Source organism: Suricata suricatta, chromosome X, assembly GCF_006229205.1.
Source record: "Suricata suricatta isolate VVHF042 chromosome X, meerkat_22Aug2017_6uvM2_HiC, whole genome shotgun sequence".
NCBI classification, from domain to species: Eukaryota; Metazoa; Chordata; class Mammalia; order Carnivora; family Herpestidae; genus Suricata; species Suricata suricatta.
The window spans coordinates 79,396,466-79,468,554 of NC_043717.1; the positions used below are offsets into that span (position 1 = coordinate 79,396,466).

The 72,089-nt window shown below is 41.6% G+C and overlaps 1 protein-coding gene and 1 pseudogene across 1 annotated transcript; both read left to right on the top strand.

Moving 5' to 3' along the window:
• The first annotated feature begins 9,713 nt into the window (after positions 1-9,713).
• LUZP4 (leucine zipper protein 4) lies at positions 9,714-28,737 on the top strand. Its single transcript, XM_029929688.1, has 5 exons — positions 9,714-10,777; positions 15,755-15,833; positions 22,856-22,908; positions 26,771-26,891; positions 28,058-28,737. The coding sequence occupies exons 1-5, from the start codon at positions 9,714-9,716 to the stop codon at positions 28,148-28,150; spliced, it is 1,410 nt and encodes a 469-aa protein (XP_029785548.1). The 3' UTR covers positions 28,151-28,737.
• Positions 28,738-47,461: 18,724 nt separating this feature from the next.
• Positions 47,462-48,606, top strand: LOC115283468 (annotated as a pseudogene).
• Positions 48,607-72,089: the final 23,483 nt, after the last annotated feature.

Consider the following 72,089-nt stretch of genomic DNA (forward strand, 5'->3'; position numbering starts at 1 on the left):
ATTTCCAGTCAGTTTCTTGGAAATTTTCCTGGTTTGTAATTGCAGACAGGCTCTACCTTCCAATAAGATCCTAATGCTGAGCAATCCCTATCAAAATAACACCAGCATTCTTCACAGAGCTACAATAAACAATCCTAACATTTGTATGGAACCAGAAAAGACCCCGAATAGCCAAAGCAATCCTGAAAAAGAAAGCCAAAGCTGGAGGCATCACAATTCCGGACTTCAAGATGTATTACAAAGCTGGAATCATCAAGACAGCATGGTACTGGCACAAGAACAAATACTCAGATTGATGTAACAGAACAGAGAACCCAGAAATGCACCCACAAACACATGGCCAACTAATCATTGACAAAGCAGGAAAGAACATCCAGTGGGAAAAAACTAGTCTCTTCAGCAAGTGGGTGCTGGGAAAACTGGACAGCAACATGCAGAAGAATGAACCTGGACCATTTTCTTACACTGTACACAAAAAGGAACTCAAAATGGATGAAAGACCTAATGTAAGACAGGAAGCCATCAAAATCTTAGAGAGGAAAGCAGGCAAAAACCTCTTTGACCTTGGCCACAGCAACTTCTTTCTCAACACGTCTCTGGAGGCAAAGGAAACAAAAGCAAAAATGAACTATTGGGACCACATCAAGATAAAAAGTTTCTGCACAGTGAAGGAAACCATCAGCAAAACTAAAAGACAACCGATGGAATAGGAGAAGATATTTACAAATTACATATCAGATAAAGGGTTAGTATCCAAAATCTATACAGCACTTATCAAACTCAACACCCCAAAACCAAATAATTCAGTGAAGAAATGGGCAAAAGACATGAATAGACACTTCTCCAAAGAAGACATCCATGTGGTCGGCTGACACATGAAAAAATGCTCAACAGTACTCATCATCAGGGAAATACAAATCAAAACCACAATGAGATACCACCTCACACCTGGCAGAATGGCTAAAATTAACGACTCAGGCAACAGCAGATGTTGGTGAGGATGTAGTGAAAGAGGAACCCTCTTGCACTGCTGGTGGGAATGCGAACTGGTGCAGCCTCTCTGGAAAATAGTATGGAGCCTCCTCAAGAAATTAAAAATAGAACTTCCCTATGACCCAACAATTGCACTACAAGGTATTTATCCAAGGGGTACAGGTGTGCTGATTCGAAGGGGCACATGCACCCCAATATTTATAGCAGTGCTATCGACAATAGTCAAAGTATGGAAAGAGCCCAAATGTCCATGATCCACAGAGGGATGAATGGATAAAGAAGACGTGTGTATATATATATATATATATATATATATATATATATACACACACACACACATATATATATACATACACACAATGGAGTATTATTTGGCAATGAAAAAGAATGAAATCTTGCCATTTGCAGCTATGTGGATGGAACTAGAGAGTATTATGCTAAGGAAAATTAGTCAGAGAAAGACAAATATCATATGACTTCACTCAGATGAGGAATTTAAGATACAAAACAGATGAACATAAGGGAAGGAAAGCAAAAATAATATAAAAACAGGGAGGGAAACAAAACATAAGAGACTCTTAAATAGAGAACAGACAGAGGGTTTTGGGAGGGGGTTGGGCTTAAATGGGTAAGGGGCATTAAGGAATCTACTCCTGAAATCATCGTTGCACTATGAAGGGACTTCATTTGCTGAGCAGTTGACTAAGGTTTTAAAAGTGTTCTTTTAACCTCTGTGTGGAGAATAAACATAAAAGCCATGGCACACGTACGAAAATTAGGTAGGAAGCCTTTTCAGTAATGGAGGCAAAAAATGATGATGGGTTGAATCAAGATGGTAATGGTCAATGTGGTGAGAGATGGTGAGCTTCTGGATATATTTTGAAGGTAGAGCTCACAGCATTTGCAGATGGATTGGATATAGGGTGCGATTGAAGAAAAAAAAAACCAAATGGTTTGTCCTGAGCAATAGAAGAATGGAAACAGACTCTTACCTATAGACAACAAACTGCTGGTTGTTGGAGGGAAGGTGGGCGAGGGGATGGGTTAAGTGGCTGATGGGATTAAGGAGGGCACTTATTGTGATGAGCACTCGGTGTTGTATGTAAGTAATGAATGACTAAACTCTGCACCTCAAGCTAATATTATACTGTACATCAGCTAATGAGAAAAAAAAATCCAACTTCGGCTCGAACTCACGTTGTTGTGAAACATACCTGTGACTCAGGAAGAAGTTTGCTCTTCCCTTTCTCCACTCTGAAGTTTTGCTCTCCTGTTCAGGGATTCACCCAGCTCACTGGGTCCCTGCCATTTCAGGGCTGATGAAGGTGAGTGGTTGGAGATGAAAAACCTCTAAGATGTTCTGATTCGTGTACTCACTTACTCCATAATGAAAAAAGAAAACTCTGCACAGAGATTTGTACCGACTTCAAATGTAGAATACAGGGGAAAGAACAGAGGGTGAAACAATGAGAAGGTAAGAGAAGGAATACAACTCAACTCGATTGTTGAGCTTTCTCCTGGCTTTTACCTTTGAGGATGTCGGCCATTTCAAAAAAAATCTGAATCAGATTTGTGCAGACCTGAGGCAGGACTAGTACTAAGCAAAATAAAAGTACTTATTTAAGGATTGGCTAATCTTTGGTATTGAACTGCCTCCTTTTTTGCACCCTTCCCAGCTTCCCCTCTTTCTTTTAGTATCTCTACTTTCCAAATGCCTAGCTTGTGCTCATTTTTTAAACATTTTTAAAGTTTATTTTTATTTATTTTTGAGAGAGAGAGATACAGAGCAAGCAGGGTAGGGGCAGAGGGAAAGGGAGATTGAATCCCAAGCAGGCTCCACCCACTGCCAGCGCAGAGCCTGATGTGGGGCTCGAACTCACAAACTGTGAGATCATGGCCTTAGCCCAAATCAAGAGCCAACCAACTGAGCCTCCCAGGTGCTCCAGACTGTGCTCATTTTAAAGGTACCTTGACCTAAGTAAGCTTTCATCCATTGAAAGAACATCCAACTTTTAAATCTTCCCATCCCAGATAATAGGAGAGATATTTGGGGGCGCCTGGGTGGCTCAGTCGGTTAAGCATCCGGCTCCGCCTCAGGTCATGATCTCGCAGTTCGTGGGTTCAAGCCCTGCGTCGGGCTCTGTGCTGACAGCTAGCTCAGAGCCAAGAGCCTGCTTCGGAGTCTGTATCTCTCTCTCTCTCTGACCCTCCCCTGCTCATACTGTCTCTCTCTGTCTCTCAAAAATAAATAAAAACATTAAAAAATTTTTTTAAATAGGAGAGATATTTTAAAGCAGATTGTATGCATCTCTCATCCTTCAAATTGTGCCTTGAAAGTGCTGACTGTATGAGAGCATTAAGAACGTGCCCAGCTACAAGGCAAAGTCTGATTGCTCCCTGCTATTTACACGAATCTGGGTTTCTTGCTTCTTCGCTATCTCCTGTGAACATCCATCACTATCGTTTCCTTTCTTACAACTCACAAAAACCAATGTAACTCATTGTCTAGTGCTGGCATTTAATCAGGAATGACACTATTGCTCTACATTTCTCTGAAACTAAAACAACACTTTGTAAAATCTTTCGTTTAAATGCTTTCCCCTTGAGGCTACATTACTCTGAAAGTATTTTAGTTCTGCATAAGTGAAGTTACTATAAATCTGTTTAACAAGAATCTTTCTCTTGGTTGTTCCAGGAAACTGACCCTAAAATGTCTGCATTGTTTGGTCTTTTTTCTGGGTCTTCAAGTTCATTATTGTTATACAGGTATCATGTTTCAGGACTACCAGTTTTTACAATGTTCTAACAGATGATGAGGTAGACTATAGATTATTCACTTGAGACACGTTGTAATTCATTTTTTTCTATTGTCTTCATTTTTTTACGTGTTTTCTAATATAGATGACGTTATATTACTTAGCAAGATAGGTAATGTAAACACTGAATCAAGCAATAAAACGGAGCCGAACCATACGGAAAGGAGCGAAGCTTCAAGACAGCAATCAAATATTAGTATATGTGACCAGCATAAAGGTAAACGTTTACTAAACATCAAACATTCCAAAGGGTCTGAAATATTTGTGAGTAACTAGGTAGGCAAATTCACAAACTTAGAGTGTATTCTAAAATTGCATTACATTGCTTGTTTAATATTTCTTGAAAACGTATGTGTATCCATTGGTAAGAATTTATGCCATGACAAATGAAAATGAATTTTGAAGGTTTACGTGATGCTTCCTTAAGGGAGGGGAGGATGAGAATGAGAAATGTTTTGCACCAGTTTACAAGCCGGCCTTGATGGTCCCATTCCACCTTTGGGAGGTAACACAGGAGGCTTAAAAGCCTAGTTAGTCACCTGAGCATGATGGCATCCATAATTTGGGAAAAAAAATGAATGCTTGTACAGCAGAGCATGAAGAAAGTCTTGTTTTTGGATTTCCAATCCCATGGGTCAGTGCAGTGTGCATAGTTTAAGAAGCGCGCGCTGCAGATGCCATTGTAGAGAAGTCTGGTCAGCGGTTAAGGATCTCGATGGTTCAGTTGGCAGCCTGGAGCCATCTTGAATGTCTAAGCCCCCACCAGTTCCGACCCAGCTTCTTTATAGTCCTTGTTTGAACCTTTCAGTGGCTTAGCAAGTTCTGAGAAAAGGAGGGATGGCGGTTATTATAGGAACACATCTGCTAAGAATGGGGAGGTGGCCCATTCTGTTTCCAACTCAATGTAAAATTGATCTTTGTGAGCCTTTTGGAGATCCATATTCTCTATTTCTTAAACTATCTTTACACCCAAAGCACAGCAGACGACTGAGGGAAATATTCACATGATTAATACAAAGCAGACATGTTTTCTCCATCTCTCCTGTTTCCGATAGGGTATTCTTCCAGTTAATTTCAGATATCGTGCCCCAACTTTGTTGTCATACGAAAACAACGTTGAGGTGTCATATAGAAAGAAGACTACTATATTAAGATATTCAAATAGAAACAGGAGGGCAAAGGCTGTTGTAGAATTCAGTGAGACTCTCAGAGGATATCAAACCAATGAAATGTCAAGTTTTGCAAAACCCAAGGCATAGCCTTAAACCAGTGAGGTCACAGATAATTCTTCTGAATGATATGTTGAGTTTCCTGACTGAAAATACAGAAAATAATCATTTTTCAAGGATTCTTACAACTCAGAAACAACGATGAAGAAGGAAATCAAGATAAAACACCATCCCAAGAACCTTCTGAATTCATATTTGAACAAAGCTCTTCAGACGAGCAGACAATGGATAATCTGGTAAATATAAACACTGAGAGTTAACCAATATAAAAGGTCCTAAATTTAACATAATTCTTAATATTAAAGATTATTTTCAATTCCACTGAGAGCAGAGATTGCTTCTTAGTACTCCCTCATGGCGCCTTGAACATAATTTACACCCAGTATTTGTTCATTGATTTTTTCCCCTCTGTAACTATTTTAATAAACATTTAATTGTTGCTATTTTTAATCATTGCTAGAAATTTTGAACTTATAAAATGCCAAAATAGATGATTGGTTGTGTGATTTGTCTTGCATAATCATTCTCATTTTTGCCCTCATATAGAGTCTTTGATCTTAAGGTATAGTATAAAACAGTTTTAATGTTTTGGGGGTTTTTTTGATACAGAGAGAGACAGAGCATGAGAGGGGGAGGGGCAGAGAGAGAAGGAGACACAGAACCGGAAGCAGGCTCCAGGCCCTGAGCTAGCTGTCAGCACAGAGCCTGACTCGGGGCTCGAACCCACAAGCATGAGATCTGACCTGAGCCGAACTCAGAGGCTTAACCAACTGAGCCACCCAGGCGCCCCAGTATAAAATAGCTTTAGTAGACTTGTGAATGAATTGTATAAACCAGAAGTCAGGGGCGCCTGGGTGGTTCAGTAGGTTAAACATCGGACTTCGGCTCAGTTTGTGAGTTTGAACCCCACATTGAACTCTCTCCTGTCAGTGCAGAGCCCGATTCGGATCCTGTCTCCCTCTCTGTCTTCCCCTCCCCAGCTCATGCATGCTCTCTCTGTCTCTGTCTCGGCCAAAAATAAATAAAAACATTTTTAAAAAGAAAAGAAAAAACTCTACTTTAAAAAAAAACTAGAAGTCAGATGATATAGGATATGAAATACACTTTGGGTCCAACTGGTGGGACATACTATAGTTGTACAAATACATCCCCTCTGAATTTGTGTAAGTGAGCCAGTCACTGGACAAGAATTGGAGACGTCCTCATATCCAGATCCGTAAGCTAACGTTGATGCTTCTCTTTCAGCTGGGCCCATCATCTGATTCTTCATAAGGCATTATGTGGTCATTTAGTAAAAAGCATGGCGGTTCTGGGAAATTAAACCATTTTTGTCAAATTATATAAACACCAATCTTTTTCTTTTTTGGAGGGTAACATGTTGATTTTCAAATAGAGGATTAATTTAAGTTGACTTAGCAAATAGTGATTAAATTCTACCGAGTGCAAGTACTATGCAAGATACCAGAGCTGTCCTGCTTCACATATCATATGTGTGGATAGGAGATAAAGATAAGAAAAAAATGTAATGCCAGGCAAGTTGCAGTATATGTTCTAATGTATACATTATATATGGTGAGGCGGCAGGACTTGAGAAAGTTTCGTTTAACAAGTGACCTATAATCTGTAAGATCAGGACGTTTTTTGTAATGTCTGGAAAGGATATGCGTTTATATCTGCTATAGTCTGAGATACATAAATGAACTGAGAATTATTGTAAAGCAGTATTTACTTCTTTTTTAATGTTTATTTATTTTTGAGAGAGAAAGAGACAGAACGTGAGCAGGGGCAGAGGAGAGGCAGAGAGAGATAGGGAGACCGACCTTGAAGCAGGGTCCAGGCTCTGAGCTGTCAGCACAGAGCCTGACTCCGGGCTCGAATTCATGAACCATGAGATCATGACCTGAGCCCAAGTCGAATGCTTAACTGACTGAGCCATAAAGATGCCCTCCCCCCTTTTTAAAAAAAATTGATACCAATATAGTTAACACACAGTGTTATATTAATTTCAGGTGCACAATATAGTGATTCAAAAATTCTCAGTATTTTCAAATTTAAAGCATGTTTTTTTAATGCTTATTTATTTACTTTTGAAAGACAAAGAAAGAGAGAGACAGAGAGAGAGAGGGAGACAGAGAATCCCAAGCAGGCTCTGCACTGTCAAGTGTAAAGCCCCTCAAGTGTAAAGCCAGATGTGGGGCTTGGACTCACAAACCGTGAGATCATGAGCTGAGCCAAAATCAAGAGTCTGATGCCCAACCAACTGATTTCCCCAAGTGCCCCTAAAGCACCTTTCTCTCTCTCTCATACTTATTTTTTTTATTTTTTTTTTACATTTATTTATTTTTGAGAGACAGGGAGAGACAGAGCACGAGTTGGGGAGGGGCAGAGAGATCAGGAGACACAGAATCTGAAGCAGGCTCCAGGCTCTGAGCTGTCAGCACACAGCCCAATGCAGGGCTCAAACCCATGAACCATGAGATCATGACCTGAGACAAAGTCGGACCCTTAACTGACTGAGCCCCTCTCTCATACCTTTGAGACTTTTGAGGCTGTCATTATAGCAGAACTCACCAGAAAAATGAAGTGCTCTGAGATCAAGAAATATATTAAAATTTAAGCACAATTATTTCACTGATACAATGAATAACACTTAAAGTTTTCAATCATGTTTTGGAATTCTAATAACCTGGTTTGATATTGTACAAGATTTAGTCTCAATATCATAGAATACAACTGTATTTATTCAACACAGTTCTTTTTGATCATATCTGTTGTTTTTCAGAAAACTAACGTGCATTTCATTTTTGAAAGGGAGAAATTTGTCATATCCAAGTGGATGAAAATATTTCTTATATAAACATTTGTAAAAATAGTGCAAGCTCCTTTGGAAGGGTACTTGGCTGCATCTGGGCCTTTAAGAGATGGGTCTCAGTCCTCCTGCTGCCTCTTTATGCTGCCAACACTAATCACTTAGATAAGGGAAGAGGGACCGTGCATTCCACCCAGTCTCCTGATGTTTTATGCTAGAAAGGCTGGAGAGTAACTATGGCCTTGTGCTTTAGCAAAATCACAACTTTGTCATAGTTTTTTTTTCTTTTTTAAATGAGAGTGAAGAGATTTTTTTAATGTTTATTTTTGAGAGAGAGAGAGAGAGAGAGAGAGAGAGAGAGAGTGAGCAGGGGAGGGGCAGAGAGAGAGGGAGACACAGAATCCAAAGACAGACCCCAGGTTCTGAGCTGTCAGAGCAGAACCCAACGTGGGGCTTGAACTCACAGAGTGCGAGATCATGTCCCGAGCCTAAGTCGGACACTCAACTGACTGAGCCACCTAGACGCCCCTTGAAGAGATATTTTTTAAAAGATTTATGTTTATTTTTTTTAAGAGAGGGAGAGAGAGCATGCCAGGGAGAGGCAGAGAGAGAGAAAGAGAAATTCCAAAGTTTTATGTGAATAATATTCTTTATACCAGTACTTCCCTGTCTTTTAACATTTGCTTTCCGCTTCTGCTAGTGTTCTATTAGGAAGTTGCAATGGCACATCTAGAGCATGTTTTGTTTGCCAGCCAATATTTACTAGTGGAAAGCTTGATTTCTGAGCACCGTCCATATGGTTTCGTCCTCTTGCATTTATGTAACATCATACAGATTTGTCAAAGTTTTCACCATTTCCATTTGGCTGGTTCATTCTCCTGCCATTTTGTTTTAAAACTTGAAAAAGCCGAAAGGCTGCGTTGTTGCCAGGTCAATTTATTGAACGGGATGAAATCAACCTTCTACTCTCTTTATTGCTACCTTTCCCCTCACGTATTTGTCTTTCTTTCTACAATTAAATATTAATTTAGGTTGAAGAGATAGTCTCTTTTTAATGATCCCAAGCAGGTGACGAATAAATAGTATGATTTTGAATCCATTCCTTTAGTTCTAGGGATTTGTACTACAAAGTATTAAATATTCTCTCCTCAGCTATAAAGTCACAGAATCTGTTGTTTCTTTACTTAAAGCACCTTGGGGTATATTCAAATTTGCAAAGCAGCACATTTTCTATATTTAAAACTTTTTTTTTTTTGAGAAAGAGAGAGAGTACAGGAGAGGGGCAGAGGGAGAGGCAGACAGAGAATCCCAAGGAGGTTCCATGTACAGCGCAGAGCCTAATGCAGGGCTCGATCTCACGATAGTAAGAGCATGACCTGAGCTGAAATCAAGAGTTGGACACTTGCCTAACTGTGCCACCCAGGCCTCCTACATTTAAAACATTTTATTAAACTTTTATTTTTTATTTTTATTTTTAAAAAATTTAAATGTTCATTTTTGAGAAACAGTGAGAGAGAGCAAGTGTGAGTGGGGGAGGGGCAGAGAGAGAAGGAGACACAGCATCCGAAGCAGGCTCCAGACTCTGAGCTGTCAGCACAGAGCCTCACATGGTGCTCAAACTCACAAACCATGACATTGTGATTCTGAGCTGAAGTTAGACGCTTCACTGACTGAGCCATCCAGGTGCCCCTAATTATATTAAACTCTTAAATGCATGATATTCTTTGTGCCAGTGACATGGGATCTGAGTTTTCTCTGCAAATTAGTTTTGAAAATTGTTTATAAAAGTAGAGGCAATGAAATTCTTTAAAAAAATTGTCAGTAGAACTGGCTTTGACAAAATAGCATTATATTTGTTTCGCAAAAATGTGTGTTTCTTCGCAGAAGTGCAACGACAGTTCCAACTCTCAATCAGAGAAGAGTGGAAGCCCATCAGAGGGGAACCAGCAAAAGTTGGAAGGATCTCAAGGCCAATCATCAGAAAACCAACACCATTCAGAGACATCTCCAGGCCAGTTGCAGAGTTCTCCTGATCAATCAGAGAATTCTCTTGACCAATCTGAGGCATCTCGTGACCAGTCAGAGAGATCTTGGGCCCAAACAGAAAGATCTCGTGGCCAATTAAAGAGAGATCATGACCAGCCTGAGAGATCTCATAACAAGATAAGAAGATCTCATGGCTACCCACGAAGATCTCATAGCCAATTAGAGAGATCTCGTGGCCCCACTGAGAGATTTCATGGTCACTCAGAGAGATCTCGTGATCATTCAAAGAGATCTCATGTCCCATCATGGAGATCTCCAGTTCCATCAGGGAGATATCATTTCCGATCAGGGAGATCTCCTTTCCTGTCAAGGAGATCTCATTTCTCATCAGAGAGATCTCCCATCCCATCAGGGAGATATCATTTCCCATCAGGGAGATCTCCTATCCTGTCAAGGAGATCTCATTTCTCATCTGAGAGATCTCCTGTCCCATCAGGGAGATATCATTACTCGTCAAGGAGATCTCCTGTCCCATCAGGGAGATCTCACTACTCATCAGGAAGATCTCCTGTCCCATCAGGGAGATCTCACTACTCATCAGGAAGATCTGCTGTCCCATCAGAGAGATCTCATCTCCCATCAGGGAGTTATTATAGCCAATCAGAGAGTTATTATGGCCAATCAGAGAGATCTCATCTCCCATCAGGGAGTTATTATAGCCAATCAGAGAGTTATTATGGCCAATCAGAGAGATCTTATCTCCCATCAGGGAGTTATTATGGCCCATCAGAGAGACCTTATCTCCCATCAGGGAGTTATTATGGCCAATCAGAGAGATATCATCTCCCATCAGGGAGTTACTATGGCCAATCAGGAAGATATCGAAGATGCTCACCTGTAGAAAGATTCAAAACATCACCCAAATTTGAGTCTGAATTTGACAGGTAAAAACATAAATACTTAATCATTAGTACGATGTGTTGAATACTATGGAAATGTAAGGGCATGCTTACTTTACATGTCTATATTTTAATGGGTAAATACGTGTTTGTAACAGACTATTGGGACTAAGATGTTACTAGAATGGCGGTAATATATACATGGCATCAATATCCTTTCAACTTGCTGACCATTTTAGCATCATCCAGATTCCCAATGTGCCCTCATTAACTTCTTTCCTCTAGGTTGACTTTCCCTGGAAGAACCCCACGTACTCAGCCTTTCCTGCTGAGCCTTCCCCACAATAATAATGTCTGGACTTGGTTTCCCATTCCCTTGACTTGGTTTCCCTTTGAAACCGCCAGCTTTCTAGCTAGCTAATCCAACAACAAACTCTGCTAGGATGATAATATATAATCTCCGATAATGAATTTCTATGTTTCCTTCCTCTGTCTCCTTCCCAAAGACTCTTCAGAGAGTCCTCTGCACACAAATGACAGGTGTGTCTTTGGGGAGCTGAACTTTTTTGCTCTCCTTGAATCAGACCGCAGGAGAGGATGCTATTCTTTGTGTAGATGCAACACTAACCTTCTGAATACATTTAGACTACATTGTGTATGTTTACTTGCCTCATACAACAGTTAGGTTAGGGCTGTCTGCCCGAGCAAAAATAAGAGAGAGAGAGATTGATTTAATAGTCTTGCAAATTGTTTGAGTTTTAAAGCCACAAGACACTTATATTGTGGTTAGGTAGTTGAGTAAAAGTTTATTTTCAGATCAAACTTCTCAGTGATTCCATTCAGTTGGCATTGCCTATAAATGTCTAGTCAGATATTTTAGCACATATTAGCAACTGCACAAAATTGCTAATTTCAGCTGCATTTCCCCCCAAAATGTAGGTGTAGGTTATTGTGTATACAATGTTTGATGTAGGCGCTATTTTAACGTGAAAGGCCTCATCCCTCTTATATTAACAGTACACAAATAATTTGCTATCAAAATTAAAATATGCTTAATACTGATGACAGGTAATTAATATTTCTGCATTTCTCCAAGATTTTTATGTTTTACTTTATTTTATATGGTAATTTTTGTCGGTCACGTGGCATAATACTTCCACTGAGATGCTACCATTCCATTTGCAATGTTCTATTTCTCTCATTTTCCATCTTAAAATATAATGAACAATTCTGTTCCGTTGTTTCTCCTTTATCTTCTATTATTATAATTTTTTGGTATTCTCAGTACAAATAAGTAATATTTGCTTGGTTAACATTAAAGTTACCAAATGCAGAACTATTACAAAAGAACATATAAAGTATAGGAAATTAATATACTCTTATAATTGATCCCTTCGAGATTAATTCTTCTACTCCATCATTTTCCATTCTAATACTATACATAATTTGACCGGCTAGGTGTAATAATACTCTTCAGACCTGGAATTGCGTTCTGTACCAAGTATAAAATGAAGACTTTAGTGATTTCATGCCCTCATGCGAAATTTTCTCCTCAGGCCAACTTCATGAGAAGATAAAGAGAAACCAGAAGTGTTAAGTACATTTCTTCCTTAAATACGTCACCAATGTACAAGCTCAGTGTGGTCTGGATAAAACGTAGCCTCTTACATGATCAAGAATGAAAAATGATAAAGAATGATAGCCTATTCAGAACATTATTTATTTATGGAGATTCGCAATAACGTTTTTCAACTCTGAAAAACTGATATGATTCTCAAAAAAATCTAAACAGAATGTATTGTAAGCAAGGTGTGGATTTGGATTTTTAAGACTCCAGAAATACCAGATCCTTTTCTGATATGGTAATTATATCCATAGACAGATGCCTTTCTTGGCTAAAGGGATAGGTAAATGGAGAAGCATGCAGAACAAAAACTGTCTTTTGTCCCCTTCACTCAGTAATTTACATGAAATGAATGGCAAAGTGCACCTATCTTTATGTTAGCTGGGCTGCCCACCTGATGAAAGCTTTTCTAAACACAGATAACAGCTTCAGAGTATTTGAGTCTCTTAGTTTCAGAGTCCTTGTTATTTAAACTCCAATTATAGACTGACAACTGACATCTTATTACCACTCCACCATTCCCAGTCATTCTTGGAACAGATTCAAACCTGATGATAATGGACAAATCAAAACCTTGGGGCTGAAATCCCTAATTTGCTGTGTATCACTTGGAAAAACAGAAGTCTTTTCAGACTGATTACTCGATTTCCTGATTTTCATTACCAGATTCCTCACTATTCCCTAGCCTCATTTGTTACTCAACTGTTAGTATTTTTCTTATTTTTTGGAAGATGATGCCAGTGAGAATCTGGTCCGTGATTTCTAAGGAAATGGCCCCTCATGGAGTATAAGTAGCATCAGTGACTGGAAACAACATAAAAGTATGAAAACATGGCTTTATGTCCCAATTCTGTCACTAAATGTATTGGGCAAATTACTTAATATTTCTGGATCTCAATTTCCTAATAAGTGCAAGGTGAGATTTGGATTATGTGACTAAAGCTCTAGACCAACTGGAAACATCTTAAGAGTTCATGAATTTGGGGGTTTTTTTAACTTAAAAATTGTAAAAAGCAACATAAAATGACCCTCTTAATCATTTTCAAGTGTACACTTCAGTGATGTTAAGTATCTTCACAATGCTGTGAAACACATCTATAGAACTTCTTCATCTCACAAAAGTGAAACTCTATACCCGCTAAATAACTTCCCATTTTCCCTTTGCCCCAACACCTCATAACTACCATTTTCCTTTCTGTTTCTGTGAATTTGACTACTTTAGATACCTCCTGTAGGTGGAATCATGTACTATTCATTTGGTTTTTTTGTGTGTGTGAGTGGCTTATTTCACTTAGCATAATAGTCCCAAGGTTCATCTATGTTGAAGCCTGCAACAGGATTTCCTTCCTTTGAAAGGCTGAATGATATTCCATTGTGTGTATATACCACACTTTATTTATCTACTGATGGACATTTGGGTTGCTTGTACCTCTTCAAATACCCTCTCTGTTCCTCCATCCCCTTCTGGGGTCCTCATAATGAATATATGGGCCTGCTTGATAATATACCATAAATCCCTTAGGCTCTCTTCATTTTTCTTTGTTTATTTTTATTTTTGCTTCTCCAACTCAATGATTTCAAATGACCTTTTCAAGTTTGCTGATTCTTTTTTCTGCCTAATCCAATCTTCTATTGAACCCCTCTAATGAATTTTTCATTTCAGTTCTTGTATTTTTCAGCTCCAGAATTTGTTTCATTCTTTTTTATACTGTTTCCTTGCTGCTAGTCCTATTTGGCTTGTGCATCATTTTCCTGATTTCCTTTAGTCATGCATCCGTGTTCTCTTGTAGCTCTTTGAGCATCTTTATGACCATTATTTTAAATTCTTTGTCAGGTAGCTCGTGGATCCACATTCCTTTAAGGTTGATTTCTGGAATTTTATTTTGGTTGATTGGACCAAGTCTCTGTTTCTTTGTATGTCTTATAGTTTTTGCTGGGATTTGCACATCTGAAAAAACAGTCTTTACATTCTAGCCTCACACAGGGGAAGACCCCCAATCTACTGTCTGGGGGCTCTAGCACCTCTCAAACCGGTTATAATCTCTTGTTTCCTTGGCATCTGCCTGCAGAGCTGCGGCTCTAACTTGCTGTTTGCCTCCATTTCCAATAGCTTCCAAACTCTGGCCTCAGGCTCACTGATGCTCTGAGTCTGGTGAGACAGAAGACTAGCCCCGCAGGCAGACCCCAGAGAAATCAGAACATTGGACACGTGGTCCCCTCTTTAGTTTCTATACCAAGGGAGGAGCCCTAGTGGGGGCGGGGGGTTCCTCCAAGTTGCTCTCTGCTCACTGCATGGGGGAGGGACAAAAATGGGTGCACTAAATGCAGGGAATACTCCTCCCCCATTCGCTGGAATCCCTTCTTGGTTTTACTACCGGCCCGCGTGCCGTAACTTCTTAGCTGGTCTCTGGAGTTCTTACAGAAGTAGTCTAGTCTATATATTGTTTTTACTTATTTATTTTTAATTAAAAAGTTTCTTTTAATGTTTATTTTTGAGAGGAAGAGAGACAGAGTGTGAGTGGGAGAGGGGCGGAGAGAAGGAGACACAGAATCCGAAGCAGACTCCAGGCTCTGAGCTGTCAGCACAGAGCCCAGCTCGGGGTGCGAACTCACGAGTCATGAGATCATGACCTGAGCCCAAGTCAGACGCTTAACTGACTGAGTCACCCAGGCGCCCCCTATACATTGTTTTTACGAGAGTGTGTATCTCGGGCAAAAAGGGCCTATAGCTTCCTACTCTGTGGTTGTCTTCGTCCACTTGAGCTCCCGTGATGAAATACCAGGGACTGGGTGGTTGAAACAACAGTAATTGATTTCTCACAGTTGTCTGACGTCAGGGCGCTGGCATGGTCGGGTTCTGGTGAGAGCTCTCTTCCCGTCTCACACACAGTCCCCCACCTTCTCTCTGTGCTCTCACATGGTGGAGAGAGCACAAACTCTGGGCTCTTCTTCCTCTTATAAGAACACAAAACCCCATCATGAGGACCCCATCCTCATGACCTCACCTAAGCCTAATTACCTCCCCAAAGACCCCTTCTCCGGGTACCTTCATATTGGGGGTTAGGTCTTCAGCATTTGAATTGTGAGGAAGCAAAACACTGAGTCTATAAATGCTGTCTTTCTGACATTACTCTTGAAAAAGAAATTTAAACAAAAATATCCAAATGCCTGGTTAACTTTTGATCTTTGCTATGCCTGTAGTAAATAATAAAGCACACCTAAGGTGAAAATCACTTATCAAAACACTATTCTGTATTTTGATCGCATCTAGTATACAGTCTTAAATCGGATGTTTAAATATGTGTAATAAAATAATATTGCTTGAAGACCTTTTACATAATTCCACTCAATATAAAATATTGCTGTTTTAAAATATCACCATTTATGATTTGTATCAGGATTCTAACTAAGAAAAGGAGTGAACACTCCCAGAAACAGAAGTGGCGAAGATATGATCAAATGAACAGGAACCGAAGGGTAAGTATCAGCCTTTTCATTTTTATAGCTCAGATCCTATGTAGTTTTTTTTATATGATTTTCATTTGAATAGGCTTTCTTTTTTGTAGCCATTTTTCTTCTAGTAGTAAGTTTTAACATCCTCTTATAGTGACGATTACTTTAATATATTGTAAAACATATTCACCAACATGAGTGTAGCAAGAAGCCATATATGTCAAACATGTCTACATGTTTCCAGCCATATAGTACAATTGCTTGCAAAACTCCCTTCCCATCCATTAACTTTATTCTACCTTATATTATTTGGCTTCTAGGTGGGCATGAGAAAAATGAGTTGGGTAATACAAATAAAATTTTATTTATATTATTTATATTATTTATATTTATATATTTATATTATTTATATTATTATATATTTATTTATATTATTATATTTATACTACTAACAAATTTGTTAGTAGTATGTATTATTATTTTTAAGTAGGCTCCACACCCAGTGTGGGGCTTGAACTCATGACTCTGAGATCAAGAGTCACATGCTCCACTGACTGAGCTAACCAGATGCCTGAGTAGCATATGTTATCTTAAACAATCTTGTACCATCTTCGAATTCCCAGGGCATTGTCTTATTTTATTTATTACTTACTGAAGTGCTGTGAATAACAGTTACAAGAAATGCTGTATATTGGTTAAGCCAATTAAATTTATATTGCTGGAAAGTTCCATCTTTAATACAGAACCCATATGCTTGACCTAAGTATTTAAGTGAAAAGTTCTATTGAGTAGATGTAGCTCTTACATGATACCTAATATTATTCCCACACATGCCACTCTGGTATTTTTCCCAGTACCTCTTTCCCTATCGGAAAATACAGGTTAGCTTAGATGGCAATGTGATATAATGTAAACTGTTCCAGTTTGGGACTGAGAGACTTGACTTCCCTTCCTGGCTAATCTACTTACTAGCTATGCATATGACCTGGAATAAGTCACTTCCCCTGCTCTCAGTATCAGTTTTCTTCCACTATAAATATGATTAGAATGAAGGACATCTACAGGATATCTAAAGAGATCTAAGCGGTATGGTGAAGTGACTAATGACAGGGACTTTTACTCACACTTGGATGGAATCATATTTCTACCACTTAATACCTGTCTAATCAATTTCAAGATACACATGCTTTTTTCAGTTTTAATATTGCTGAAATCAGGAAGTATTTTACATTCACTATGGTCTATCACAGTTAAATTGAAAAGTTTAAAAATTATTTCAGGGGCACTTGGGTGGCTCAGTCAGTTGAGTGTATGACTCTTGATTTCGGCTCAGTTCATGATCCCAGAGTCATGGAATCGAACATGCATCAGGCTCTGCGCTGAGCATACAACTTGCTTAAGGTTCTCTCTCACTCCCTCTGCCCTGCTCCCCTGCTCGCTCTCTCTCTCTCTCTCTCTCTCTCTCTCTCTCTCTCTCTCTCTCTCTCAAATAAATAAAAGCTTTTTCAGTGATAGGTAAAGTAAAAGTGCATTTTATAATCATGGTATCTTAGATTTGATGAAGTATGGTAGCTGAGGAACCCTGGGCAAATCCCTTTGAGCCTGTTTTCTCAGCTATAAAATGGCAGTAATATTAATCTTATAGGCTGTTGTGATGATTAATGGAAATATGTGTAAGCATTTTAGGATAGAGAAGGGATTATGGTAAGCATTCTAGAAGTTGGCGTTATTATTTTATTATTACCATGATAATTATATCAAATTATTCATAATTACCAAATGTTCATTATGACCATCTAGACATGATTACTTTAAAACCCTATGGGTTTTTTTTTTAAAGTCTTTACATTCTGGGGCAATTGGGTGGCTCAGTCGGTTAAGCATCTGACTCTTGATTTCAGCTCAGATTGTGATCTCACATTTGTGAGATCGAGCCCTGCATCAGACTCTGTTCTGGGCATGTAGTCTGCTTGGGATTCTGTCTCTTCCTTTCGCTTTGACCCCCCCCTTCCCCCGCTTTTGTGCGCTCTCTCTCTCTTTCAAAATAAATAAAAGTTCTTACATTCTAATTAATTTTGTATAACCTATAGATAGATGATAGATAGATAGATAGATAGATAGATAGATAGATAGATATTCAAAAGATTTTCAGTGTGGAGTGAAGGAAGGAAGGAAGGAAGGAAGGAAGGAAGGAAGGAAGGAAGGAAGGAAGGAAGAAAGAAAAAGAAAGAAAGAAAGAAAGAAAGAAAGAAAGAAAGAAAGAAAGAAAGAAAGAAAGAAAGAAAGAAAGAGAAAGAGAGAAAGAAGAGGATTGAAGGAAGGAAAGAAAGAAAAGAGAGACAAGGAAGGAAGAAGGGAAGAGAGAGAAGGAAAGAGAAGAATGAGGGAGGGGGACACACACACACACACACACACACACACACACACACAGAAGCATCGCAAAAATACTTAGATAGAGGTGGGCCCGAAGTACAAACCAGCTAAGGAAATCATCTGAGGGGAGAGAATTGAATCCTAGAGGCTGAGTAGAAGTAAGCAAAGCAGAAAAGATGGGAAAGGCATTCCAACCAGAGGAAATGACATGATTAAAATTACAGAAGTGGGGCACCTGGGTGGCTCAGTTGGTTGAGTGTCTGACTCTTGATTTCGGCTCAGGTCGTGATCCCAGGGTTGTGGGATTGAGCTCCTCATCAGGCTCTGCGCTGTGCATGGAGCCTAGTTGGGATTCTCTCCCTCTCTCTCTCTCTCTGCCCCTCACTCAACCTCCTAGAAAAAAATTAAAGGTACAGAAGTGAAAGAAAGCAAGGCCTGTTTTGTAAACTGCAGTTAGCTCGGTGTGACCAGACTGCAGTAGTCTTCCAACTTTGTACTGCAGAGCGCTAGGAGTATGGAACTTGTATCCAGGGCAGGGTAGAAGTATGGAAAGACTTTAAAGGAGGAACTGGCATGGATCAATTTATCTTTAGAAATAATCACATTTAGCTCAAATACCTTTCTTAACAGTCGTTTCAAGTTCCAGCTCCTGTTCCTTTCCCCCGTTTCCTCCTATTCTCTTTTCTTCTACTTTGGCTTCTCTACTTACTAGTTAAGCTCCTGAATAATGTGCTGCAATTGCCACTTGTTTGCATATAAACCATAGCTCCACACTGGAGACATCCCTACCGTTCTTTAGTTCTTGGCAAGGACCCCATTAACTAGTGTTGCCGGTAGAATGTGGGTGAGCATATGTGAGGGTCTGTTTTACTCCTGAAGTCATTGTGCTCAGACACACATCCATCCTGAATTCAGGGCTGCCTTCAGTAGCATGTTTACATGTAAACACTAACATGTGTTTCCAACCTATACATGAACTTTCCAATAAGAAGATATTTGATCCGTACCCACTAACTGTATGTTATGGTGCTTTTTTTTTAAATAAAGTTTTTACTTATTTTTGAGAGGGAAAGAGAGCAAGCAGGGAAGGGAAGAGGGAAAGGGAGACAGAGGATCTGAAGCGGGCTCTGCACTGACAGCAGAGATGCTGATGTGGGGCTCGAACTCACAAACCATGAGATCATGACCTAAGCCAAAGTCAGATGCTTAACTGACTGAGCCACACAGGAGCCCGTTATGGTGCTTTTGTAGTCAACTGGGTCAATGGACTTTTTGGCTGCTATTAATATTGTTTGTAAAGCTCTTAGTACCAAATCTACGTGCAAAGTGTGACTGTGGTTAGGATTTCATATAGAAACAGCTGGATCACCAAATACCAGTTACATGTAAGTGGCTGCACTGAAACCAGTTCAGTTATGGAGTGATCCAGACCAATTAATGTTTGAATGGAATGTTTTCATTATGTTTTGGTTCGTTTCACTGACCACATGTACGTGTAAACTATGTTGTCATTGACAAAGTAATTCCAGGGATAAGGGATTTAAGTTAATCATTGGGAAAAAATCCTAAATTACACATGAAATGTCTGATTGGGATACAGGTAAGACTTTCTAAAATTATTAGGATGATACAACTGTCCATCTCACTTAGCTATTTTTGTTTGTTTGTTTCAGGAGTAGAGTTTAGTGATTCATCATTTACATATGACACCCAGTGCTCATCCCAACAAATGCTCTCCTTAATGCCCATCACCCATTTAGCCCATCCCCCCCACCTTCCCTCCGGCAATTCTCAGTTTGTTCTCTGTATTTAAGAGCCTCTTATGGTTTGTCTCCCTCTGTTTTTTAACTTATTTTTCCTTTCCTTCCTCTGTGTTCATCTGTTGTGTTTCTCAAATTCCACATAAGAGTGAAATCATATGATATTTCTTTCTTTGACTGACTTATTTCACTTGGAACACTCCTGTTCCATCCATGTTGCTGCAAATGGCAAGATTTCTTTCTTTTTCATTGCCAAGTAGTATTCCATTGTGTGGATATATATGTGTGTGTGTGTGTGTGTGTGTGTGTGTGTGTGTGTGTGTCTTCTTTATCTATTAATCAGTAGATGGATATTTGGGCTGTTTCCATAATTTGGTTATTATTGATAGCACTGCTATAAATGTTGGATGCGCGTGCCCCTTCAAATCAGTATTTTTGTATCCTTTGGATAAAAACCTAGTAGTACAATTACTGGGTCATAGGGAAGTTCTATTTTTCATTTTTTGAGGAACCTCCATACTGTTTTCCAGAACAGCTGCACCAGTTCGCATTCCCACCAGCAGTGCAAGAGGGTTCCTCTTTCGCTACATTCTTACCAACATCTGCTGTTGCCTGAGTTGTTAGTTTTAGCCAGTCTGACAGGTGTGAGGTGGTATCTCATTGTGGTTTTGATTTATATTTCCCTGATGATGAGTGATGCTGAGCATCTTTTCCTGTGTCTGTTAGTCATCTGAATGTCTTCTGTGGAAAAGTGTCTGTTTGTGTCTTTTGCCCATTTCTTCACCAGATTATTTGTTTTTTGGGTGTTGAGTTTGGTAATAAGTTCTTTATAGATTTTGGATGCTAACCCATTATCCAATATGTCATTTGCAAATATCTTCTCCCATTCCATCAGTTGCCTTTTAGTTTTGTTGATTGCTTCCTTTGATCTACAGAAGTTTTTATCTTGATGATGTCCTAATAGCTCTTTTTTGCTTTATTTCCCTTGCCTCTGGAGACACGTCAAGTAAGAAATTGCTGTGGCTGACATCAAAAAAGTTGCTGCCTGTTTTCTCCTATAGGATTTAGGTCTTTCATCCATTTTGAGTTTATTTTTGTGTATGGCATAAGAAAGTGGTCTCGGTTCATTCTTCTTTCTGCAGGTCACTATCCAGTTTTCCCAGCACCATTTGCTGAAGAGACTGTTTTTTTTCTTCCCATTGTATACTCTTTCCTGCTTTGCGGGAGATTAGTTGGCCATATATTTGTGAGTCCATTTCTGGGTTCTGTATTCTACTCCAATGATCTATGTGTCTGTTCTTGTGCCAGTACCATACTGTCTTGATGATCACAGCTTTGTAATACAGCTTGAAGTCCGGAATTGTAATGCCTCCAGCTTTGGTTTTCTTTTTCAGGATTGCTTTGGCTATTCGGGGTCTCTTCTGGTTCCATACAAATTTTAAGATTGTTTGTTCTAGCTCTGTGAAGAATGTTGTTAATATTTTGATTGGGATTGCATTGAATGTATAGACTGCTTTGGGTAGTATCTACATTTTAATAATATTTGTCCTTCCAATCTATGAGCATGGAATGTTTTCCATTTCTTTGTGTCTCCTTAAATTTCTTTCATAGGCTTTCTAGTTTTCAGCGTACAAATCTTTGACCTCTTTGGTTAGGTTTACTCCTAGGTATCTTATCGTTTTGGGTGCATTTGTAAATGGAATTGATTTCTTGATATCTCTCTCTGCTGCTTCATTATTGGTGTATAGGAATGCAGCCAATCTCTGTACACTGATTTTATATCCTGTGACTGCTGAATTCACATATCAGCTCTAGCAGTTTTTTGGTGGAGTCTTTCAGGTTTTCCATGTTAATGTATCATGTCATCTGTGAGGAGTGAAAGTTCGACTTCTTCCTTGCCAATTTGGATGTCTTTTATTTCTTTTTGTTGTCTGATTGCTGAGGCTAGGGCCTCCAACACTATGTTGGATACAGTGGGAAGAGTGGACATCCCTGTCGTGTTCCTGATCTTATGGGGAAAACTCTGATTTTTCCCCATTGGGGATGATATTAGCTGTAGGTCTTTCATATATGACTTTTGTGATGTTGAGGTATGTTCCTTCTCTCCCTACTTTCTTGTGATGTTGAGGAATGTTCCTCCTCTCTTATCAAGAAAGGATGCCTTATTTTGTCAAATGCCTTTTTCCACAAAAGGATCATATGTTTCTTATCCTTCCTTTTATCAATGTGGTATATCAGGTTGATTGATTTGCAAATATTGAACCAGCCCTGAAGCCCAGGAACAAATCCCACTTGATCATGGTGAATAATTCTTTTAATGTACTATTGAATTTGATTTACTAGCATATTGTTGAGAATTTTTGCATCCAGCTTCATCAGGGATACTGGTCTGTAATTCTCCTTTTTAGTAGGGTCTTTGTCTGGTTTTAGTTATCTTTAAAAAAATTTTTTAAGTAATCTCTACACCCAACATGGGGCTTGAACTAATGACCCCAAGATCAAGAGTTGCACGTTCTATTGACTGAGTCAACCAGGCATCTTCTATCTTAAATACAATCAATATCACAGGTTTATTATGTAAAGGTTATAAGGACACCCTCTGTGGGTTTTATCTACAATTATTGTCTTTCCTCTGGATCCAGACAAGTACTGTGGCATTTGACTTTTCCGAATTCCCATTTCCTAATTTGTTATGTGAGGGAGTTGGACTGCTTGATTTCTAAGGACCCACTGGCTTTGACATTTTCCATGTGTGAATAGGGGAGAAAAATCCGAAATTGAATGTTAGTTGAAGAATCAAGCAAAGAGCATATTGTCACTGAAAATGTTAGTCAATTTAAAATAAAGAAAATAATCATCTTGTGCTGAGTAAGGATGGCTTTTGCATGATTTGTTTCAACTTTTCCCATTTAGATGTCAACAGGAACTGGCGGCAGATTCCGCAAAGGTGATCAAAGACGTAAGAGGTAATTGCAGATAGACGTCAATACAGTAAATGTAATTCTTCTTGGGGGGGGGGGAGGATGAAACAAAAACAAAGATAACCTACAAGAGGAGGCCTCTAGAATGATCCATACCAATTTGTGTTAATAATCTTTATATCGAAACAGAAAATTCATGATGAAAAATGGCCACGCTTGATTTGGTGGTTACGTTTGAGATTTCTGGGCTGTGTTTTCCTATGATAAATATACATGTCATGGTATTATATCCTTTCTACTTAAAGCATTCTGGAATTGTCACCCTGAAGAATTCGGTACCATGAAGAATTTTCATTATTTAATCTTAAGATTAAAACCTTCTGCTCCTTATAATATGTACCAGACATACTAAGTAAAATCAGTGTTCCAAATGATCTTGTTTCAAGCCTGGAGGACTTTGCCAGGTGAAATTGTCAGGAGCATTTGTGTATTTCTTCAGAACTACAGCCTTGAAAGGAGGAGTCTTGTTATACTCCCTTTAAAATGGGCCTAGGGGCGCCTGGGTGGCTCAGTCGGTTGAGGGTCCGGCTTCGGCTCAAGTCATGATCTCACAGTTCATGGGTTCAAGTCCTGCATCGAGCTCTGTGCTGACAGCTCAGACCCTGGAGCCTGTTTCGCATTCTGTGTCTCCCTCTCTCTCTGACCCTCCCCTGCTCACGCTGTCTCTCTCTGTCTCTCAAAAATAAATTTAAAAAATTTTAATGATTTTTAAATAAATAAGAAAAAAGGGCCTAACCATGGGCATCTGTGGAAGGGCTCAAAGAGCTGTGGACATAGGAGCAGATTCATGATGATAGATACCATTTACCGAGTGCCTATTATATGCTAGACCCTGCGCTAAGCAATCCCCTGAGGTAGGTATGAACATTTCCACGTTACAGATGAATAAAATAAGCTCCAGAGTCTTTATTAACTTCCTTGAAGCAATACAACTAATAACACAATTCAAATTTTGAATAATGTATTCAAATTTAGTTTGTGTGGCTACAAAGCTGTGGGCTTTCTACTCTTGTATATTGTCTCTCCACAAGTACAAGTAAAGAGGAGGTTAAATTCTTTCAAAGCCTAGCTTATTAATTTTCTGTTGCTGCTGAACCAAATTGCCACAAACCACTGAAAACCACACTCATGTATAATCTCAGAGTTCTGTAGCTCAGCGTCCAGGTGCGCCTGGCTGGTTTTCTACCTAGGGCCTTGTGGGGCTGAAATCAAGCCGCTGGCCCTGGGATGTACTCCTCTCTGGAGGCTCTGGGGAAGAATCTGCCTCCAACCTCTTTCTAGTTGTTCCTTGAGGTTGTAGGAATGAGGTTTTCTGTGTCCTTGCTGGCTGTCAGTCAGGGGTCACTCCTAGAGGGAGCCTGAATTCGCTTTCACGAGGCCCCTCCATCTTCAAATCAGCAACAGCGTGTCATGTCTTTGTCCCTCTTTATTTCTTCCTTTCTCTCTCTCTTCCTTTCTTTCTTTCTGTTTAAGATTTTGTTTTATTTTTAAATGACCTCTATACCCCATGTAGGGCTTGAACTCACAACCGGGAGATCAAGAGTCTCATGCTCTACTGACTGAGCCAGCCAGGTGCCCCACTTTCTTATTCTTTGTTCCCTCTTTTGCTTTTATTGTCTGATTAGATCAGGCCAGCCCAGATAAACCAGGATAATCTCCTTATTTAAAGTCCAGTGAGTTAATTAAAATATAAACAAATAAAATAAAAAATATAGTCCACTGACCTGTAACATGAATTACATCTACAAGGTCTCTTTTGCCAGATAACGTAATATATTCCTATTTGGGGAACTATTTTTAGAACTGTGCCTGCCACATCTAGAATGCTATACTTATCTGCTTTTAAAATTAATATTGTAAGGGCGCCTGGGTGGCTCAATCGGTTGGGCGTCCGACTTCGGCTCAGGTCATGATCTCACCATTCGTGAGTTCGAGCCCCACGTCAGGCTCTGTGCTGACAGCTCAGAGCTTGGAGCCTGCTTCAGATTCTGTGTCTCCCTCTCTGTCTGTGCCTCCCCTGCTCATGCTCTGTCTCTCTCTCTCTCTCTCTCTCTCTCTCTCTCTCTCTCTCTCTCTCTCTGAAAATTGAATAAACTTAAAAAATTTAACAATGTAATATATTGTGTTCAGTAAATCAACAAAATATGTACACGTTCTGTGGAATCCTGTTAAAGGAAAGAGTACATGTGACTAAAAGTTAATTAGGAAACCAATATCTATTTAATTACTCGGAGCACTCTCTCTTTTTTCCAAGTCAAACACTGGTTTTGGTCCAGTTGGGTCCAAGCAGAAATGATATTTATAACCAGAAAAAAAGAGCAACAGTGAAAAAAATATCTGACTTATTTAAAACCACTGACTACAACTTAACTGATAATACCAAGATAACCCCATAGCAGTTAAGTTTTCATTTTTCTCTGCCTCTTACAGAAGGTAACCACATATGGCCTCAATGTCTGTGTCCCCTCCCCCCCACAGTCCTGTGTTGAAATCCCGATGCCCGATGTGATGGCATTAGGAGTAGGACCTTTGGGAGGTGATTAGATCATAAGGATGGAGCCAATGGGATTAGTGCTTTCACAAAAGAGACCCCACAGAGCTCCCGGGTCCTTTCCTCCATGTGAGAACATAGCCAGAAGTTGGCAGTCTATAATTCAGAAGAGGGCATTCTTCAGAACCTGATCATGCTGGCACCTTGATCTTGGACTTCCCAGCCTCCAGAACCATGAGAAAGAAATTTTTGTTGCTTATGAGCCATCCAGTCTATTTTCTTATAGCAACCCAAATGGACAGAGACACTACAGGTGGTAAACATCTTCCTTTGAACTATTTAGCCACCCACCAAAAAAAAAAAAAAATCTGTGCTATTTATTTTCATGAAGTGCTGTTATGGTAAAAGAGCAAGAACCAGATCCACCATCAGCCATTCAGGAGGCCCTAGGTGGAGGACACTCCTGCAGTGTGGCAGAATGAAAACTTTGGGATAGCCAGGCTGCTGCTTTTATCAGTTTCTGTGTATCCACATGTTCCAGCTACTTTAAAAAAAAATGTTTTTAAAGCTTATTTAGAGAATGAGAGAGAGCGCAAGCACACAAGCAGGGGAGGGGCGGCGCGGGGGGGGGGGTGGCGTACGAGCAGGCTCCATGCTGTCAGTGGAGAGCCCGATGCAGGACTGGAGCTCCAGACCCGTACTGTAAGATCATGCATGACCTGAGCCGAAACCAGGAGTTCGATGCTTAACCGACTGAGCCACCCAGGCACCTCCAGCTACTTTTTAAATAACAACATTATTGAAGTATAATTTTCATATCATAAAGCTGATCCACTTAAAGTATACAACTCAATGGCTTGTATATAAACAGGGTGTGTCACCATCATGATAATCTAATTTTAGAACATTTTCATTAGCCCCTAAAGAAACTCCTTGTACCCATTAGTAGTCACTCCCCATTAACTCCCTTACCTCCCTCCTCACCCCAGCCCAAGGCACCTACTAACCCATTTTCTTTATATATAAAGGCTGTGGTTACTTTTGTTCCAAAATGCTTCTAGGTATGACCATACTGAAAGAATAGCAAAGCTGCTTTGGCATTTGAGGAGTAGAAAAACTCATCTCGTGGTTCTGAAGTAACAGTATCAAGAAGGCTAGATCAATGCATGCAAGTGATCTTCTTGGATGCTATGCAAACATTCCTGGATTCAATACTTGGAATCATAATGCTAAAAGGAGCTTTGAAGATTCTTGAGTAAAACTTATGTAGCTGGTGGAAATGAGACCTAGAGAGGTTAAGTTGAATGGCCCGAAATTGTCAGATATATTTTTATTAAATATTTACTTAATCGGCAGATACGCACGACGTGGTGCTAAAGCTTTACTCCTAAGAAATAAAAATGCTCCAACCAAGCATTCTCCACAGCAGCCCAAAGAAGTCGATGTGAAACTCAAGTTTGAAGCAACTGGTCATCAGGTAAATGTAATAGAATTGCACCATAAGCTTCACCCATGAAATGTTAAAGAATCCACGTGTAGTTTAAGGCTATACAATGGTTATCGTTTATGTATAGGGGGAAAAAGTAGTTAAAAGCCTATCTGGAGCCTTTTAATATGCAAGAAATTTGTTCCATGTATTTCACTTATGCTGAGGACACAAAGGTCAAGAAAATAAGCTGACCTCAATTACTCATTTTCAGAGTGAACTTCAAGTCAAACATGGATTTAGTTCAGTCTACCGTGTGTTCACATCTGTAGTGGCCTTAAAGTTCAACATGGTTCTCACTTTCCAAAGAGACACTGTGTTTCCCAGACTATATACTACAACAAAAACCAGAAAAAAAAAAAAGCTAATGTATTTTTTTAAAGATTTTTACTGCAGGGATTGCAATCAAAAGAATTCTCTGACAACTTACAGTTAGCCACAGGTGACATTAACCAGAGCGCCCTGTTCTAATCATATTCTGATTGTGTTCTGCATAAAAGCATGACTCAGAATTGGGAAATGGGCAACATATAGTAATGGATAGACTACCTGTGCCTCAGAGCAGTATCAGCCTGGCTTCTGATTTAGGTTGGGGGGTGGTGTTAAAAGGGCATTTCTTGAAAATGGAGAAAGAAACGTAGGCTCAGTGACAGTCTATATAAGGAAGAAACTGGAACTCAAGTCATGGGAGATCTTTGAGGTATTCCAGCTGGTTATTGACTAATAATATCAATTGGAAGTTGCTTAACCCTAGGGGTATGTTTACAACGCAGATTACCAAATTGCTGGGCACAGTTGAGGCATTTAATCTCCACTGCATGGAAACAAGCCTGACCCTCATCCCACTGTGGGAGCTTACCCACTTACTCTGTGGGTAATGAATAGTATGCTTTCTTCGCTACCTCTTCAATGAAAGTCCTTTGATGCCACTATGTAGCCTGTAAGAACCCAAGAGGTGGCCCCGGTGGCATAGCACAGATCAGGCAAAGTCTCATGCTTCGAGGGTCACAGAGAAGAGTGCTGTGTAGTTTCTTCAAACTCACAGCCTGTCTCTTGTCACTCACAGTCTTCTCCAACTACACCCTGTCTACCAAGTTTCATGAGTATTTTTAAATATTGTTCAACCACTGCAGCCATAGCTTTTCCTTCCTTTGCAGACTAAGCTTTCACTAAATGAAAGATTCTCTAAGCTGGCAATGAAGAAAATAGAGAATCCGTTGTCAAATCCTGAAGACCAAGAACTCTCTTAAAAGTTTGCTGTTAACAGAGATACTGTAGTGAGTTTATGCTAGAGGAAATGCTTTCGGTATTTAACTTTTTGCTGCTCTTGTTAATTTATCTTTTCTTAAGTATGGTTTGATGTGAATAACCTGTCAAAAGTGTTTACATAAGAGAAAAAAGTTTGCTTTGTTTGCATAAAAGAACGGAGAAATGAGTAAGAAGTAGGAAAGGTGATTTAGTATGACAGATGTTAGGAAGACGGCTAGGTCTTCAGAATGACAGGTCCTTTCAATAGCAGAGATTTTATTTCTTTTCTTTTTTACTTTTCTCTTTGATTTTATTTTTGTTCTTTGAGCTCAAGAATCCACGTGTGAATTTTAGATAGATTGTGTTTGAACAGTAGAGCAAGATTATTGATAAGTATCTTTGAGGATGAAATATCCTTTACTTTAAAAGTTAGTAAGGTTGAATTCTAGTCTTCATTAAAAGCATAAATTTGTATCCAAACCTTTTTGTTTTGCCTTTGCTTTTGATATCAACTTATAAGAATTTCAAACTGTTCTACTGTCATTTTCTGTGAATGCATTAAATTAATAAAATTTCAATATAAATGTGGCTTTCTGCCTTTCCATCGATACTTGGGGTCCAAAGTAATAATGATCCTGATACACACAGATTATCAAAGTGTAATTTGGATGTCAGCTGTGTCCAGCTAAGCCTGTTGTTATAATACACTAAAAATACCAGTTGGTTATTATTTGCTATTTCCATGTAAGACTTTTTAGCCTCGTTTAATAAATCTTGTCCTCACATTTAAGTTATTTGAGAGAAAAATGAAATGCAGTATAGAAATATAGGAATAGTTGGATTCTAATCTGACTCATTTATACCATTGTTTTCTGAACCAAATTAACAAATGGTTGAAACGTTGAGTTGAAAAGCAAAACCATTAACTGTTTGACTCAAGGTCCATATGCTTGAATATGGAGAATGACAATGTGCATGAAGCCTCATAACGTAATTTACAGCAAGTGATTTGGGAGAGAATGTTTCTTCAGATCACAAAAACAATACATGTTCATTGGAGAAATTTTAGAAAACACAAAAATATCAAAAAAAACCCACATGCATAACAACTGTGATCTCTACCTCCATATTTATTTTGTTGACACGAAGATTTCTTTCCACAGTATGTATCCAGTTTTCCCATTGCCAGACATTCAGGCTGCATCTAGTTTGAGTTTTTGTACATGAAACTTGTGATGAGCATCCTTGGAGCTGTATCTTTGCCATAGATCTTCAACTGGTTCCATATGATCATTTTCTAGAAGTAGAATTGCTAGATAAGACAGTACTTATATACAATGTTACACATATTGATGAATTGCTGTACAGAATATGAAAAGGCTTGTTTTCTCATTCCTTCATCAGCGGAGAATGTGGGATAGATGTACTGTTTGCAACGTCTTGCTGATGGACAATACCAAGTGAAGAGAAATAGCATAAAGTCAATGAACCTAGTAATACCTTCCAAGCTCCCAAATGGTCTCTTTTCTCTACTAGCCAGTAGCCGTGGTGTCTTTTCCGTATTAAACAGCAGTCATATAATTCACACATTGCTCCCTCTCTACCTTGAATAACGTTAGAGGTACAGGACCATAAACAACCAGTTTGGTCAATGCCAAGAGATAAACACTCTAGCTATTTGTCAGTACACGAACCAAGAAACAGGCGAACTTTCCATGTTTGCCCCATTTGGCACCGATCATGGCATTATGTTTATTTATTTATTTTGAGAGACAGAGAGAGGGTATGAGTAGGGGAGGGGCAGAGAGGGAGGGAGAGACAATCCCAAGAGGACAGAGGACTCGATATCATGAAATCTGGGATCCTGACGAGCTGAATCAAGAGTTGGACCCTTACTGGACTGAGCCACCCAGGCACCCCCAGAGCATTAAGTTTGGAAGTGGGGTCCTCAGACCAGCGTCGTTAACATCACTTGGGAGGTTGCAAACTCTCCAGCCTCACTGCCAGACCTACGGAATCTGAAACTCTGGGTGTGGGCCTCAGCAATCTGGGTGATGCATGCTCAATTGTGAGATTGTACTGCTCCTCAGCGGCAGCTCAAATTCCTACCTGAGACCAGGTAGAAATTGTAGAGCCTACCCTATCTCCATCTCTTCTGTTTCGATCTTTCTGCCTATTACTTTTTATAACGTTTATTTATTTTGAGAGAAAGAGAGAGAGTATGTGTGCACACGCAAGGAAGACGGGGCGGGGCAGAGGGAGAGGGAGAGAGAGAATCCCAAGCAGGCTCCACACTGTCAGTGCAGAGCCCGACACAGGGCTCGAATCCATCAGCTGTGAGATCATGACCTCAGCAGAGATTGATAGATGCTTAACCGGCTGAGCCACCCAGGCGCCCCTCTGCTTATTACTTTCTGCATATGTCAGGTACCTGCACTCTCTCCCCTCCTTTCCACTTGCACGCTAAGACTCTGTCCAGTGGGTAAGAGTGCAGGCTGAAGGACCCTCTCCTTGTCAGCCTCTGAAGGACCCTCTCAATGCAGCCACCCTCATGTGGTCTTAGGTTTCTTAGCGATAGGGCTCGGAAGGTACCAACAGATCACACTCTATTTATTGTTTTGGGGTGGGGGGGTAGTGATCATGGAACAATTAGACATGGCAGAGGTGGCATTTGAACCCAAATCTCTCAAGCCCCAGAGGCCATGCTCTTAATCTCTATAGCATTCATGCCTTTGCTTCATTAATGGCTTTCTGGGATGTCCTTGGGCTTCCTTGCTGACTTTGGATCCTGCCCATCGTTTAAACTACAGCTCTGCTGTGTTAAATGGGTTTAAATGGGGAGAAACACTACAGAGTTATCTGTACGTGATTTGGCCCCTTTGTGATTCGATCCCTGGCTTTGCTCTCTAATCTTTTTTCCTTCCAGTTTTCTTCCCCCACATACCTTTCCAGCCACACTAGCTTCCTTGTTATGCCTCATAATACAGTAGGATGCTCCCTGCCCCAGACCATTTGCACTTGCATTTCCATCAGCCTAGGATACTTTTCTCCCTCCGGACACTTGCATGGCTCCCTCCCTCGGATCATTTGGGAAACTCAAATACCACTTCTTCTACCACCTCCGAGGGCCCTTCCACGACCACCCTATCTAAGAAAGCACTGTAATCACTCTGCCTAGTCATCATGCTTTGTCCTTGAAAAAAATTTTTTTAAGTAGGCTCCATGCCCAGAGGATCCCAATGCAGGGCTTGAAATCAAGACCCTGAGATCAAGACTTGAGCTTAGATCAAGAGTCAAACACTTAAACAACTGGGCCAGTCAGGCGCCCCCTGCCCTTATCATGTTTTCTTTTTCTTCACAGCATTTATCGTTATAGAACATTTGATGATATCTTCTTTTGTGTCTTGTTGCCCCTACTCTTGAATGTAATCACTATGAGGGTGGGGACTTTCTTGATATTTTTTCTTTACTGTTTTAATTTTTCGAATGTTTTTTATTTTATTTTTGAGAGACAGAGAGAGACAGAGCATGAGTGAGGGAGGAGCAGAGAGATAGGGTGACACAGAATCTGAAGGAAACTCCAGGCTCCGAGCTGTCAGCACAGAGCCCGATGCGGGCCTTGAACTCACAAAGTGTGAGATCATGACCTGAGCTGAAGTTGGACACTTAACTGACTGAGCCACCCAGGCGCCCCCATTTTCTTCACTATTTTCATCTCCAGGGCCTAACAAGCGCCTAGTATATAAAAGGTGCTAATAAACCTTTGTGGGCTGAAAGAGTATTGCAAAAAAATGTATTAACAAAGATTGGGAAGAAAATGCACCATCATCTTTTAAAATTGGGGAACCACAGGCAGTTTGTGTTCCTACTTTTCCAGATTTTACAAATTTTTGGAAATAATCACATTTCACTCATATCAGAAAAAAGAAATACATTTGTGAGTAAACTAACGAGCCATAAAAGTATTAAGTTGCTTTTGGGGTTTTGCGTCTGGTGCCTTCAGTTGTGTGGGTTTTCTGTTATTTGCTGCGTGGGTCCGGGGGAACGATTTCCTTGCAGCAGTTGAGTGCTGCCTCAGCCAGCAGATGGCAGCATAAAACTTCTAAAATAGAGCCTTCCCCGAAACTGCAAACCCCCATGAACAAAAAAGAAGGGGGGGAAGAGAAAGGAGGGGAGGGGAGGGGAGGAGAAGGAAGAGGAGTGGAGGGAAGAGAAGGGGAGGAACAAGACTAGAAGGGAAAGGAAGGGAAGGAGAAAGATATTTTATGGTTAAACAAGCTGCAGAATGTTGGAGTTTGGATACTTCAGAAAATGGCTATTTCTAAAAAACAGCCTTACAGCAGTTTCTCGGTTTAATTCAGACAGATGATCTTCAAACTGATTATCTGGGTTTTTTTTAAAGAGTTTATTCTTAAGTAATCTCTACACCCAAAATAGGGCCTGAAATCACAGTCCCCAGATCAAGAGTCGCACACTCTACTGACTGAGCCACCAGGCAGCCCTGTTTATTCTTTTAAATGTTTATTTATTGGGGGGAGGGGCAGAGAGAAGGGGGACAGAGGACCCATGAAGCAGGGTCTGTGCTGACAGCAGCGAGGCCCGTCTGGGGCTCGAACTTACAAGCTGTGAGATCATGACCTGAGCTGAAACCAAGAGTCAGATGCTTAACTGACTGAGCCACCCAGGCGCCCGTTCTTTCTTTTTTAAAATATTTATTTTTGAGAGAGAGAGAGAGAGAGAGAGAGAGAGAGCGCGCTTGAGAATGGGGGAGAAGCAGAGTGAGAGGGAGACAGAAGTTCCAAAGCTAAGTTCCACGCTAAGAGCAGAGAGTCTAATGGGCTCAAACTCACGAAGTGCGAGATTATGACCTGAGCCCAAGTCAGATGCTTAACCCCTGACCCACCCAGGCGTCCTTGTTTTTTCTTTCTTAGGGAAAGAGGTCTGAGACTAAGGGCTTAAACAACTTGGCCATGATCATATAGCCACCAAGCGGCAGAGCTAAGAGCTAAACAAGGTGTTAGTCTTCTACCTTCAGCCCAGCGTAACTTTGTTTGTGTTTTGGCTAGGTGGCTCACTCGGTTGAGTGTCCAACTTCAGCTCAGGTCATGATATCCTGGTTCATGGTTTCAAGCCCTGTGTCGGGCTCTGTGCTGACAGCTCAGCGCCTGGGGCCTGATTCAGATTCTGTGTCTCCCTCTCCCTCTGTCCCTCCTTCGGCTTGTGCTCTGTCTCTCTCTCTCTCTCTCTCTCAGAAATAAACGTAAAAATTTTTTAAAAAAAGAATATATACCTTTGCTACTTAAGACTGGCTTTAAAATATTCTAGCAACAGTGGGCCTGGGTGACTCAGTTGGTTAAGCATTCAACTCTTGATTTCAGCTCAGGTCATAATCTTGCAAGAGGAAGCTGTTTGGAGCCCTGCACTGGGCTCTGTGCTGAGAATACGGAACCTGCCTGGGATTCTCTCTCCCTCTCTCTCTGCTCCTCCCCTGTCTGTGCCCTCTGTCTCTCAAAATCGACAAATGAACTTTATATATATTAAAAATTTAAAAATAAAATATTCCAGCAATAAATAAACAAGTTGGTGAAATAGAATTCTATGTAATTTGTAAATAAGTAATATACAACAAAAGCAAGAGTAGGAAATGGAGAGGCTGAGGCTGAGGACAAACGTCTCCCAGTTACTTCCTCACATGGTCTTGGTTCTTGACTGAATCAGCTGTGCGATCTTAGGCAAGTCACTTCTCTTGTGGACATTTCAGTTATCTGGTGAGGTGTTTAGAAAAGATGGCCTTTCAGATCCCTGAAAGCAATACATATCTCCGCTGCCTACAAAACCCTGAAATATTTAAATTCCTCTTTGAATTTTCTGAAAACAATGCCAAAGGAAACCTCGGATCAGGAGTCCCATGGTCTTAGCCATATCATTATTTACTTGTTTATTTTTAAAGTTTATTTATTTACTATGAGAGCAAGAGGAAGCTGGGGAGGGGCAGAGAAAGGGAGAGAGGAAGAATCCCAAGTAGGCTCCACACAGCCAGCACAGAGTCCGATGATGCAGGGCTCAAACTCACAGACCATGAGATCATCACCTGAGCCAAAATCTAGAGTTGGATGCTTAACCAATTGAGCCACCCAGGTGCCCCCATATCATTTTTTAAAAGGTATATTTATTATTTATTTTGAAAGAGAAAGAGAGAGAGAGAGCATGCCTGCACAGGGGAGGGGCAGAGGGCAAGAGAGAGATTGAGAGAGAGAGAGAAAGAGAGAGAGAGAGAGAGAGAGAGAGAGAGAGAGAACCCCAAGCAGTGTCTGAGCTAATAGTTCAGAGCCCAATGTGGGGCTTGATCACATGAACTATGAGATCATGATGTGAGCCTTAATCAAGAGCTGGACACCTGACTGACTGAGCCACCCAGGTGCCCCCTGGCCATATTATTTCTTACAGTTGAGTAGCCTTACAGCCCTATAGTTCCTCAGAAGGCCTAAGGCCACCAGTTCTGGAATGAGACTGAAGTCTTTGGCAAGCAGACACACTCACCATTGAGTCTCCCCAGGGGTCAGGGGTACCCAAGGAACATGGCTATGTCCCAGTCCCATGGCTGTCCCCAGCTTCCATTTGAATATAAGAGCACAGGCTGCAGTAGACCAAAGTTGAAATCCCATCTCTGCCTTTTCCTAGCTGTGCGTGATCTTGGTTAAGTTATTCCGGGTTCTCAATTTCCCCATATAAAACTATTGTGAGAAGCAGGATAAGAATAAATGTGGGGGCACCTGGGTGGCTTAGTCAGTTAAGCATCCAACTCTTGATTTTGGCTCAGGTCATGATCTACGGTTCATGGGTTCGATGCCCGCATAAGGTCTGCACTGACGGTGCAGAACCTGCTTGGGCAGTGGTGTGCTGGAGCCGAGCTCACATGGGTTTTTATTTTCTTCCTTGGGGTGAATTTAATGCAGAATTAACTATTTTAAAGCAAACAGTTCAGTGACATGCATCTAAGTGCCGAAACATTTCCATCATTCCAAAATAAAGCCCATATCCATCAAGAAGTTACTCCCCATTCACACTCCCCCCATCGCTCCCCCCCACCCTGCAACCACCCATCTGCTTTCTGTTTCTATGGATTCACCTATTCTAGATATTCCATATAAATGGAATCATGTGACCTTTGTGTCTGGCTTCTGTCACTAAGCATAATGTTTTCAAGATTAATCCATCCTGTAGCATGTATCAATACTTCATTCCATTTTATGGCGGCATGATGTTCCCTCGTACAGAGGCACCACATACCACATGTTGTTTATCCATTCATCAGCTGATGGATATTTGAGTAGTTTCCACTTTTTGGTTATTATGAATAATGCTACCACGAACATTCCTGTATAATTGTGTGTGTGTGTGTGTGTGTGTGTGTGTGTGCGCGCGCGCGCGTCAACATGTTTTCAATGCCCCTACGTATGTACCTAGGAGTAGAACTGCTGGGTCATAGGGTAAGTCTGTGTTACCAGGGTTTGAAAAAGATGCCTATAATCAGCTTTCAAGACCCAGCTGGGAGTAAGCCCATGAAGAGGTATGCCACATCATTAGTCGGCAGGGAAATGCAAACCCAAACCGCAATGAGATACCACCTCACACCCACTAGGATGCATATAATAAAAAACACAGGGGTGCCTGGGCGGCGCAGTCAGTTGAGCCTCCGACTCTTGATTTCGGCTCAGGTCATAACCTCATGGTTTGTGAGTTCAAGCCCCACAGAGCAGAGCCTGCTTGGGATTCTCTTTCTCCCTCGCCCTCTGTCCCTCCCCAAGTGTTCCGTGCGTGTGCACACATACTCTCTCTCTTTCTCTCAAAATAAATAAATAAACTTAAGGAAAGAAAAGACAGACAATAAGAAATGTTGATGAGAATGTGGACAGACGAGAGCCGTCATAGTTGGCTGGTGCGCTTGCTATATGGTGCAGATGCTTCAGAAAACAGTTCGGCAGTTCCTGAAATGGTTAAACACAGAGCCCTAGCGTTTGGGAATGTTTCTCCAACATGGGAACAGGTCAATGGGGCAGTGGTGAGGGTGTGAACAGAACAGCTAGAGAGCAGTGGGATGGTCATTAAACATGTGCCCATCCAGATACATGGAGAGATAGATATATGCATATGATTTTCATCTCTTTGGTGTCATCTCACGTCATATCTGCCAGCTCTACCCCCCACCTCTCACTTCCTCAGATGACAACATTCTATTGCAGTAGGAATTCTCCTCTCCTAAGCAACCAGTAAGAGAAGGCCGCTTGTGGTCTTCCTTTTCTGGGGTGACTGATTTTTTTGGAAGAGAGCAGAGAATTACCATTTAATTTGTATATGCAATTCACATTATGTATTTTCCTGCTTCTGGATCTTTTTTCTCCCAAGTTTTATTTATTTAAGTCATCTCTACGCCCCAAGATCAAAAGTCCCATCCTATTCCGACTGACGCAGCCGGGTGCCCTGTCCTGCCTCTGGACCTTATTTCCACTATTCTACCATATCCCATCCCCGCGCTCTTTGTAGATACTTGTCTCAGTCACACTCAGGATAGAAGTACCTAGTGTCTAAGTAACATAACTCCTTGATATGATGGTATTCTTAACTCAACACACTACAAAATGCTGTTGTATTTTAACCTAGTAGAGTTGAGTACATCATTTTTTGGTATACGTAATTCTACCTTATGCTAGAGAAACTGTGGCAGGTGCAAAAAGTTGAAGAAATTGTTAAGCTGGGTAAATTTAAGATGGAGCAAATGTGAACTAATTTTTTTTTAATTTTGCTTGGAATTGTTTGATTTTACTTGGAGCACTAATGCTGTGTGGCTGTATTGTGTCACTTTGGATGCCCAAATTAGTGGGGTGAGAAATTAGCAGGTTTGGGTCCTGGTCATAGTTTTAGTTGCTAACTAGGTATGTGATCTTTTTTTTCCATTTTTTTTTTGAGAGAGAGAAAGAAAGAGAGTGTGTGTGTGTGCAAATGCACAAGTCAGGGAGGAGCAGAGAGAGAAGGAGACAGAGAATCCAAAGCAGAATCCAAGTCCCAAAGTGGGGCTTGAACCCACAAACTGTGAGACTATGACCTAGGCTGAAGTTGGACGCTTAACAGACTGAGCCACCCAGGTGCCCCAGGCATGTAACCCTCTTTAAGAATCAACTGGAACATGGGGATGGCGTACCTATTAATAAACAATTCCTATGGATTCTATCTTTTTTGTTGGTGTTGTTGCTACCTCTTAGCTCCACTTTAACTTCCCCAGTTCAGGCTCTCATCATCCCTAGCCTAGGCCCTTGTTACTCAAAATACAGTCTGTGGCCAAGCAGCAGTATGATAGAAATTCAGAATCCCGGGCTCCACTCCAAACCTACTACAACAGAATCTGTGTTTTAGCAAGATCTTTTTTTTTTTAAGTTTATTTATTAATTTTTGAGAGAGAGGGCATGAGCAGGGGAGGAGGAGAGAGAGAGGGAGAGAGAATCTCAGTTAGGCTCCATGCTGTCAGAGCCTGATGTGGGGCTCGAACTCACAAACTGCGAGATCAAGACCCGAGCTGAAACCAAGTATCAGATGTCTAAATGACTGAACTGCTCAGGCGCCCGTGTTAACAAGATTCTTAGGTGATTCATACGCACATCAAAACCTGAGAAACAGTGGCCTATGCTAATTATAGTGTCTTGGCTGGTGTCTCTGTCCCCCCTCTGGCCCCTTCGAATCAACTTTCTACACTGTGACTAGGTGCATCTTTTCAGTAGGCCGAGCTGATTTTATTACTTCCCTGTTTAAAATCCCTCAGGGGCTCCCTAGTACACAACAGCAATGTGGAAAGAGCAAAGGCACTCACGGTTCCTAGGATGGGGGATTATTCTCCTTGACTACTGTCCATGGTGCTTTCTCTTTTGGGGGGCATTTACCTATCTTTGTTTCCTTATAATCTTTCAACAATCCGCTCAAGTGTGTAGCCCCACCATGCAAACCTTTTCTGTTCCTTCTGTAGTTAGGCCTTTGCTCTAAGCAGCCTTTTCCAAAGGCATCGGCACTAGTTTTTTGTGGTTATGTGTATACTTGTCAATGTCCCTTTCCCAGCTGTGAACTCTACCCCCACTGTGCTATGTGTGAGGGTTCAGTGGGGAAGAGGACAAAGTCTCAGCCCTCTTTTTTTTAAATGTCTATTTATTCTTAGAGAGAGAGAGACAGAGAGAGAGCACAAGCAGGGTAGGGGGAGAGAGAGAGGGAGACACAGAATCTGAAGGCTCCAGGCTCTGAGCGAGATGTGGGGCTCAAACCCATGAACCGTGAGATGATGACATTAGCCAAAGTCCGATGCTTAACCCACTGAGCCAGCCAGGTGTCCCAAGTCTCAACCCTCTTGAAGTTTACAGTGCAGGAAGGGAAATGAGACAATATACAAGCAACTCTATAATTAAATTGTGATAAGTCTTATAATGCATACAAAGCAGGATATGATGGGGGTGGGGGGCAAAGTCCTTCCTGGAAAAGTGATGTTCGCACTGAGGTTGAAAGGCTGAGTAGGCATTAACCTTATTCATATGCTTAAGCTGACACCCAGTGTGAGGCCTTGCACATAGTAGGATGCACAACTACTTACTGAATGTGCAGCCAATCTCAGAGTGGTAACATCTGCCAAAGTTCTTTGGAGACTATGAAGTGCAACAAAATGCAGCTTTATTACAGATTCTGTCCTGAGAGTTTAGGAAGCAGAATTCACTGGTCTACTGGAGGGAGCCTTAGAAAACCTCTACAGACCGACAGGTTCTGCCCCAGCCAAGTGGATTCAGGCATACAATCTTCTCCCCAAACATAATTTTCCCATTCTGTTTGGATCATCAACATGGCCTTTAATAAGATACAGGAGGGAGTAGACACATGGCTTGTGTGGGTGTAGTTTTGGACGGAGTCCTATGGCATGAAGACAGCCAGCTCTAGTGCATGGACTTCGAGATCAGACCGGATGGCCTTCAGGGGCGGAAGGGGGATGCTAAGAGCAGTGGGAAGTGGAGAAGGTGATTAAGAATAATATTAATGTAGGGCGCCCAGATGGCTCAGTCGGTTAAGCATCTGATTTCTTGATTTCAGCTCAGGACATGATCTCATAGCTCATGAGTTTGAGCCCAGCATTGGGCTCTCTGTTGTCAGTGTCGAGCCAGCTTGGGATCTTCTGTCTTCCTCTGTCTCTGCCCCTTCCCTACTTGTGTTCTCTCTCTGTCTCTCTCAAAAATTAATAAATACACTTAAAAATAGTATTAATGTTGTTTTTGCCCCTCAGTATAATCAGATTCAGTATTTAAGCATTTGATTTCCTTTCTTTTACTTCCCTAACTTATGGTTGTCCAAATATTCCCTGTTTCCAGCAAGACCAGAAGAGAATTAACATATATTTAGCACCTGCTGTGTGAAAGACACCATAGTATGTGCTGCTACTTATTTATTTATTTATTTATTTATTTATTTATTTATTTAATATAGTTTATTGTCAAGTTGGTTTCCATATAACACCCATGGCTCATCCCAATAAGTGCCCTCCTCCATGCTTGTATGTGCTTCTTCTTTTTTTTTTAATTTTTTAAATGTTTTTTATTTATTTTTTTAATGTTTTTTATTTATTTTTGAGAGACAGAGAGAGACAGTGTGAGCAGGGAGGATCAGAGAGAGGGGGAGATACAGAATCTGAAGCAGGCTCCAGGCTCTGAGCTAGCTGTCAGCACAGAGCCCAACACGGGGCTTGAACCCACGAACCGTGAGATCATGACCTGAGCTGAAGCCGGACACTTAACCGACTGAGCCACCCAGGCGCCCCTGTATGTGCTTCTAAGATATGTAGAACACAGGCTCCTGAGTCAAAGTGTCTAGACTTGAAACCCACCGCACTCCATCGCTTTATAGTAACTGTTATTTCCTTAGTGCAAATGCACTCTCTCTCTGGATCTAGTTTCCTAATAAGCAATGGGGATAATCTCTTGTAGAGCTGTGAATTGGACTCAGAGTATTCTATATAATATTTATTGAGCATAGACAATCAATAAATGATTGTTGTTATGGTAGCTATTACTTGTGAATTGATTCCTGGATTGAGCCAAGTCAGTGTCAGGACTTTCTTCCATGCACAGGTCTGTATGTCTTTCCTTACAGACTGGTTGCTTCAGCCCATAGGGATAATAATATATGAATAGACTGTCTTGGTTATTCCAACTGATCACTGACAGTGCTTTCGTCATGGAGTTGAGGCACATCCTTTACCGAAGTGATATTGTAGTGGCTCCTTAAGACCCTTGTTGTTGACTAATTAAATCTTCAACAAACGCTTAAATACCTATTGTGAAGTACTATTGAATATCTACTGTGTGCTAAGTCCTAAAATCAAAAAATAAATATGAGATAGTATGAGGTTCAGTTCAACCACTGCTTCTCAAAGTTAAAGGTGGGGCTCTATTGGGGATCTCATAGAAGACCATAGCCTTAACCTCAAGGATCTCAATCTTGGGGGACCAAAAAGAGATAGAAACAGAAAGAACACTGTGATATATAGCCAGCAATGGTTGCCTGTAAACCCTTGTACTCCAGCACATAACGAACATAGTGATCCAAGGTAGTTTGACACTGGCCTTGGCTGCATTCAGGAAATACAAATAGAAACTATGAAAATAAATTGCTTCTAAGGAGGGAGAATGGGAAAAGAGACTTGCTTTCTGTCACACATTCTTCAGCATGCCTTGATTTGTTACTGTGTGCATATATTACTTTGACCTTACTTTGATCAAGTTCATAACACAATTAGTAAAATATGAAACTGACTCCAAAAGACCAGAACTTAACCCTTCCCATTCCCATTTTGACCAGCCATTTGATATGAGTGTTTGGGATGAGGTAAGACTTAGGAAAGGAGATATAGAGCGGGGAAAACAAAGATATTTATTGGGCCAGCTGCTTGACAATATTTTATTTAAGCTTGAAAGGTTGTTTCTTTATTCTCATGGACCAAATATTTTCACATCAAAGCGGAATCAAGAGAATCTACTTAGTGTATTTACTCTAGTTCAGACACATTACATCTAATACAGTATCCTGACCTGTCTCCAGTACAGAAGGGAAATATATTGCCATGTTGTATACGTGTGGTGTGCCTTCTAGTCCCCACTCTCCCTCCTATGAGTTGGATGAAGCAAATTCTTTTCCTTCTCTGGACCATAGGCCCATCCGAACATGAGGGTGTGGATTATATAAGTAATTTTCACATTTTCAAACTGAGTTTCTGTGGGAAACTAGGGGTCTGAGAGAGGGCCTCACAGGACTTTTGAAGGTAAAAGGGAGCAGAATGGGCAGGGAACTGAGAACATCCACCTTTGTTTCAACCAGAGCAGCAAAATCCTGCTCCTATCTTTTATTTACTGATTTTTCTAATAAGATGTCTACTGAAATAAGGGTTTTCTATATTTTAAATGTTTTTCTTTTTTTTATTTTGGGGAGAGAGAGAGTGCAAACAGGAGCAGTGGGAGAGAGAGCGAGAGAATCTCAAGTAGGTTCCATGCTCAGCACTCAGTGCTCAGCTCAGAGCCCGATGCAGGGCTTGATCCCACAACCCCGGGATCACAACCTAGGCAGAAATCAAGAGTTGGGGATGCTCAACCAACTGAGTCACCCAGGCACCCCTGAAATATGTTTTTAATCCCTGAAGTAGATACCTAAAGTAGATACCTGTTTCCATGCTACAGTGCTATGGCTTTAAAGGAATACTGTAAGTTGTCAAATATTGACAGCAATAATATATTTCTAAAGGAACATAGCTTAAAAATCACTTTGAGATCATTATCTCATTTGATACCCAGAATAACAATATGAGGGCTAAAAAAGGAGAGATCACGAGAAGAGGAATTCTTGGGGCACCTGGCTGAGTCAATTAGAGCAGTGTGCGGCTTTTGGTCTCGATGTTGTGAGCACGAGTCCCACATTGGATGTAGAGTTTAATTTAAAAAAGAAAAGGAAAAAAGAGAAGAGGAATTCCTTTTTAAAAAAATTTTATTTTTAAGTAATCTCTACACCCAACATGGGGCTCGAACCCACAACCCCAAGATTGAGAGTCACACGCTTCACCTACTAAGCCAGCCAAGCACCCAAGAGAAGACGAATACCTGACCTCAGCGTGTGCAGCTAGAGAATGGAAGAACCATGACTGGAACCCAGGTCTTCTGATGTTGAGGCTTATCCAGTCTCCGCTGCAGTCACTATACTACAACACTTCTCAAAATTTGGTTCTAGTACAAAACAGTGAAAAGTCCCTCAGAAGCAATGTTGGGCACCATGGACATTGAAGTCAGAAAGTTCTTTAGTATCCTGGGAAGTTCAAGATGTTCAGAACCTGCAGGCCCACAAGTATAAGTACCCAGCCAGAGTTGTTGAGCTGTTCCTCCTCTTTTGTGCAAGAGAGAACTGATCAAGGAAACTGAAGCAACCTATCATCTAAGGAAAGCATTCTCCATCGGAGAATGATTAGAGTACACACAAATGCTGCGTTGAATCCTTCAACAAAGACCTTGACTTACATCTTTACATAGATGGCTATGACCAGAAGGAAACTTCAAGATCACTAAGACCAGAACATTTTACCCGTGGATTTAGAGGTAGCTCAGTGGCAATTTAGGACAAAGACCTTGGGAGGCAGCATGGCATAATGAAAGAAGTGGACCTCCAAGTCAGATAGATCTAGGCTTGAATTGGAGCTCTCGCTCTTCTGTCTGCAGCCCGGGGTTGGCTCACTTACTCTCTCTGATCCTCAGCCTCCTCATCTGTAGAATTGGGGTGATGCTTCTTAAGGGCCATTCAAAGAAGGCAAAGGAGATCATTTGCAGATAGCATCATTGCTTGTTTGTACGCTCACTTAATTTCTCTGACACTTTCTTTAAAAAGTCAACAGAAATAACTACTTTGTAGAAATACTACCTATTTTGTAGGCTTGGTGTATTTTTTTTTTACTTTTTTTTTTTTTTTTTGAGGAGAGAGAGAGAGACAGAGCGTGATGGTGGGAAGGGCAGAAAGAGAGGGAGACACAGAATCTGAAATGGGCTCCAGGCTTTGAGCTGTCAGCACAGAGCCTAATGCGGGACTCAAACTCACCAACTGTGAGATTATGACCTGAGCTGAAGTCGGACACATAACTGACTAAGCCACCCAGGGGCCCCAACTTGGTATACTTTTAAATAGCATTCCACGTATTTAACGACTGGTAGAGCATGGACACTGACCAATCAAAACAACACCTGCTGAAAATTATGTGGTTTGATCATACCGATGCATAATGGCCATGTGGCCAAATATTAGCCTTTGTGTGCAAATTAAATTAAATGACATGGAACATAATGGATATGTAATGAATCATATTTATGTCTCCTTCCTTCCTGCTCATACTTTTCATCCTCTTTCTGTCATATCTGGCTACTTAAGCAGAAGAATCTAGCTTCTCCCTCATGTGAATTATATAAACTATGTTTGTCTTCCTCGTTTAATAATTTTATTTGAGCTCCTTATTTGATTGCATTTTAAAGTCTTGACTTTTCACGGGTGCCTGAGTGGCTCAGTCAGTTAGGTGTCCAACTCTTGATCTCATCTCATGTCTTGATCTCAGGGTCATGAGTTCAAGCCCCATGCTGGGCATGGAACCCATTTAAAATAAAATAAAGACTTGACCTTTCAGTGTATTAAATTTTACACTCCAATGATTTGAAATTCACATTTCTATACCATTGAGGTAGCCATACTAACTATTCTAAGAATGTTGGGAAAATAAGGTAGACATCTTGAGAAGCTACCATAAACTATCAGTGAGTTCACTTGACTCATCTTTGAGGAAAAGGTCCCTCTGCCATGTGAAAATATTTATGTCTCTTAGAAAAGAGCCCAGTTCAGACCTAGGCCTGGCTTTAAAAGGTAACAACAGGGGTGTATGGCTGGCTCAGTCAGAGGAGCTTGTGACTCTGGATCTTGGGGTCATGGGTTCAAGCCCCACACTGAGTTTAGAGATTACTAAAAAAAATAAACTTAAAAAAGGATATGGGGCATGTGGATGGTTCAGTTGGTTAAGCATCAGATTCTTGATTTTGGCTCAGGTCATGATCTCACCATTCATGAGATTAAGCCCTGGGTAAGGCGCTGCGCTGACAGCAGAATCTTGGGATTCTCTCTCTCCCTCTCTCTCTGCCCCTCCCCTGCTCTCTCTCTCTCTCTCCCTCTCTCAAAATACATAAATAAACTTAAATATATATATATATATACATATATATATATATAAACAGAGTTGGAAATAGCAAGGAAAAAAAAGATTCACAAATGACTAACTAAAAGAGTGCCTAATACTATTGTCAACAAATAGCTGAGGAAAGAAGAGGGTGATGAGCAGAAGTGATGAGTACTGGGTAGTTGGGTTGGAAATGCTTCAGAAAAGAAATCTGGAAGTCCTAGGCAGCGCTGCAACGGACTGGACACATTCAGCCCCCCTTGTAACGCTATTGCCCACTCAGGAGTCCCTACCAGTCCTTCCATCTTTGTCTACTTCTCAAGTTGAATCAGGCATAGGTGCAAAAAAAGGACGCTTGTTTGTGAGGTTATCATATATGCCTGTTTACATTAAGTCTCTCCAGTACTTTCCAAGGAAAGGATCTTCTGACTTGAGATAACTGGGCACAGCTCTAGCACGAAATACTTCCCTGGTAGAGGTTGTTCCATTAGGAAGATGACAAGACCGCTTAGCACTACCTTAGTTTCTTCTGATCATATATTATTAAACTATACTGTGATATAAAATCTATGCAGTAAGTTGTTTCTCTGAGTGCATCTTCCGACCAAGGAGATACCCTATATGGAAAACAGGTAGTTCAGGCTTGGGTTTTAATGCAGTTCAGACTGGAAATAGCATAAGGCAGGGATGTGTGGCTTAATCGTACTTGAGTAAGTTGACTCTTACGGTTTGGGGCCCACAGAGCTTTGAGGACCTGTCTCCTTTTCTTTTCCCACCCCACATGGAAAAGTGTAAATGTCTATAAAGCCTCCATCCAGATGCCTTGCTCTTCTTTAATGGGACCCGCTTACCCACAGCCCAGCATGTTTTACTTTGCAACACAGATTGGTTTTGGGAATGGACTCTTACGAAATCTCTCTACCAGAATAGTCTGTTCTGTCTTCTGTTGTGCCCAATAAATATTAAGAATTACAGGCCACCAGGATGCCGTTTATAGACACTATTCAAATATTGTTCGCTGCTTTTGTTAAAATGCTGAGAACCCCCTTTATAGTATTTTACTGTGTTCTTACATAATAAGAGAAAAATGGCTCCCACATATATTTGTATGTTTCCTTCTTGAAAATCAAACGGGGTTAACTATCTGTGCATCTTCTTAGACCTCGTGAAGATGTTAAAGATAAAGAGGGTGGGGAAGACAAAAGTTGAGAAGATCAATGGTATCAGACATTAGGAATTCTCCGGAAGCTGCTTTGAAACCCCCGTGGACCTCAAGAAAGAGCAAGGAGAGAATTGCTTTGGATTTTGCAGAACCGCAGCCACACACCCAAGGGTGTTCCAAGGCAGGACTCACAGGTGCTGTCCTGTAGATTTGGGCAAAAATGTGCTGTTATGTACTGTTTAGACAAGACCTCTAGGGACCCATGAAATCGTCCTTTGAGAATCTGTAGATTTGGATCTAGTTGCTTTTTATGCACCAAGATGGAGCTACAGCAATGCTGTCCTCCTGAGACTCACCGTATTTACCACTTGAGGAACGGGGGCGATTAGGGGACCTTCCGCATCTTCACACAGCAAGTGCAAGAGAACGGAGGCATCGTGTTTCCTTCTTCGAAAGCATGATGTTTCCCAGCTGAGGACCAGGCCGGGGCATGAGAGAAGCACAGAATCGTTGCCACTGTTTGGGCTGGCTTCTTTTCTCAGCAAGGTCCCACTGTGTTCTCCGGAAAGGCAAGCCCGTTGTCCATGTCAGGTCACAGGTGAGGTTTTCAGGGCCAGGGGTTTGTTTCTCTTCCTTGTTCTCCTTCCAGCCCAGGTTTTCACCATTCAAGAGGAAGAAAGGATAGACTCAGAGATACTGACTGGGTCAGATGTTTTCATTCAATGCAGGGGTTTTGCAATCGCCAATTTACAATTGGTTTTGCTTCCAGCTGCTTACCTTTTCAGCTGACTGGCTCAAGTGACGATTGAGACCAATAAGGCGTTTAAGGATTGAGGAAGCAGGATGAGGAGGCAGGAGTTCGTTCCATTTTCTACTTCCTACTTGCTGGGGGATCTCTGCTTCCCCCTGAGCAAGGAGCTAACAGAGACCTCATTGGCATTTTTCAATTTGAGGTGGGGGTATAGCTCAGGGGTAGAGCATTTGACCGCAAAAGGCATTTTTCAATTTATTTTTCAATTTATTTTTTAATGTTTATTTTGAAAGAGAGAAAGACACTGTGAACAGGCAGAGAGAGGGAGACACAGAACTCAAAGCAGGCTCCAGGCTCCCAAGCTGTCAGCACAGAGACCAATGTGGGTCTCAAACCCACGAACCTCGAGATCATGACCTGAACCAAAGTTGGTGGCTTAACTGACTGAGCCATCCAGGTGCCGCTCATCAGTATTTTTTAAAATATTTATTTACTTAGTTTGAGAGAGAGAGAGAGAGAGAGAGAGAGAGAGTGGGGTAGGAGTTAGAGGCAGAGAGAGACAGATAGAGAGAATCCCAAACAGGCTCCACACTGTCAGCACAGAGCCCCAGCTGGGGCTTGATCTCATAAGCTGTGAGATTATGACCTGAGCCAAAATCAAGAGTCAGACGCTTAACTGACTGAGCAACCCAGGTGCCCCCATCACTGTTTTTTTTTTAGTAGAGAAAGATAATAGCTTTTCAATCTGTTTCTTATGTATAAGGACCCCTGAGCAGAGAATGAATCTTTAAAATATTATCCAGTATTTAAATAGAGCTAAGACTAGGGGAAAAAAACAGATATGGGGTTTCTAGAGTCACAGAGTTGTAGGCATATTATATGATTATTTATCATTTATTGGGCTCTTGCTACAGACCAGCCACTGCACTAAGCATTTGATAACTCATTAATCCTCACAACTCTCTGAAGTAGCTGCAATTATTATCCCCATTTTACAGATGGGGAAACTGAGGCTAACAAAGGTTAGATAATTTCCCCAAGTCCAAAGACCTAGTAAGTAGCGGAACCAGGATCCAAACCCAAGACTGACATAGCAAAAAAGTTGTTCTCAATCATACTACTTGACCCGCAGCTGCATGGCGGCTACTGAGGACAAGCGGCCAGCGGGGAGCTGCGCGGGAGAGTGGCTGGATTTCCTGCAGGACCAGGACCGGGACCGGCACGTGCGGTTCTTCCAGCACCGCCTCCAGGCCTTGCCGGAGCGTTCTTCTTCGCTCGAGAGCAGCCGGTTGACAATTGCATTTTTTGCGCTCTCCGCACAGGATATGTTGGACTCCTTAGGTGTGGTGAACAAAGATGATAGAATAGAGTGGATTTACTCCCTCCAGGTCCTTCCCACAGAACACAGATCCAATCTAAGTCGCTGTGGTCTCCGAGGTTGCTCATACCTGGGTATTCCATTGAACCCATCAAAGAATCCTGGAACAGCTCATCCTTATGATGGTGGCCACATAGCAATGACCTACACTGGCCTTTCATGCTGAGTTATTCTCGGAGATGACCTGAGCCGGGTAAATAAGGAAGCGTGCTTACCGGGCTTGCGAGCCCTCCAGCTGCAAGATGGAAGTTTCTGCGCAGTCCCTGAAGGCAATGGAAATGACATGCGATTTGGATACTGTGCTTTCTGCATTTGCCATATGCTCAACAACTGGTCGGGCATGGATGTGAAAAAGGCCATCAGTTACATTAGAAAAAGTATGTCCTATGACAATGGGCTGGCACAGGGAGCTGGACTTGAGTCTCATGGAGGATCGACTTTGTGTGGCATCGCGTCCCTGTGTCTGATGAGTAAACTAGAAGAAGATTTTTCAGAAAAAGAATTGAACTGGATAAAGAGGTGGTGTATAAGGAGGCAACAAAACGGTTATCACGGAAGACCTAATAAGCCCACAGACGCCTGTTACTCTTTTTGGGTAGGAGCAACTCTCAAGCTTCTGAAAACTTTTCAGTACACTAACTTTGAGAAAAATAGAAATTACATCTTATCAACTCAAGATCACCTCGTGGGGGATTTGCCAAGTGGCCAGATAGTCATCCAGATGCTTTGCATGCATACTTTGGGGTCTGTGGCCTGTCACTAATGGAGGACAGTGGAATTTGTGAAGTTTATCGTGCCCTGAATGCGAGCACACGGACTTCTGAGCGCCTTCGAGATCTCCCTCAGAGCTGGAAAACCAAGGACTCTGAACAGTGTTCCGAGAATGTGCGCATCTCGCCGTGACTGATGTCCTCTGGCGGGGGAGGGCGGGCGGGGTTTGTGGCACACCTGTAGCTCAAGGTGAAAAGCCATGTGTAACCACGCGGGCTCTTTTTTTAAGAGGTAGAGTCACACAATCAAATTGCGTGCTGCTGTCACTTTGGAATATGATCTTGAGCCAGTGAACGTGGTCCTGGGTTTCAAGGAAAGCTTTGTGGAAGTTTGAACCACAGTGGACTCTGTTGTGGTTCTTAAATGTTTATACTGAATTTCTATGAAGTTCTTTGGGCAAATTAACTGTATGGATGTAGGTTGTCTTTTTAAAAAAACTCTTCAGTACGGATTGTCTCATACTGTAAAATGGACCCAGATCTGGAGATCAAGTTTACAGCTCACCAAGCACTGATAATCTGCGGGGAACACTTCGTGATCATTTAAAACGCTTGACAGCTGATGGTAGGAGACTGCTTTAATGAATTAAGTCTCTAGGATTCTTTGAAAACAAATGATTCCGTAATTTTTAAAAAGAAAAATGACTTATTTTGTCTTATTAAGGAAAGTGTGCCAGTTAAACTCACATGGTCTATGTAAACGAAATTAACTTCATAGCAAGGATGAATAGGCTTAACTAATACAGTAATTTTCTAAGTGGACATTGATTTAAGAAGCCTATTATGTAACTAAGGGGAAAAATAATTTAACTATGTGTGAATGAGAAGGCTTTGTGCTGTGTGGGCCACTTATTTAGATGTTGCTGGGTGAGTAACAGTTACATTTCATTTTAAGTTCATTCGGTGCTTCTTTCTGGGGAGAAAACAGTCATGTAGAAGGAAAGACATTTAAGTGGTTTTGTTTATTTTTCTGAACTATATGATGTAAATTATACTTGTACTTTTATAACAGAGTTATTTTTAACCATTTGGATTTTTTTTTTTAGTTTGTTGACTCTAGTGTGTTAGTGGTTCTAATTTCAAACTGACAATTTTCTAATTTTTTCAAAGCAAATAAGTAAGAAAAAAAACTCAGTAAAAAACCAGACCCACTAAAGTAAATTTAATGGTGCAGCTCCATACATGGTCATTTATATTTTTATATTTTCAGGTAAGTGGAAGGGAGATGTTCTGTTTAAGGGCTAAGGACTGGATTTCACTTTTGTTCTTTTGATTTTGTTTTCTTCATTCTTTGAACTACTGAATTGTAAAGGAAATGGTATAATTACTCATCTTTTGTGACCAATTTATCAGTAAATCACTTCCATCAGTGTTGTTGAAAAAAAATCATAGTACTTGAGAAATGTTGGCTGGAATACCTCCCTGAGCTACATAACACCAAGACTTCACATGATTATTGGGGGCTTCTCATATGCTAGACCCTATTCTAAACACTATATACATCCACTCATGTATCCTGTATGTCTCACAAGCCCATGAAGATGTGAGAATTATTTTATAGATTAGAAAAGGGAGGTATGGAGAACAAAATCTCCTACGTCCACAGAACTGGGAAATGGCACTGGGCTGACATTGAGACAGTCTGACTCCAAAGGCCATCCTCTTAACCTCTAGGCTGTATTGAAGGTAACACACTTGGATTACAAGTAACTTGTTCTGCGAGTGTTCCACAAGACGAGCAAACATTTCTAATAAATTATAACTTGATAAATGAGCGATGTCTTGCAATACGAGTAGTACCTGACACCGAATGTCACGTGATCACAACTGAGCTGGTGGTTCTTGAAATTCACTTTGGATTACAAGCGTGTTTCTGGAATGACTTACACTCACAAACCAAGGTGTATGTTCATTTCTGCATGAGCTGGCCTACTCCACTTTGAGCATCGGCTTTCTTGTGAGACGGTTGGGCCTGTAACTTAACTTCTCAGGAGCAAAGAGTAGAGTTCAAGAGTCCAGCCTACAAGCTGAGACCCTTGCTCTTGCTCCATCCCGTCCCCAAATGTGCATCTCCACTCCCCTTTAACCTGCACCTTTGGACCAACTGATATATGGGGAGCGTGGCAATGGCAGGTCTCAGCTGTGCCTTTAATGTCTGATGAGTCTGCTAGCGCCCTACATCTTTCATTGGATCTAAGGGAGATCTAATGAGAGATCATTTCCTGATAACACACTGTCTGCTCCCAACATCACCAGGAACGCACTCCGCCACAGACAATCCCTATTTTGGTACAACTGCCTTTGAAAACGGGGGCGCACGAAGGAGCAGCGAATACTCCTCAGAGTTTGAGTCTGATTTCCTGAGGTGTTCCATTTCAGAAGAGGCCCCTGACAACAGACAGAGAAGAAAAACAAGTGTGGTCTGGGGCAGACAGTGTTTTTCAAACAGTTGGCCAAATCTCTCCTGGCAGCCGGGAAGCAGCTGAATCATCAAACGCCAGGCCTCTAACGGGATGGAGGCTGGGCTGCACTGGAGCACATTCCAGACGGGCTGTGGAGGCAAGAGCTGCTGCTGCTGCTTCACCAACACTGGCTGCTTTCCAGGGGGGCGGGCCGGCCCAACCGCCCGTCAAAGCCAGATCGCATCTCCTTCTCTCTATTTTCCTCCTCGTTGTGATTTCCCAGCCCGCCTTTGCCTGCCTTGGGACAGAACGTTTGAATGACTTTTGGGGTCACCCCAGGTACGGCCTGGGCTCGGCAAGCTGAAGTTAATGAAATCCACTTCCTGGTCAGAAAGTCAAAATAGCCGGGGGGCGGGGGGGGGGTGTGTGGAGGAGAAAGTCACTGAGATGGAGCACTCGAGGACTGGACAAGAATGGGCAGACATTCTTTCTGAGAGGCAGGAATGACCTAGGCACACAGAAATTGAAAGCCAGATGTTTGGACCAAACCCTAGACCCAATTTGAATCTTCAAAGTGCTGAAATCCCTTAGGAAATCCTTTGACTAAAGCTTCAGAGAGTGGAAGGTAAGGAAGGGGGCCCAAGGAGGGTAATGCTCCTTGAAAAGAAATCGACCCCTCCCTTTCATGGAGAAGCAAAACAAATGTTTGGACTCATTAAGCATGAAGAATGCACGATCTTTTCTGTGCCTTTTAAGATGACTACCTACGGTATCGCCGTCCTGAGCCTAGTTATGAATGAGCACGGAAGTATGCTTTGTGCCTCCATCTCTGCTAATGTGCGTGTAACTTGCTTAATTACATTTGTCCCTAGTAAGTAAGAGGGAAGAAAGTCAACAATAAATATGTGGGTATAGTAAGGAATAGGTCAGGGGGAAGATTCAGTGTCTTGCTCCCTGACACTGCCGTACTGGGTACTGATCCCAACTTTGAGCTGCCGTCAACTTGCTCAGATAGCTTTTTCACCTAAAGGAATATTGTGGAAGATGGGAGCCTGCTTCTTCACTGTTAACAGCAAACTGTAAATGCATGAAGGCGGGCGGGGCTGGGCGGGGTGGGGGGGAGGTTGTGACTTGGAAAGAACCTTGAAATTCCACCAAACTATAATCCATTGTCTGGACTCTGATGGGAAAAAGAAAGAAAGTGAATTCTCCTCCCTTCAGTCCTTGCCAATGACATTCCGCCTCCGGGCTGTTCTCCCTGACCCCGCCCGTAATAATAATACTGTGTGTTATTTTTATGAAACTCTAAATAACTTTCACACACGTCTGCATTTGATCCGTATAACTTTGAGACGATGGAAAGAAGAGATCTTTCCCTTTTCACAGATGAGAACACTGAGGTCTAGAGAAACTATTTGCTTTGCCCAATGTCACACAGGAAATTAATTGTAGGGGCAGGTCCCCTGGGTCATCGGTTCCTGATGCTATTACTCCTTTTCTACAGCAACCAATGCTGGTCCCCAAACTTTCAAGTGCCTCAGAATCACCTGGGAAGCATTTCACAAATGCAGATCTATAGGCTCTACCCTCAAATACAAAGGAGGTCTGGGATAGGTCTCTGGAATCTACATTTTAATTTAACTTAATTTTTTATTTTTCAATTTAAAGAAGTTTTAATGTTTATTAATTGTTGAGAATCAGAGAGAGACAGAGCACGAGCCCGTGAGGTGCAGAGAGAGAGAGAGACACACCACACACACACAGCATCCAAAGCAGGCTCCGGGCTCTGAACTGTCAGCACAGAGCCCGATGTGGGGCCCAAACCCATGAACTGTGAGATCAACTGTAAGATCATGACCTGAGCTGAAGTAGGCACTTAATTGACTGAGCCACCCAGGTGCCCCAATTTTATTTTTATTTTTTAATTCAAGTGTAATTAACATAGAATGTTATATTAATTTCAGGTGTGTAATATAATGATTCAACAATTCTATACATTACTCAGTGCTCATCACAATAAGTGTACTCTTGTTATTTAATTTTTAAACTTTATTTACTCATTTTGGTGGGAGAGAGCACAAGCAGGGAAGGGCCACAAGGAAAGGGAAAGAGAGAGAATCCCAAGCAGGCTCCATACTCTCAGCTTAGAGCCTGATGTGGGGCTCAAACCCATAAGCTGTGAGTTGATGACCTGAACTGAAACCAAGAGTCGGACGCTTAACTGACTGAGCCACCCAGGCACCCCATGGTAAGTGTACTTTTAATCCCCTTCACCTATTTCACCCATTCCCCTCACCCACCTCCCCTCTGGCAACCACCAGTTTGTGCTCTATAGTTAGGAATCTGCATTTAAAAAAAAACTGTTTATTTATTTTTAAGAGAGACAGAGACAGAGTGTGAGCGGGGGTGGGGCAGAGAGAGAAACACAGAATCCAAAGCAGGCTCCAGACTTTGAGCTGCCAGCACAGAGGCCAATGCGGGACTCGAACTCACAGACTGTGAGATCATGACCTAAGCTGAACTCGGATGCTTAACCAACTGACCCACTGAGGTGCCCTGGAATCTGCATTTTTAACAAGGACCCCAAATGCTTCTGATGCAAGTGGTCTTTGGGCCATACATCGAATGAAAGCAAATCTATAAGCCCAGCTGTTCAGAGATTTCATGTAAATCTCTATGGATAATATTTTTGATTAAAAATTCACACAGGAATAGAAGGAAACTAAGAAAGCTATTCTTTTCTTCAGATTATATATATATATAATCTTTACTCCCAACATGGGGTTTGAACTCCTGACTTCAAGGTCAAGAGTCAGATGCTCCACCAACCAAGCCAGCCAGACACCTCCTAAGAGAGCTATTCTTTTTTATTTTTTTAAACTTACATCCAAGTTAGTTAGCATATAGTGCAATATTGATTTCAGGAGAAGATTCCTTAATGCCCCTTACCCATTTAGCCCATCCCCCCCATCCCCCTCCAGTAACCCTCTGTTCTCCATATTTAAGAGTCTCTTATGTTTTGTCCCCCTCCCTGTTTTTATATTATTTTTGCTCCCCTTCCCTTATGTTCATCTGTTTTGTATCTTAAAGTCTTCATCTGAGTGAAGTCATAGGATATTTGTCTTTCTCTGACTAATTTTCCTTAGCATAATATCCTCTAGTTCCATCCATGTAGTTGCAAATAGCAAGATTTCATTTTATTGAATGCCGAGTAATACTCCATTGTATATATATTCCACATCTTTATCCATTCATCCTTCGATGGACATTTGGGCTCTTTCCATACTTTGGCCACTGTCAGTAGTGCTGCTATAAACATTGGGATACATGTACCCCTTTGAACCAACATACCTACATCCCTTGGGTAAATACCTAGTAGTGCAATTGCTGGGTCATAGGGAAGTTCTATTTTTAATTTTTTGAGAAACCTCCATAGTGTGTTCCAGACTGGCAGCACCAGTTTGCATTCCCACCAGCAGTGCAAAAGAGATCCCTAAGAGAGCTATTCTTAAAAGGACCACGAGACGAGGCTGTAAAGGAGAATCGATGTTGTCTTTGACAAAGTACACTTACTCCCCCAACTCCCTTCCTGCAAAACCCCTTTTCCACATGCAGGTGGAGTCGAATGAACATCAAAGGAAGCCTTGGAGATAAGGATATCTTTCAAACCGGCCCCCAGACATTTGGCCAAAGGAAGGGAGTTTGTGAATATGGCATAAGGGTGGCTCTAGGTGAGCAGGATAGATGTACTTGAGACCCTGGTGTTCTTTTTTTTTAAAGTTTATTTATTTATGTTAAGAGAGAGAGTGAGGATGAGCAGAGGAGGGGCAGTGAGAGAAAGGAAGAGAGAATCCCAAGCAGACTCCATGCAGTCAGCACAGAGCCCAGAATAGGGCTCGATGTCACAAACCAGGAGATCATGGCCTGAGCCAAAATCAAGAGTCAAACGGTTAACCAACTGAGCCAATCAGGCACCCCGAGACTCAGGTCTTTTTCTTTTTTTTAAACACAGTTGTTAGGGTTTGAATAATACCTGTTATTATTAGCTGTATAACCTTAGGCAAGTCACTTACATTTTCCATGCCTCAGTTTCCTTATGTGCATGATGAAAATAAAATTACTATATATTTCCTAGGGTTGTAGGGATTAAATGACCTAATGTACGTATACCACTTAGAACAGTGCCGATATCTAGTAAGATGTCATAGTATGTTAATTATGGTTTTCTTGAGTCACTGCTGAGCTGCAATTAATATAGGATAGCTTGTGCCTAGAATTAATCATTTCTGTGTGTTTCATGTCTGTGCCTCAGTAAGTGAGGAAACAGAGGTGCTCTGAAAAACCATAGATGGCAGTATTATGGCCATGCACTAAATCCCTTTTCCAGACTAACAGATGAATCCTAATGATCTATGGGGCTTCAAGTGTTTTCTGTGGCAGCACTACAGGGCAAAGAGATAATCTGACCACCAAACATAATACTTTTTCTCTACTCTTAAAAATTATTCAGTGGAGGGATGCCTGGGTGGCTCAGTCAGTTAAGCGTCTAACTCTTGATTTCAGTTCAGGTCATGATCTCACGGTTTGTGAGGTGGAGTCCTGCGTCAGGCTCTGTGCTGACAGCGCAGAGCCTGCTTGGGATTCTCTCTCTCTCTCTCTCTCTCTCTCTCTCCTTCTCTCTCTTTGCCCTTCCCCTGCTCACACTCTCTCTGCCTCCCTCTCAAAACAAATAAACATTAAAAAAAAAAAAAGAAGTTATACTCAGGGACTGGCTTCCCAGAATTTTCTGATGGGTAATACTTGGGGATTTTGACAGGGTTTTGAAGTCGGTAGATTTATTAGAGGCATATTAATGTGTGGAGACCCTAGGATATAGGTGTGTATGAGGGGGAGGGAAGAATAGAGAAACAGAGGGTGGAGGAAAGAGAAAGAGAGAAGTCAACAGAAACAGAGGAGTTTGAGGACAGAAAGTGAAAGAGGATTTTTGCAAAGGAATGGTGGGAGACAGGAAGAGGTCTAGCTCTGTGTCCAGAATCTCCTAGAAGCTTCTGGAGCACACCTCGTCTCACAGGGAAAGTAGAGTTTCATTCCTGCCTGGCTCAGCCCACCTGCCAGCAGCTTTGTGGCCGCTGTACCTTTGCCGCTCATGTGACCGCCAGCCAGCGAGGTGTCTGAGTACCAGCAAGTCGCCCAGGCTGGCGTGCAAAGGCAACACTGACAAACGTAAAACACCTCCATCCGTAAGTGTCTGGTACCAATTACAGCCAGTTAGCGCTTAAAACAATTCAAGCAGTGGTATCAATATGGAGGCCCAAAGACTTGTGTCTTTGATTATGTGCATATGTGCATCCAAAGAACACACTTGCGCACAGAAATCTTTCAGTAACTGGCAATTTTCATGAAAATGATGTAAGAGGGGTAAGTCCGTTCCTGGCTTTCTCTTTCAGCAGGTTCAGTTACATAGTGCAAACTGTTCACAGATCAGACCATTTATTCCCTGATGAATGTCTGCTTGGCCTGGGCCCAAGGCCTGCTAGGCCAGAGGGCTATGGTGGCTGCAGCTTTGGCTACCGTACTTTCTGTGCACGTGCAGCTTGCACATATTTGCCCTTGGAATTGGATAGTCCCTAGCAGAGTACATTGAAATTGGAGGATTGTTTCCCATGCATTTTGCAGCCCCCGCAAACACCCAGGGCTTTCCTTATAACCACAGTTCAGCTGACAATTTTGCTCCCAACTGGGAGAGAACCACCAAATAAGAAGGCTTGCGGGACTTTTTGTCTACTAGACTATAAAATCTCTTTAATTCGTCAACGGATGTATAGTTTGAGTGAACTAAAGCCAGGGTTTAGAGAAGGTCAGGAAAGAAGGCTAGAATTAATGGAAATTAATGGTTTTGCCTTTTGGAGACAAACTGAATCAGACAGAACTATGTATCCAGAGCCAGGTTCTTAAAAAATAACCCATGAAACAGAGAATAAAGGCATATCCTTTCGCACTTCGTTGTAAAAACGATTAAGTGACTGGCTTTGGTGATCTACACCGTTGAGATCATTTTCAGCAAGTTGCAGGCACCGGTATGGTTTGGAAAAGTAAATTGTCTATGTCCTGGGTTCAGGACGGATATTTTAGGAATCCCGACTGCATACCTTAGGCAGTCATAATGATACGCAGTGGCCCTGGTTTACAGACCTTTAAAAGGGTTGGCAAGGCTTGGGTCTGGGAATGCCTTCCCTGAACCACCCCTCCAGTTGGGTAAAATGTCTGTCAATAGATTCTTAAATATTTACCTGTTTAGGTGTCTGAAGGCAGAGACTGTATTCTACTCATATGTAAATCATGGCCACCTACCTCCTGCATGATATAGAGTAGGTGCTAAATAAATACTTGTTAAGCTGTTGATAGAAATCAGGCAATGGGACAAAGGAAAATTGGGCAAGGGAGTGGCCTAAAATGAACACTAAAAATATGGCCCACTTTCTGGGGCGCCTGGGTGGCTCAGTCAGTTAACTTCGGCTCAGGTTATGATCTCATGGTCCATGAGTTTGAGCCCCACGCCAGGTTCTGTGTTGACAGCCCAGAGCCTGGAGCCTGCTTCAAATTCTGTGTCTCCCTCTCCCTCTGCCCCTCCCCTGCTCACGCTCTGTCTCTGTCTCTGTCTCTCTCAAAAATAAATATTTTTTTAAAAATTTTAAATGTCCCACTTTCTACTCTGATTTCCATGATTTGTATAAAAATGTATACTCCTGGGGCACCTGGGTGGCTCAGTCAGTGAAGCAACTGACTTCAGCTCAGGTCATGATGTCATAGTCCGTGAGTTCGAGACTTGCATTGGGCTCTGTGCTGACAGCTCAGAGCCTGGAGCCTGTCTTCGGATTCTGTGTCTCCCTCTCTCTCTGACCCTCCCCTGCTCACGCTGTCTCTCTCTCTTTCAAAAATAAAAAAACATTAAAAAATTTTTTTAATTTTTTTAAATTAAAAAAAGTGTACTCCTGGATCTACATTACAGGGCCAGGTTTCCATCTGATAATTAAGAAGCCCATCTTGCCAAATCTCTCCTAAACTTCATTATTTTATTCTGTCATTTTGCCCCAAATCTCAGGATAATAAAATCCCTTTTTGTAACATTGGAGTTTCGTTGGGGAACTTCCACGTGATCAATCTTTCATATCTTAGTATGAAATTGCTGGATCAAGTTGCTATACTTTTAACACCTAGCTGAGATTAGCACTGAGGTTAAAAAAATTTTTTTTTCTAAAGAAGCAGGAGGATGAGAGAAGGTGCCCAATGAAGAGAGAGTGAGTGTTTTGGAAAATGCAGAACTAGAGGGAAAATCCAGTCTGGTAGCTCAGGGCAGATCCAGGTTCTGGGTGAGATAGGGAATGGAAGCAAAGCTCAAGTACAGCAAAGAATCTGATGAATGACAAAGTAAAATTTAGAATCATCAAGTCCTAGACTATGAGAGGTAGAAGGATTATTACACCTCCTTAATGACAATATGATGTAGAGAGATAAAAAGGTTAAATGACTTACCCAAGGTCACAGAACTACTTCTTAGTTGAGCTAGAAATAAAACCAATAGGGAGCGCCTGGGTGGCTCAGTCAGTTGAGCTTCTGACTCTTGATTTCAGCTCAGGTCATGATTCCTGAGTCATGGGGTCTAGCTCCATGTCAGACTCTGCACTAACAGTGTGAGCCTGCTTGGGAGTCTCTCTCTCCCTCTCCCTCTGCCCCTCCCCCGCTCTCTCTCTCTCTCACTCTCTCTCTCTCACTCTCTCTCTCTCTCTCTCTCTCTCTCCCCCAAAATAAATGGTAACCATTAAAAAAGATATTTTCCTTAATTGTCTCATAATCAAATTTACAGGTGACACCTCTGCACTTACTAAAGGCTTATGTTGTTACTTACTTAATATAATATTTTACCATTAATTTTCAGAACAGTATTTCATACTATTTATATTTTTACACATACTCACATTCACAAAGAGTTAAGTCAAGCTTTGGCAGCGACTTACCTAATTCCTTCATATGTATCCCAAACACCTACCCTGTTAGGATTTGACTTGCCTTTCATTGTTTAAGCTTAAATTTGTCTTATCACGACTAATATATGACCCGTTCTGGGCAAGAATACTAGGAGGGAACAAATGACTCTCCCTTCTCTTTCTGATTCGTGTTTGCTCTTTGTATTGGTTCTCACTGTAGGTATATTCCCAATGGATCCACAGGGAGTCAACACAAGTTTAGCCAAACGCGAATGATGAATTACACTCACTCAAAGAAATTCCATACTCATTTTTAACAAGCCGGGAAACAAGATGTCATGGAAAAATCACTGGCTTAGCAATCAGAGTAACAGGGTTCTAGACTTGGTTTTGCCAGGAATTAATAATATGTAATCTGAGAGTCATAGAAATACTTGCTGTGAATCTATTTCTACATCTGTCAAACAAAGGGGTGGTGGATTGGATTCATTCATTTTGCTTATCTTTGATGGTTACGAAATGCATGACAGGCGTGGTGCAAGACACTTTAAGGAATAGAAAGATGGACCAGACGTGAATTTCTTCCCTTGAGAAGATTATAGGTCTGGAAGGCAGAAGGTACTTACTCAAAGGACTGAAATACAAGGTAGACAGGCCTAAGAACCACAAAACAGGCACCAAGAGTATGTAATTATCTCATAGTTCTCTTCAGCTTCAACATTGTATGATTTATAATTAATTTTTCTTTTTTTAAGTAAATTTCTTTTGAGAGAGAGAGAGAGAGAGTGGGAGAGGCAGAGAGAGGAAGAGAGACAATCCAAAGAAGGCCCCACACTGGCAGCGCAGAGCTGAATGCAGGGCTCAATCCCCAAGACTCTTGGGATCAAGACCTGAGCCAAAATCAAGAGTTGGACACCTAACCGACTGAGCCACCCAGGGGCCCCTATAATTAATTTTTCATAGAGAAAAGTCTTCTCTTCCCAAAACAGAGATATTATCATTACTCATTAAAGGAGTTTCTTCCTTAGCATTACCTCCTAGATCAATGAGAAAGTTAGGAAAGTCCAACTGAATGATTTGGGGCCTCAATCACAGGGAAATAGTAAAAGGACATTTTGCAGAAAGAGTTCACACTCTTTAACAAATCAGCAAGAGAAAACAATGGGAACTTTAAAAATTAGTTATACTTTTGGGGGGTGCTAGGGTGGCTCAGTCAGTTAAGTGTCCGATTTAGGCTCAGGTCATGATCTCACAGTTCATGAGTTTGAGCCTGCATTGGGCTCTGTGCTGACAGCTTAGAGCCTGGAGCCTGCTTCAGATTCTGTGTCTCCCTGTCTCTCTGTCCCTCCCCCACTCACACTCTGTCTTTCTAGCACTCTCAAAAATAAACGAACATTCAAAAAATTTAAAAAATAAAATAAAATAAAAACTAGTTACATTTCTAAAAGTAATTCTTTTATTTTAAAAATGTTGAATACAAAAAGCCAATCATACATTACTGAGTCTCCCCTGTACCCCTAGCCCCCTCAAGGGGTTACAGGACTTCAAAACGAAGCTCTGCATATGCTGTCCACGCGTCCTTCCCCCCAACCTAGTTAGCACATAAATAGGTAGATAAAAACTCACTACACAGAGGGCGATTTTTAAACAGTTCAGTATAAAATTGCATAGTGCAAACTGCGGCACCATTGGAACTAAAGGAAGAGTAATTGCAATGATGGAGAAAGACCTGTCTTGAGCATCCGTCTGACCTGGGTTTGAAACCTTCTCTGCCACTTACTGGTTATGTGACATTGGGCCCATTGTTTAACCGCCTTGTAACTCAGTTTTCCTTGACTACACAGTGAAGATAATTGCAGGGCCTGCCATGCAGATTTGTTGTGAAGACTGGAGGAACTAACGCGTGCCAAGTGCCAAACACAGTGTCCGGCCCGTAGACATGCTTAATGGCTAGTTGTTGATTTTGATAATCAAGGAGAGTTGGAATACATGAGGAAGAAGTTCAGATCATTAATGGCTATTAGATGAGCATTTATAGAGAGCAGAGAGGAGGGAGTAGAAAATCAAAAGAGAAAAATAAACATGGGTGCCTGACTCTTGATTTCGGCTTGGGTCATTACCCCAGGGTCATGGGATCAAGCCCCATGTTGGGCTTTGTGCTGAGCATGGAATTGGCTTTGAGATTCTCTTTCTCTCCCTCTGCCCCTTCTCCCTGCTCAAGGTCTCTCAAAAAAAGAAGACACACTCTGTTGTGTATTTCCACAGTATATGTAGCAATAAACTAATGTCAGCGAACACCAGCTAGTCGCTAGTGATACTTAACAATCTAGTTATTGTCTGGTCGGCACATCTCTTATCAACTTAGTCATTAAACTCTCTCATCAGTGAATCTTCAAATATCATTGCCCTGTTGAAATTTGGTTCCTGGACTATAAGAGTAAACTTAAATACAAACAATTGCTAAGTTTGACAAATTTTCTTTTGATTGGCTAGCACTCCCAAATGACTAAAACTTTGAGAAATATTTCCAAGTAGCATAACTTTTCTTACATCTACCTTTCAAAAATTGTTTAAAGTGGATGAAGTATTTGATCAGCCTTGCACTTTTATTTAAAATAGTTAATATGACAATGACTGGCAGACCAAAAATATTTTTGTGCTTTGGGATGAAATGTGTTATTAGAAACAGAAGATACAAGGGCGCCTGGGTGGCTCAGTTGGTTAAGCGTCTGGCTTCGGTTCAGGTCATGATCTCACGGTTTGTGGGTTTGAGCCCTGCGTTGGGCTCTGTGCTGACAGCTAGCTCAGAGCCCGGAGCCTGCTTCGGATTCTGTGTCTCCCTCTCTCTCTGACCTTCCCCTGCTTGCTCTTGTCTCTGTCTCTCAAAAATAAATAAAAAAACATTTTAAAAAAGGAAACAGAAGATACAAATCATTAAAAATAAAAATGTGGAAGAAAGAAGTTTATCTACAGAATTCAGTTTCTTCTTTTTTTCCTCAAAATTTATTTATTGTGTGCATGAGAGAGAGAGAGGCACAGAGGGAGACAAAGAATCCCAAGCAGGCTTTGCATTGTCAGTGCAGAGCCCCATGAACTCAGGGAGCTGTGAGATCATGACCTGACCTGGGTCTAAATCAAGAGTTGGACGCTCACCCGACTGATCCACCCAGGTGCCCCAAGTTGGATTTATTTTGTGTGCCCCTGTTACTTGACTTTGAATGGAGGTAACCATACTCTTCTTTAGGCCATGCACCATTAGAAAAACTCAGAGCAGCACTACCTGTAGGTTGGCTTGGTCTGATCCAGGCAACCTGCCCTGGGATCCCAGTAAGGCATATATCCCGAAGTTAGAAGAAAGACATTTTCTGAGGAACTGAAGGCATTTTGTAAAAGAGAGGGAAAATCTCATAAAAGTATTTGCAAAGACTGAACACTTTAAAGTTTATTGATTTTGAGAGAGACAGAGAGAGATAGAGAGAGCAGGGGAGGGGCAGAGGGAGAGACAATCCCAAGTAGGGCTCCATCCCATGAACCGGGAGATCATGATCTGAACCGAAATCAGGAATCAGACGCCTAACCAACTGAGCGGCCCAGACTCCCCTCAACTTTAGATCTTTTAAATAAAACTAATAAATGAGTAGGTTTCCACATAAATAGTGTTCTATGTTCAATGGTCTATCAACCATTACTTGGCTTAAAGGAGGCATCACCGGAAAGTGTATGAAGTTTTAATGTGTATTTGTTTTTTTTATTTTTTAAAGATTGTATTTAAGTAATCTCTTCACCCAGTATGGGGCTCGAACTCACAATCCTGACATCAAGAGTCACATGCTCTACCAACTGAGCCAGCGAGGTGGCCCAATAACTAAAAGACTTCTATCATTAACAGAAATTATTCCCAGAGGGGTGCATTTGTTGTTAGAAGATGAGGCTTGAGTCCAGTTATTGAAATCAACCATTTCAAATCTCACAAGTTGGGGCACCTGGGTGGCTCAGTCAGTTAAGCCTCCGACTTCAGCTCAGATCATGATCTCGCGGTTCATGGGTTGGAGCCCCGCGTCGGGCACTGTGCTGACAGCTCAGAGCCTGGAGGCTGCTTCGAATTCTGTGTTTCCCTCTCTCTGCCCCTCCCCTGCTTGTGCTCTGTCTCTCTCTGTCTCTCAGAAATAATAAACATTAAAATTTTTTTAAATAATGAAATCTCTCAAGTTGATCTGGAGTCAGGCAGCAGTTTTAGGATTTAGTGATGCAAGTGTCCTGAAATAGACTTGAATCCTGAGCCACAGGCAGGAAGTATGTCATGTTTCTGTGGGGAACAAGCGCATTATTTCCTCCAAAAGACTTTTACAGAAATTTTAAAAATAGTCAAGTGTGTCCTGTAATAAAAATAATGGCACCCAGTCTGAGTAAATAGGTAATAAGATACAGGCACACAAAAGATGTAATAAAATTTTAATGTCCTTCCAGTGTCTAGCATTAATAGACACTTTTCACAATTAAAGACTTGGTGATGGTGTCTTTCCATGTGGACATGGTTTTAACATAAAAATACGGTAAATGAAATGGATAATTCAGGTTGCAAGCCTATGAGTTTTATATTCCTTTCCAACTGCTTGTTGTCTCCCTCCCTCGATACCGTCTCAGAGGTTTGCCAATTACAACAGTGTGACTATTTTGAAAGAATGTTCATTTGAGTTCCCAGCCAAAAGAATTTCAAGGAGACATTGCCATTCAAAACATTCACAAATGAACTCCATACTTCATTACCTCAATTGCAGGCACACATATAAAGGCGATATGGGTTTTTCATTCAAAATATGGGTTTTTCTTTTTTTTTTTTTTACTTCAACAAACAAAAAACACCACGCCCTCTTTTAGGAAAAGATGCCCAAGGAAGGGAGAAAGACTCTCTCTCCTGCCGACGTGAACTTGACAGTTGTGTTCTGTTACTGACAACGACACACACATTTTGTTCCCAGTGGAGCCTGTTTTGGAGATTGGAGGCTGTCTAATATCTGTACCCATGGCAAACCACAGGAGATGAAATGTGCAGAGGAGAGAGAATGTGGTTTATTGGATGCTAAACTAAACTGAAAGCCAGCAGACTTCGGTTCTATTTCTGGCCTCTCTTTGAACAACTCATACCTTTCCTGACCTTGAGCAAGTCATTTACTATCACTGTACCCCAGAGGGTGCAATTAGGCCTCATTATAAGAAAACTCCAATGCCACATTTTTCCATAGCATGATTTATCAAGTTGCGAATAAATGCAAAATGCATTAATTGAAGAATCACTCATTCAAAATGCTTCAAAGCCCCCCTGCCTAATGCACCATCTAGAATAGCCCTGGGAAGGTACGGCTCTTATGTCCTCAGGTGAGGTGCATAAGAGGGGCGGTGATAGGGGAAAAGGAGAAAGCGAGGACAAAGATTTACAGCTACTCCCCCTCCTTCCCTTCCTTTCTTCTAGTTCTTCCTTCCGTGGTTTTATTGGCAAGAGGATGGGAATTGCCGACAGTTGGCCGCACTGGGGACATCCACAATGATGACACTATTGACCAGAGGAACGTTCTACCTGAATACAGCAGGGAAACAATAATTTCTTTCATGTTTTTTATTTATTTATTTTGAGAGAAAGAGAGGAGCGAGCGAGCACTAGCAGGGAAGGGCAGAGAGAGCGAGCAAGGGAGAGAATCCCCAACAGGCTCTACACTGTCAGCACTGATTGCAACATGGGACTCGATCCCAGGAACCATGAGATCCTGACTTGAGCCACAATCAAGAGTCAGACGCTTAACCGACTGAGCCACCCAGGCGCCCCAATAACTGCAGGTTTTATAGTGAGAGGAGGGGGGATGGTCCATCATCACCTCTCAGAGTGTAACCGAAGCTTCAGAAGGGAAAACCAGTAAGATCATCAGAAAATCTTGGGATTTTAAGCAACTAGGCTACAAACCAAGCTGTTCTTTTGGGGCGATGTTTTTTCCTAGTCTGGGAATGTGACCTTTAAAAATGTGATGCCCGAGGTATATTTTTTCAGTGACAAGAAGATAGTAGTAAAGAAGCATTTCTTTTATTCAAGGTTGTTCTGCCAGAAAAAAAAATCTAGGATGCATTAGTTTGCATATTGTACGCAGTTGTATATATTGTATATTTGCATATTGAAGGATCATTAGACCCGGTGATTATGATTTCTGTTCTATTTTATGGCATCAACTGAATTCAATATAAGAATAGAATAGGGAGCTCTGGAGCAGGAAAGGGGTATGAGAACTAACCAAGGCAAGTAAACTGAGGCACAGAAAAAGAAAATGAGTTGCCCAAGAGGAACACGTAGTAAATATTGAGACTAGAAATCTCGTCTTCTGAGTCGCATTACAGCAATGAATATTTTATCACTTAGATTTCTCGTCATATGACAAGTTCTTAGAAATAGTACGATTTGAGTTTTCCTTCTTTCTCTGAGAGGTCCAACTACTAAATGTGAAACCAGTTACTGAAACCATAATTGACTTTAGTTGGATGTTCCTTAGTTTTCATTTTGGATTTAATTTTTCCACCAGTATGGCATAAGCTATTGATTTTTAGGGTTGTTACTATTAGTTTCAACAGAATGAAAGGAGGGGGAAAATATTAAAAGACTAAAATGTGTTGCCCAGTGAAGTCAGAGTATCTTCTAGAGAAAAGTTTTAATAGGGAAAAAAATGACTGATTCTTTACTTTTGGGCCTAAAGATAGCAGGCAAAATTAATCTTTCCCTTCCTTCCTTCCTTTCTTTCTTCCTTTATATAATTTCTACACCCAATGTGGGACTTGATCTCATAACCTGGAGACCAAGAGTTTCATGTTCCACTGACTGAGCCATCCAGGTGCCCCCAAATTGATCTTTGCTTTTTTTAAGTTTATTTATTTTGAGAGAGAGAGAGAGAGCAAGTGGGGAAGGGGCAGAGAGAGGGAGAGAGAGAATCCCAAGTAGGCTCCTTACTCTCAGCATGGATCCCCACATGGGGCTCGATCCCATGAACCATGAGATCATGACCTAAGCTAAAATCAAGAGTCAGACGCTTAACGGACTGAGCCTCAGGTGCCCCCAAATTAATCTTTTCCAAAGCCATCTTCTACAAGTCTACAACCCCACCACACCCACTACTGGCATATCCACAGTCTTTGGCACATTACAAAATGGCACTTCCTGTAGGCAGATGGATTGAGGAAAAAGAAAAAAAGAGTCCCATCTCAGCACAAGCTTCTGGAAGCACCTGTGCCAGTGGGACTTCCCCACTTCCTGCCCATCTGCCCAACCCCTTTGTGGGGGCCGCAGACTGTATAACCTTAACCAATGACCCTGGGCATTGTTCTCCTCATTCCAAATGCTGTCACTCCTGTCTGCATCTTTTTTTATTAGTAATAAGTTAAAATTCAGCTGTGGAAAACACACGGTCCTGGGTTTTCTTGGTTTGAGTTCAGTATCCACAAGGACAGGAGCCCCAAGACTCTGTAGCATAGTAGCAATAAACAAGGACATTTACATTAGCGAATACATCGACCCATTCCCACCCATTTGCAGCCTGCCCCGCCCATCTCTTCTCTTCAGCCCAATCCCACTGAATCTTGAAGGCCTCTTCATCTCTTTCAAGACGTCTTCGCTGACTCATTCCAATCCTCACTGATATATTTCCTCCTTCCATCTCCTAAGACTCATTGTCTGCTGAGGATTTGGCATTGATCAATATGGGGTGAACTGGCATTTGGTGAGAGAACACAGCAACGCGGAAATCACCCGGATGCACGAATGTGACAGCGGCATTCCTGCACGAGTGGTTTTGGGGCAAGGTGCAAGTCAATCTGGAGACTATCTAGCAGCTCTCCTGTGGAGTAGGGTAAAGTTAGAAGGAAACAAGCACACAGCATATGCTGCCCAGAATTCCCGCGCCCAGCCAGCGCTTCTGAAAACGGGATCAATCCATCTTGATGGCAATTGTAAATAATAATTGAAAGTATGTCTCCTAAGTCAGGGAAGCGAGGCTTTTAACATCTCCGTTACCTTCAACATGAGAAACATCTGTAGCCTATTTAAAAATGTGAAGACAGCAAGAAAGCTACTAAATTAACTGTCGCAGTGATGCAGAAATGTATTTGGGGCACCTGGGTGGCTCAGTCAGGAAAGCGTCTGGGATGACTTGATTTCAGCTCAGGACATGATTTCACGGTTTGTGGGGTCGAGCGCCATTTCGGCCTCTGCACTGACCATGACAAGCCTGCTTGGGATTCTCTCTCTCCCTCTCTCTCTGCTCCTCCCTTGCTTGCTCTCTCTCTGTCTCAAGAATAAACATTAAAAGAAGAAATGTATTTTAATAATATAGCTAATCCCCTAAAACAGATGCCATGGGATGCCTCCTTTCTTGAACAAGGTGCACGTTTGAGTTAAACAGATACAAGCGATTTCAAGTCTACATTTTCATTGTCAAAAGGGCTGTGCAGGGAGTGGAAGGAATAACCGTAATTGACATGACTCCTGCCGATAGCGTATCAAATATGTATGCATGGTTATTCTTCTCTACTGGTTTGTATTGTGGTGCTAATGACTGTAATTTTGAGGTTGCTTTGAAGTAAAGCTTGCCTTTCTAGGAAATAACAAAACAATCAGAAAGTGGGTGGAGGGAGACCATTGTACTTCTCTCTCTATCCCAAAACCATTTCAAATCTTAACACTTCAGTTGAGGAAAGGCCAAACATGCCCATGAAATAACAGAAGAAAAATACATACTCCTAAGATCCAATGCCTAGATAGGCGTGTTGGGGGCGTTGGGTTGGTGTAGATTCCTAGATGAGCATGCCCTGTGGCTCTTACGGAGCCACGTGCAACTGTTAGACAGACAGACAGCTCAGCTTCCCCAGAGCAGCCTTTATACTCTTAGGGAAGGGAAAGGCCCCACGTCATTCAGTTACTCTATTAACCGACAGAGAGAGCAACCTCTAAAGGCCATAATTATTTGGGGAGCATAACCGAGGGTGGTCTCTTATTGTTTTATAAATGTTTGTCTTGAAATCCCCAGAAAGATTAGGAACTCACTCACTGAGAGCCAGGCCGATATCCACACCATTTCTATTTTCTACAGGGCTTAACGGAGACACATAGTAAGTGCTCAGTCAATAGGTATGTGATTTAATGTAAAAATAAATCTTGGGGTTCCCAGCTGGCTCAGTGGTAGAGCATGCAGCTCTTGATCTTGGGGTCATGAGTTCAAGCCCTACACTGGGCATAGAGCTTACTTTAAAAATAATAATACTGAAGTAAATATTTTTGAAACTCAACATAGCCTGGTTTTATAGATATGAGGATAATGGTATGGCATAGTCTGTCTATTCGAAGAATGTAGAAAAGAGTTAAGAACTGACAAAAGAGTTTAAACCATCAAGAGTAGTTCCACGGGATGAAAAAAGCATACCCTCAAACCTTCTAATTATAGACTGGGCTCTGTGAGTTAATGACATTTCTTTATAAGACATGTGATGTTTTTTTCTGGCTGGAAGCAACACACAGTCAGGAATTGAGACAAACATCAATAGAACAAAAGCTATAGCTCAGCTGTTTGGAGGAAATCAATTCAAACAACGCATAATTTGCTGGGTGACACACCATGAAACATTAAGCTAAGTGGCGGCACCTGGTGTGATCTCTAGGCCAGCTATCAATTTATTCATGCTGAAAAGGAGAGTCTCCCCCTCCCCACCCCTTTCATGTAAAGCTTATAAACCAAAATAAGAAGGATATCAAAGGGCTCTAAAAAAAAAAAAGGCTTCCCAACAGACAGTTATCTCTTTGTCAGCTTACTTCAGCCAGCTTTCTCGAACAAAGTGAGCAATGAGCTTGGCAAAGGAAATGCTTCGAGATCTACAAGCTGTGGACAGGACTTCCAAGGTTCAGTCTGGAAAGGAGGCACGCAGTGTGGCACAACATCAGGATAGTAGAAGTCTGCTTCATGACCTGGCTAGGGTGGCAGGGAGGACAATTTCATTAGTGACTGGGGTCGGAGAAAGGAAGCACGGCACCTCAGTGCCTTAAAAAATAACAGACAGAGGGGCATGTGGGTGGCTCAGTTGGTGGAGCATCTAATTTTGGCTCGGGTCATGATCTCACGGTTCATGGGTTCGAGCCCCATGTTGGGCTTTGTGCTGACAGCCCAGAGCCTGGAGCCTGCTTTGGATTCTGTGTCTCTCTCTTTCTCTGCCCCTCCGCTGCTCATGCTCATGCTCTTTCTCTCAAAAATAAATAAAGATTTAAAAAATTAAAAAAAAATAGCAGAGAGAAATGGACCCTGGTTCATCATGATCAGCTACTTACTGTTTCAGAGAGACTGATGAAAGTGGCGTTCACAGAAGGGAAAAGGGAGGGAATGCTGACCTTCGGTAGACCGAGAAATGTACTCGATAGAGTACAGTTTGTGATGAGGCAAGGTGCCGAGGACCATGGAGAAATTTTGGGGAGTACTCACCACAACCTCATAGGCCACAAGTACACATCGAATGAAGACACGATATGGCAAGTTTGAGCTAGTTGAGATGGGGGATATAGAAGATATGTAGCCATTTTCCTCAAAGAATATATCATCTAATGCAGACAAGATGAATAGTGACCATTGAGTACATACTATGTGCCAAATAGCACTTTATATATGTCGTCCTAAAACATAATCTTCACAAGACCCCCAGTGAAGGGGGTACTATTATTCCCTCCATTGTACAGATTAGGAGACTGAGCTCAAACAAATGAGGTTATGCATTTCATGCAAAATCATTCATCCAGTAAGTGACAGAGCCAAGACGTGAATCATGGTCTCATTCTAGAATCTACGCAATCGCTAGAGCCAAGCGTAAAGTGGGGCTAAAGATGTTGTCAACCACAGGGTTGTTAGGAGAATAAGTGAGTTCATGTATGAAAACAACAAGGAGAGTGACTGGCACGGAGCCAATGTTCAAAAATGGTCAGCTTTCATTGTCTTTAATGTCAGCAGTGTTTCCCTACATCTTAATGCGATAATCCTTTTTATAATATCCTTGACAGGTAGTTCCCAGCTCCCCACTATACATCTCCCCAGGGGCAGGAAGCTCAGGACTTGAGCAAGCTGTTTCATTGTGCAATCACTCTTATTGTTTAAAGGGATTTCCTTTTATCGGCTGAAATGAACCTTCCTATAACTTTAGCCTACTGGCCCTAGTTCGGTCATCAAAAATAGACTGAATAGAATGAGCTGACATCCACTTCCATTTGATATGACAGATTCAATATGGGAAGAAGTAGAGAATCATTTCAGATTTTTGAGCTGGAGACCAGCATGAGGAAAGGCAGGTCTAGGGAAGATGTGTCTGATGAGAATAAGTAGAGCTGGGTTGGACAGCAGTGAGAATGGAGACAGGGGGACCAGTGAGGAGGATGTGGAAGTGATCAAGAGTATAAGGACCAGGACAAGAGCCATGTCAGTGAGGACAGAGAAGCAGCACAGATAAAGGAAACCTTTCATGGGGAAATTTGACAGGGCTTGAGGATTGGCCAGATATGGGGTTTGAGGTGGGGGTGGGGGGATAAATAAAATCTCATTGATGATCTTAAGTTTTCCAACGTAGTTATTGTGAGAGGAGCCAGGTTTTGGGGGTGGGTTGTTTGTTTATTTGATCTTTTGGGAGATGGGATGCATTTGGAGGGTGGGAAGATGATGAGTTTGGGTTTGAGTTGACAATGAGATAAGCCAAGAAGATTTTGAGTAAGTAGAGATTAGTGACTGGCAAGAGGTGTTTAACTAAGGGATATTACTTTTAATGTCATCAGGCAGAGGGTTACATGGGTTAAACCAAGTGTTGACTTGGGGCTTCTGAGGCTGGGGTGAGACTGTGAACGTGGTCCAGCAGGTTAGGTGGGCCCTGTGTGAACCCCAGGAGGACCTGGTCCTCCAAAGCCTCTGGTTGCCCTCCGACTCTTAGCTGTCCTTATCATTCCTTCGGATGGTGCCTGCTTCCATATCACTTGGGTCTCTGATACTCTTATCTCCTTCTACTTGCCTTCTTGTTAATATTGTGGCGTAGGCACTAACCTTAGTGGATCAAAGTGGTCATGTGGCAAGAACATAAACTAGTAGTTGAGAAACCTGGATTCTCATCTCTACTCCATCCCTCCTCCTGAATCCCAGAAGGACCCAAAAGGCCCCTACAGCTCAAAAAAACCAATGTTTGGGGCACCTGGGTGGCTCAGGCAGTTAAGCATCTGACTCTTGACTTCAGCTCAGGTCATGATCTCTTAGTTCATGAGTTTGAGTGCCGCGTTGGGCTGCACGCTAACAGCTCAGAGCCTGCCTCAGATTCTGTACCTCCCTCTCTCTCCCTCTCTCCCTCTGCCTTTCCTCTGCTCTCTCTTTCTCTCTCTCAAAAATAAATAAACATTTAAAAAATATCAGTGTGTGGCCAATTTGCCTGTACTTAACACAGCCTCAGTTCACTGGCTCGGGGCCATGAACCTGTTTCCAGATTCCCCACTGCCCCGTAGGTGCAAAAGACAGCTTGCTGTGTCCAGCTGGAAAGAAAGCAGTAGATACTACGCTTGCTGGACATTGGTCTTGAAATGCAGTCTGCTGTCCGAACACATGTCTTCTAGAACAGCGGCTCATTCACCCTTTCCTGAACTCAGCTAGATGGGTCACTGCTGGAGCTGGGAAGGTACAGTGGGTGAAGTGAAGAGTTTCATTAAATAGATGTCTCATGGGGAAAAACCCTAGAGCTATCTATCACATATAGTTGATGTGCAAATATGCGGATAAGTATAAAAAGGTCTGGAGGGTTATAGATGGAATAATTAGCAGCAGTTCCTTCTGGAGACCAGAATGAAAGGGCGACAGTAAAGGGAGACAGATTTCATACTAGTCAGTTGTTCAGTATGTGAACTTTTACAATGAGAATGTACTCCTGCATTACTTGTGTAATACACAAAGAAATAAAAGTGATATTCATTTTTCAAAAAAGATAGTTGTGGGGCACCTGGGTGGCTCAGTCAGTTGAGCGTCCAAGTTCAGCTCAGATCATTATCTCGAAGTTCCTGAGTTCAAGCCCTGCATCGGGCTCTCTGCTGTCTGCATGGAGCCTGCTTCAGATCCCCTGTCTCCCTCTCTCTGCCCCTCCTCTTTCTCTTTCAAAAATAAATAAACATTAAAAAAAAAAGTTGTTGAGGTGCCTGGGTGGCT

What these genes read in the sequence shown, in the direction of transcription:
- LUZP4 (XM_029929688.1), top strand. Translation starts at nt 9,714, where the DNA reads ATGTGTGTTTCTTCGCAGAAGTGCAACGACAGTTCCAACTCTCAATCA. An exon ending in TTTGAGTCTGAATTTGACAG is followed by an intron (nt 10,778 to 15,754) that starts GTAAAAACATAA and finishes GATTTGTATCAG; the next exon opens with GATTCTAACTAAGAAAAGGA. An exon ending in GGTGATCAAAGACGTAAGAG is followed by an intron (nt 22,909 to 26,770) that starts GTAATTGCAGAT and finishes CTTAATCGGCAG; the next exon opens with ATACGCACGACGTGGTGCTA.